At 34.3% G+C, this 60,948-nt stretch overlaps 3 protein-coding genes, 1 long non-coding RNA gene and 1 pseudogene across 5 annotated transcripts in view; 4 read left to right on the top strand and 1 right to left on the bottom strand.

Annotated features, from left to right (window-relative positions):
* The first annotated feature begins 11,816 nt into the window (after positions 1–11,816).
* Positions 11,817–14,810, top strand: LOC140827541 (putative polyol transporter 1). Its single transcript, XM_073190235.1, has 3 exons — positions 11,817–12,072; positions 12,264–12,626; positions 13,687–14,810. Exons 1-3 carry the CDS (start codon positions 11,922–11,924, stop codon positions 14,751–14,753), a joined length of 1,581 nt encoding a protein of 526 aa, XP_073046336.1. The 5' UTR covers positions 11,817–11,921; the 3' UTR covers positions 14,754–14,810.
* Positions 14,811–19,157: 4,347 nt separating this feature from the next.
* LOC140827548 (polyol transporter 5-like) lies at positions 19,158–21,828 on the top strand. Its single transcript, XM_073190247.1, has 3 exons — positions 19,158–19,398; positions 19,597–19,959; positions 20,643–21,828. Exons 1-3 carry the CDS (start codon positions 19,257–19,259, stop codon positions 21,704–21,706), a joined length of 1,569 nt encoding a protein of 522 aa, XP_073046348.1. The 5' UTR covers positions 19,158–19,256; the 3' UTR covers positions 21,707–21,828.
* A 4,670-nt stretch (positions 21,829–26,498) lies between these two features.
* LOC140827531 (uncharacterized) lies at positions 26,499–30,579 on the top strand (annotated as a pseudogene).
* A 401-nt stretch (positions 30,580–30,980) lies between these two features.
* LOC140827520 (ATP-dependent Clp protease proteolytic subunit 6, chloroplastic) lies at positions 30,981–35,484 on the bottom strand. 2 transcript variants are annotated; one of them, XM_073190204.1, is made up of 9 exons: positions 35,324–35,484; positions 35,130–35,194; positions 34,814–34,883; positions 34,076–34,277; positions 33,898–33,963; positions 33,562–33,702; positions 32,526–32,579; positions 31,987–32,079; positions 30,981–31,362 (listed from the first exon to the last, which is right to left on the bottom strand). In XM_073190204.1, the coding sequence occupies exons 1-9, from the start codon at positions 35,410–35,412 to the stop codon at positions 31,315–31,317; spliced, it is 828 nt and encodes a 275-aa protein (XP_073046305.1). In that variant the 5' UTR covers positions 35,413–35,484; the 3' UTR covers positions 30,981–31,314. The 2 variants fall into 2 exon arrangements, with proteins under 2 accessions (XP_073046305.1, XP_073046312.1); XM_073190211.1 differs by having other exon boundaries at positions 34,814–34,880.
* Positions 35,485–51,251: 15,767 nt separating this feature from the next.
* LOC140811285 (uncharacterized) overlaps positions 51,252–60,948 on the top strand; it is an 11,594-nt gene continuing 1,897 nt past the window's right edge. Inside the window, exons 1-2 of the long non-coding RNA XR_012113444.1 lie at positions 51,252–51,315; positions 51,370–52,052. This is a non-coding gene — a long non-coding RNA (uncharacterized lncRNA). The remainder of the gene's footprint in view (positions 51,316–51,369; positions 52,053–60,948) is intronic.

Here is a 60,948-nt window from a genome sequence, read left to right as displayed (position 1 = left end):
GTAATCTACAAAATCTGTGAAGAATCACTTGTATTAACATGAGAGAGAGTTTACGTGACTGCACTTTTTTTCCATTACTATGGTTTTTATCCCAATGAATTTTTCCTAGTAAGGTTTTGAACGAGACAATATAAAAAAATATAATGAAGGCAATCATTGTATCATGATCATCATCACAGAGGGGTGTGTTGAAAATAAGAGTTGCAAATATCAAAAATTAGTGTATGATAATGTATTTATGTTTAGATTATTTTCAAAGAAATTATATAAATAGGTCTCTCAATTACCACTAAATGTGACACCTCTGACCCGCTCAACTGCAACTAAAGGATCAGTGCTCCCTGAAAACTCTGGCGGATCCATCCTCTTGAATGCAGAAAATATGACATCAGTGCCAACTTCCTGAGCAACCTACCCTCTACCCTGACCTCTGCCCTGACCTGCTCCTTGCAATCGGAGCAACTGCTGAATCTGCTCACTATGGACCTTAGCCTGCTCTCTCAGTAACTTGCCGAACTCGTCGACAACTCTCGAGGAAGAACTATCCTCACCCTCTACTGCTTTCCTCTTAGGTGGCATCCTCTACTCTACAATGTGCTCACAAAAGACATATCAATATATAACAACGGATAGATGCAAGAAAACATACCCGGACAGTTGACAGTAGACGAAGTCATATGCATTGGTCCGAAGAACACCGCTCTGATACCACTAAATGTGACACCCTGACCCGTAACAATAAAATAATACAGCGGAAATACATTTTCTCTTTAAAATATGGAAGGAGTTTCAAAATACATTTCTTGAAGAAAAAACACAATTGAGCGGTGAAAATTTTATAAAGTGTGTAGTTTAATATATTTTGTGAGTTTGAAATTTTTACTTTTTACCGTAAATTTTTATTTTTAACGAAATAATTTTTTATCAGATTCTTCTTTTAACTATATATTTTTTTAGAGAAACAGAAGCATTTAATTCTTTCATTCTTATATTTTTAAATGATGTGCACTTTAACTTTTAAGGGACAATATTTCACAATATAATTCATTTAAATCAGAAATTTTATCAGTGGATTAATTGTGTAAACTCCGAGATTATAGAAATGATATTATTTTAAACCGATATTATTGAATTAGAGAATTATGGAGTGTTGAATTATATTCCAAAATGTTTGAACTTATTTAGGATTGAAATTGAATCGAAAAGATTGAATAGGGGCCGATTTGCAAATAGTGAAAATTTGAGGGACTAAAATGCAATAATGAGAGTTGAGGACACTTGTCTTCTCATGCACCTGGATATATATAAGCTTCATGCTCTTTAGATTTTCAGAAAGAAGGAGCCAAAACCTCCAGGGAGAAATCCTCAAAATCCCTCAAGTCTTATTTAATGATAGAAATTTGATTTTGCATGTACCGGTGATCCGATTTTTAATCCGAACACAGTTCTGTGATCCTCTCGTCAACGGCTTTAACTGGACGTAAGTTTTACTGAGTTCTGTAATCATTTGAAAATATGATGTTGTAGGAATTTGATATAATTCATATATGGTGTTCTGGATATATTAGACATCGTAAAATCGAAGTCAGATTTAGAAACAGACTGATTATGGAATTGTTATGATTTTTTGATTATATTGATTTGAAATCGGACAGATTTAGAACATGAATGAATTATGGATTGTATCGGATATGGGTTATGATTTGTAATTAATATCTGGTGATATGGTATTGACAGGAATACTGAGATTGTGCCGATGTGCCGCTGATTGGAATTAATTCAGATTAATCAGATTCAGAGTTGAATTGAGAATAAAATATTGATATCAGTCAGAGTTGAATCAGATGATTTGTTGATTTGTTTGTACTGATATTGTATTGCCGGTATTGCGGGACTGTACAGATTTGACATGAGACTTTGTATTGAGATTGATTATGAGTTCTTGTATTATATCTGTGATGTTAGAATTGACGGGGTTACTAAAATTGTACTGTTATACCATCGAAACATCAGTAGATTGATTATGATCAGATTCAGTAGTGACTTCGAGTATATCGTGATATTGTCAATATGAATGGGATTGTGTTTTGATTCGATATTGATCAGATTATGTTTGATTTGAGTATTGATCAGAACAGGCTTTGAATTGAGCGGTATATTGACACAGTCTATTCGATATTGTTATTTCAGATTTGATATGGACAGACTTGAATCGGGACTTCGTCTTCGTCAGACCGAGAATATAAAGGTATAAGTCAATGTGGTATTGGGACATCGACTCAAGTAGGATATACTTGAGTTTCCCTAAATCACATACTTATTATTATGTTTTCTCATTGTGTTTATTGATTTGATTAAATGCCTGTTCTCTGGATTTATAGGAGCATGCATTAGACGAGTAATCTTGTGATAGAAGTACCTGATAGTGGTGGGGTAACCACGGGTACATTGCACGATGTCACAAGATAGTGTATTGGCGATAGACCACAGTCTATGACGGATATGTCAGGACACTGGATGTTTGATTATATCGACTTGGATAGAACTGGAGTCTTTTCTATTACTGTTGGTCGATATAGGAATACCACATCTGGAAACCGGGATCCCTAGGCTAGGATTAAGTCTAGTCTAAAATGTGGAGTCGTGAGTTTAATTGACAGTTATATTGATTTCTATTGATTATGTTCCTGAATATGGTACATATTGAGTTATTATCCTGATAATGGTACATGTTTAGAATAGAATTTATTCTTGATATGGATTATATTCTGATTTGGATATATGTTATGAATGTCTGTTACATGCTTGTAATTAGTTTATATGATTGCATGTATACATGATTTATACTGGGAATGTAATTCTCACTGGAGTTATCCGGCTGTTGTCTTGTTTGTATGTGTGCATGGCAACAGGTGGGCTAGGATCAGGGTCAAGAAGGGAACGAGGCTGGACTAGATAGCGTGGAGATCCGGGCTTCGAAGCAACTTAGGATTCAGCACTGATATGTAGTTGAACCTAGTTGAATTCTTGTAGATAACACAAGATTTGTATGTTTATGTTTAATATGTAATTTGAAGTAAATTACATTACGTTTCCGCTTTGTATTAAAAAAAATTTAGACCCTGTTTTTAATTATTGATTAATTAGTCCTAATGATGATTTAGAACATGATTAGCGTCCGGGTCCCCACAACAGGTGGTATCAGAGCCGTAGGTCCTTGAACTGTAGGTTCCTTAGCACTGAGATAGAGGAGAGTGAGCGGGGTAGATTGAGTTTTCTTACATGCGTTTGATTGATAGCATGTGATTTCTTATACTGTTGCTTTATATGTATATGCTAGCATGCTAAGTACGATTTATTGTTTTAATTACATGTTACCTGAATATCTGAAATGATTTGGTAATATGTCTGATTTGAAATAAATCAGAACAAATGTTGATCAGAGGTAAGCTGATCAGAAAGGGACTGAGATTGATTTATCTCCTGTGATTACTGACTTTTGTGATCATCAGATATACCTCCTAGAAGAATTCCAGAAAAGGGTAGTACTTCGTCTGATCAGATAAATGTATCAGAAACTCAGATGGAAATAAAGTTAAGAGAGTTTCAGTTATTTCAGCCGCCGATTCTGAGTGGTATCGAAACGTCTGAAGATTGTGAGAACTGGTTTGATGACATAGAAATACTGTTCGATTTACTTGATTGTACAGATGAACAGAGAGTTAAAATGGTGCCTAACCAGTTACGAGAAGCCGCCAGGAGTTGGTGGATTACAAGTAAAAGAATGTTAGAACAGAGAGGTACAGTGATTTCGTGGGAAATATTCAGAACTGAATTTTATCGAAGATTTTTCTCAGTTTCGTACCGAGAGGACAAGAAAGCAGAATTTGAAAATTTGAGGCAAGGTCAACTGAATACTGAAGGGTATGTTGCTAAATTCTCTACTCTACTGCGTTTTGCTCCTCATGTAGCTGGGAACGATGAAGCGGTAACGACTCAGTTCATCAGAGGATTGAACTCGGAGGTAGTTGCATTGATGAATATGCAGCAACCTTACCGTTTTGCTGATGCCTTGAGTAGAGCGAAGAGAGCGGAGGCAAGTCTGATTAGACAACTAGGAAGGTTGTGTGCGATGCAACCCCAGACACACCCTCACAGATTTGATAGTGGCAGTACGAGTGGGAAGCATGAGTTGCTGAAAGCTCGAAAGAAACAGTTTAAGAAAGTGGGAAGTGGACCGAGTGGTTCATCTAGCTCCAGTGGTTCTAGCCCGAGTTATACTGGAGTTTATTGCAGGACTTGCGGAGGAAGACATCCCACAGAGCAATGCCAGAGAGTGACTGGTAGTTGCAACATCTGCCGACAGTCTGGACACTTTGCTAGAGTTTGTTCACAGAGAGGTTCCCGAAGATATCAGGGAGCGGGATCATCTGGGTGTGGTGATCGAGGAACAGACCCAGGACACACTCGATGATATAGCGACATGTACTACTCTTTTATGATTATATCGCATATGTATTGATATATACTAATGCATTCACTACGATTATCTTTGACTGAGTTGCATTGATATATGTTGTACCTGGTGAGTCTGTATTTACTGTAGTATTGATTCCTTACCTTTTTGGGGAAAGAATTTGATATCAGTGATATTCTGTAATATATTGTATACTGCAGTAAGTTGAGAATAAGATTGAATTAGACTAGCTTGTACTTGTATTGTCTGATGATGACTGCGTGATTGATATTGATACATCGAACAAGTACAGAGCTATTATAGAGTCTTGCCAGGAGATGGTAAGATTCGGACCTGAAATGGCCAAGGAATGAATGATATACAGTAAGGATTCTCGATTTTGAATTCCTTGATATCTGTATTGTTTATGGTTCGATGATTTTCGAAAGGAATGGAGTAATTCCTTATGTATTCAGTTGATGACTGAAGCTGAGCCTATCAGGGATTGATTTACTAGTAGCAGGAAGTTTGCTATAGTCTTTCAGATGAGATTTCAGGTTTGTCCTGTATCAGGGAGAGTTATTTCAGTCTTGATTTGATACCAGGTATTGGTTTCATTTTAGAATTTCTTATAGACTGATATTGATGGAATTGAGAGAATTGAGATATCAATTGAAAGATTTACTGCCTGAAGAGTTAGAGTTACATCTGATTATATGTTTCTCGGTAAAGTACTTCAGTTCCGTTTATGGGTTATGCTCGGTTTATCTATGACATTTTGATATATTCGTAGCATATGATTGATTGAATTGAACAGTTGAAATGGTATTGAGTATTCTGGGAACTGAGATTGTTGTATACAGAATTGTTTGGATATGAATCGGGATTGTAACAGATTGTATTCAGAGTCTGTGATATCTGAAGATAGTATACTGATTGATTGTAGCACAATAAAACCGTGATCAGTGGCTGAGAACGACATTGAATATGGCAGAATGTTCGAAATGTCAGAAATTGCGTTCTATGCAATTATTAGATCAGTATTGCGTATTGATATTTTGAATCTGATCCGATATTGTTATCATTCCAAGTCCGTGTTTAATACCGATTGTTATGAACCGTTGAGCCTATATACAGTTCAGTCGAGTCAGAGATGATTTTGAAGATTAAAGCAGTTCAAAAGTTTAATCAGACTGTTCAGAACTTGATTTTGATAGTCAGAACCGAATACCAGGTAGGTATCTTTCTTTAATTTATATTATTAGCTGATTTGTATGTGTCAGATATTCGAATTTGAAATGACAGGTATTGTCAGATGCACACAGTAGTAGATTCAGTATTATTCTGGTAACAAGAAATGTGTGATAATTCGAATAGACAGTTTTGATATAAACAGATGAAATCAGTTATGTCAGAATTTGTATTGAAATGTCTAAATCGCTGACAGATGAAGACAGAAAGATAGAAACTTTTAGATTACTGATCTTGATTATTGATTTCTAAATAGAAATGGGAGTACATTTCTATGGATTGTGTGATGACACTACTGCAATCTGGCCAAGATAGTGATCGTGATTAAACGATTGTTCACATCTGTACATGTTATATTATACAGGAAGAGGCACATATATGACCAGATGATGGGGATTTATGTCAGAAACAGAGGTTAGATTGTATGGAATGCCAAAGTTAATTATGTCAGACTGTGATTCTCGTTTGATTTTGTACTTTTGGCAGAATGTATATCATGAACTTCGATCTATGATTTATAGATTGGAGGATAGTCGGAGTAAACTATCTTAATACTGGAGGATATCCAGGAACTGTAGTGCTGGATTTTAGCACTAGTTGACAGGATTGATTGTCATTTATGAATTTTCGTACAGCGAGAGCTATCAGATGAGTATTAAGATGACATCATTTGAGATGTTGTACAGTGAGAACTGTTAATCTCCGTTGTATGGTGATTTATATATATCGATGATACTTGAAACTGAATCTGATAGGATCAAAAATCTGATGAGGAAAATGAAACTGATTCGAAAAAAAAAATGAAGATAGCTCGGAAGTTGATATGAAATATGCCAACGTCAGGTGATGACTGTCGGTATTTGAAGCCGAGATTGAGTTATTAAGAGCTATGAATTAGTATATACGGATGTTATACAGCCAGTATTGCGAGACTGATTTTATTAGAGTTATTTAAGGGGGTATTACGATGTTATACTTCTTGAATTCTTATTCCAGATTGGAATGAGAGATCCGTAAAAAAAAATATTTCAGAACGAAGATTATTCTGTTGTTGATAACACAATAAGGTTGTCAGTAGGCCAATGAGACTATCTGAAAGACAGAATCTGTTATGAGATTGAAATTTCAGAATTGATTCATTGAGATAAGTTCTCTGATTTACCTCTTGTATACGTTTCGTGTTGATATCTGACTTGACTACCTGTGATTTCGAGGACGAAATCGTATCTTAGAGGGGGAGAATTGTAAAGTCCGAGATTATAGAAATGATATTATTTTAAACCGAGATTATTGAATTAGAGAATTATGGAGTGTTGAATTATATTCCAAAATGTTTGAACTTATTTAGGATTGAAATTGAATCGAAAATATTGAATAGGGGCCGATTTGCAAATAGTGAAAAGTTGAGGGACTAAAATGCAATAATGAGAGTTGAGGACACTTGTCTTCTCATGCACCTGGATATATATAAGCTTCATGCTCTTTAGATTTTCATAAAGAAGGAGCCGAAACCTCCAGGGAGAAATCCTCAAAATCCCTCAAGTCTTATTTAATGATAAAAATTTGATTTTGCATGTACCGGTGATCCGATTTTTAATCCGAACACAGTTCTGTGATCCTCTCGTCAACGGCTTTAACTGGACGTAAGTTTTACTGAGTTCTGTAATCATTTGAAAATATGATGTTGTTGAAATTTGATATAATTCATATATGGTGTTCTGGATATATTAGAAATCGTAGAATCGAAGTCAGATTTAGAAACAAACTGATTATGGAATTGTTATGATTTTTTGATTATATTGATTTGAAATCGGACAGATTTAGAATATGAATGAATTATGGATTGTATCGGATATGGGTTATGATTTGTAATTAATATCTGGTGATATGGTATTGACGGGAATACTGAGATTGTGCCGATGTGCCGCTGATTGGAATTAATTCAGATTAATCAGATTCAGAGTTGAATTGAGAATAAAATATTGATATCAATCAGAGTTGAATCAGATGAGTTGTTGATTTGTTTGTACTGATACTGTATTGCCGGTATTGCGGGACTGTACAGATTTGACATGAGACTTTGTATTGAGATTGATTATGAGTTCTTGTATTATATCTGTGATGTTAGAATTGACGGGGTTACTAAAATTGTACTGTTATACCATCGAAACATCAGTAGATTGATTATGATCAGTTTCAGTAGTGACTTCGAGTATATCATGATATTGTCAATATGAATGGGATTGTGTTTTGATTCGATATTGATCAGATTATGTTTGATTTGAGTATTGATCAGAACAGGCTTTGAATTGAGCGGTATATTGACACAGTCTATTCGATATTGTTATTTCAGATTTGATATGGACATACTTGAATTCGGGACTTCGTCTTCGTCAGACCGAGAAGATAAAGGTATAAGTCAATGTGGTATTGGGACATTGACTCAAGTAGGATATACTTGAGTTTCCATAAATCACATACTTATTATTATGTTTTCTCATTGTGTTTATTGATTTGATTAAATGTCTGTTCTCTGGATTTATAGGAGCATGCATTAGACGAGTAATCTTGTGACAGAAGTACTTGATAGTGGCGGGGTAACCACGGGTACATTGCACGATGTCACAAGATAGTGTATTGGCGATAGACCACAGTCTATGACGGATATGTCAGGACACTGGATGTTTGGTTATATCGACTTGGATAGAACTGGAGTCTTTTCTATTACTGTTGGTCGATATAGGAATACCACATCTGGAAACCGGGATCCCTAGGCTAGGATTAAGTCTAGTCTAAAATGTGGAGTCATGAGTTTAATTGACAGTTATATTGCGTTCTATTGATTATGTTCCTGAATATGGTACATATTGAGTTATGTTCCTGATAATGGTACATGTTTAGAATAGAATTTATTCTTGATATGGATTATATTCTGATTTGGATATATGTTATGAATGTCTGTTACATGCTTGTAATTAGTTTATATGATTGCATGTATACATGATTTATACTGGGAATGTAATTCTCACCGGAGTTATTCGGCTGTTGTCTTGTTTGTATGTGTGCATGGCAACAGGTGGGCAAGGATCATGGTCAAGAAGGGAACGAGGCTGGACTAGATAATGTGGAGATCCGGGCTTCGAAGCAACTTAGGATTCAGCACTGATATGTAGTTGAACCTAGTTGAATTCTTGTAGATAACACAAGATTTGTATGTTTATGTTTAATATGTAATTTGAAGTAAATTACATTACGTTTCCGCTTTGTATTAAAAAAAAAATTTAGACCCTGTTTTTAATTATTGATTAATTAGTCCTAATGATAATTTAGAACATGATTAGCGTCCGGGTCCCCACAAATTGATTTCTAGGTATCTTCATTGATAAAAGCACAAAGTTTTTCCGATATACGATATTTTTTTTTTATACCATAGAGTTAATGTTTCATCTTTTACGAATTCGAATAATTTTACAAAGAAAAAAAATAAATAATTAGTTTTTTTTAAAGTATTTACAAACTATAGTTGACTTCATGCATAAAATTTATTAGATTAATGTAGTACTTGTAACATCACATGTAAGTGTAAATAAAATGTCTCATATAAATTCATCAATCTCAGATCTTAAATTGGGCTCTTTATTAAAAAAAAAATCAGATTGGACTCTAGGGATATAATTTCCAAAGATTTAAAATGTTAACCTTTCCTCCAAGACAATTTAACAAATGATCTCCATTTCCCTAAAAACACATCCTCCTAAACATTTTTTTTTCTTGAAATGGAAATATTTTTTAAAAAATAATTGTGTTATAATTTGAAATCCCCATACCATTTCTTAATCAGTATGAGGATTTCACATGGCTGGGTTGTAATTCAATGACATCAGCAAATTAATTAGTTACCCATGTATTTTTTGGACGCCCTTGGTAGTTTGGACTCTGTACCCAAGGTATATATGAAATATTATATAAACATGTATGAGATGAATTTGAAATTTGTACTTTTATTTCTCTACACAACAGAAACACATTTGAATTAAATTCATTGATTTGAAATTAATCGATCTCGTAGGTAATTTAAAACTATTGTTAAAACACATGTTAAAGGGTGCGCTCAAAGGCAATGGATTTTTTTCGTTGTTGTAGCTATAATTTGCGACAGTTTTCGAAATCTCTCGCCTACAAAATTAGCGGCGGATTTATGTAAAACCGTCGTTGATTGTAAATACCGTCACTAAAATTAGCGACAAATAGTTCATTATTTTCGTCGCTAATTTTAGCGACGGTTAGATCATGATTTTGGTCGCTAATATTTTCGGGAAAATAAAAAAAATTATTTTTAATAATTTAATAAATCTAAAAAACTTACAATTTGAATAGGCTAACAATATTCATGATATTAACAAACACTTAAAAAGTTACCAAAAATTAAAGGGAAAAAATTTACCCTAAATCGAAATTAAATCGTGTAAAAGAAAAATTTAAGTGTTGTAAAGTGTTAAAATTGTGTAAGAGAAAAAAATTTTAAGTGCTGTGAAGTGGGTGGAAAAAATGGATCGGAAGTGCTGGTATTTAAATAAAGTTTACGACGGTTATTGGTATAACTGTCGCTAATAGCAACGGTTATACTTAAAACCATCGCTAATTATTGCGGTTTTTTTCAATTTTGAAATATTGCGACGGTTTGGGTTTAACCTTCGCTATATTTAGCGACAGTTCTACCTAAAACCGTCGCCAATTTTAGCGACGGTTGTTATCAAAACCGTCGTCATTTTGAATTAGCGAAACGGTTTTAGCGAAACCGTCGCTAAATATAGCAACAGATCCTCAATCCATTATTGTTTGTCGAAAAAACACTTTAGTCGACAACGGTAACCATCGTCGATTGTCCAAAAAAATATTTTTATCGACAACAGTTCATAGAACCGTTGTCGTAAACGCTAAAAAACAACGGTTTTTTAGAACCGTTGTCATTGACCCTAAAAACCGTTGTCTTTGATAAAACCATTTTCTTTTGCTTAAAAACGTCATACGATAACGGTTTTCACTAACACCGTTGTTAAAAAGTTTTTTAACAACGGTTTTACTGAAAACCGTTGTCGTATATGTGTTGTTGATTATTAAATTTCTTGTAGTGGATGCAAACGCAACCTATATAAAATTATAAAATCTCTCTTATTAAATTAAGTGTAATTGTCCTAGGAAGTCGAGGAAAAGAGAGGCCGGAGATGCATCGCTCCTGAGGAACCTCCTCGCTCCGTGACGGCTGTAGCTGTAACAGTAGCAGTAACAGTCATTAATAAGAAAAACGATACATAAAAAGAATATTTTCTGGGAAAGAAAGTCTAAAATAATTGGATTAATTAGAGAGTGAGTCTCATGTGAGACCGTCTCACGGGTCATAATCCGTGAGACGGGTCAACCCTATCAATATTCATAATAAAAAGTAGTACTCTTAGCATAAAAAAGTAATACTTTTTCATGGGTGACCCAAATAAAAGAACCGTCTCACAAATACGACCCGTGAGACCGTCTCACACAAGTTTTTGCCTTAATTAGATATAAGAAAATAAAGAAATATATATATATTTTAAAAAAAATATAATTCTAAATTAAAATTGCTACCAGACGTAGAGAACTGTGAAATGTGGGGTTCTTAGATTTTGTTCATGTCATCTACATGGATAGTATCTTTATCAAATTCATCACATGTCAAATATGTTGAGTGGACAAATCATGGTCACTAATTCAATAAAGATATAAGGATGAATAGTTTTGATTTACACTCAACACACGTCTCATATGTTGAATAGATGAGATCGCTGCTCATATAAATAACGTCTCTCAAGTGAGTTTTTAGTACCAATCAATCAATGCATTAAAAATGATTTAATTTTATATTGACGTAAGCATGCATGTTATGTCCACTTTTTTCGAAGAACATTGTAATTTATTCTTCTTGATATTATTTGTATGTAAACTATACAAAAAGAAAAATGCAAACATGTTACATGTGTCGAGTTTGTAATTCAATTTTTTTTGTTCTTGTTTATATATAATTTTATAAAATTATTGTTTCCATTAACGTAGTTCAATAATTCTTCTATTTATAGTCAATCCACTCAACTCCAACGTACGTACCAAGTCACTCGGCCTCGCACTCCAAAACTAGTGGCAAATCAAACTGCTACTGCCGCCGCCAATCATTATCATCATCATGGACAACGGTAAACCGAGAAAACATGGTGTCTCCTCCGGCCATGTCGAACCCATTTCGGCTTTCGATCCACCGGCGAAACCGAAGAGAAACAAATATGCTTTGGCATGCTCTTTCTTAGCCTCCATGACATCCATCTTACTTGGATATGGTATTTTTTATTCTTGCTAGCTAGTTCACTTTTTTGGTGCCCAATTTTTAGATAAAATTTCAATTTTGTCAATCGACAAGGTCATGAATAAAAAAATATCAAGAAAAGATAAAAATAACATGTATATAAATTAATTTTTTGGGTAAGAAAAATATAATAATGTTTGATATTATTGTGTGTATATAATTCAGATATAGGAGTGATGACTGGAGCAATAATCTACATCCGAAAGAACATTAGAATGACCGTAGTACAAGAAGAAGTGATCATGGGAATTCTGAACCTCTACTCGCTCCTGGGCGCGGCCGCCGCCGGACGTACCTCCGACTGGATCGGCCGTCGCTACACCATAGTCTTGGCCGGAGTGATATTCTTCGCCGGGGCCTTGCTCATGGGATTAGCCACCGACTATGCCTTCCTCATGACGGGCCGCTTTGTGGCAGGCATAGGCGTCGGCTACGCACTGATGATCGCTCCGGTGTACACTGCGGAGGTGGCACCGGCTTCCTCCCGGGGCTTCCTGACTTCTTTTCCTGAAGTGTTCATCAACTTTGGTACGTAACACTACCTTGACCTTAATTTTGTGGATAACTTCACTGTGCATTTATTTAGTTTTTACTGCTTTATTGATATATATATTTTTGTCGTGCACATGATTAATCTCGTAAAGAAAAGTGACATAATTGGTCCCCGTGGAAAATATTTATGTGTCGTTTTTTAGCTTAGCTGTCCGAAATAATTGGGAGAGACATTCAAGTCTACGGGCTAGAGTGTGATGCATGTAATAAGAATATTCAAATCAACCAAAGATTATTGGGAGTTTTAAATTAAAATTTAAGACAGAGTACAAATTTTTAAAAATAAAATTTTTGATCAGTGTGATGCTGAGAAAATTAAATTTTTTGTTCCTATAATTTACAAATTTTTTTTAACTTTTTATCATATTAGCAATAAATTTATATTCTAATCATGTAATTTACAATTTTTTTCATTTTTGATTATGTTACGTAGAATTTTTGTTTCTAATCATATAACTTTTTTTTTTTTTGAGTTCATCATGTCTATCAGGAAAAAAAATATGTAAGTTAAATTATAATAAATGAAAACAATATATAAATTACACGACTAAAAATGATAATTTATCGTAAAAGACCAAAAATAGCAACAACAACAAAACGTGCAAGTTTTAGGATTAAAATTATAAATTCATCGTTAACATAATTAAAAATAAACAAAATGTAAATTACAAGACCATTTATATAATTATAATTTTATCATCAGATGCTTGACACATCTTACAATAGTAGATCTCTTCTTTATCTGTGAGACGGGTCAACCCTACCGATGTTTACAATAAAAAATCATATTCTTATACTAAAAAATAATAATTTTTATGGATGACTCAAATAAGATATTTGTCTCACAAAATACGAACTGTGAGACCGTCTCACAGAACTTTTGGACAAAACTAAATTGTAAAACAAACATCAATCGTATGTATGTAGTAGATTAAAACTGAGTTTTAATTATTCAAAAATATAATTTTTCCCTAGAAAAAAAATTGAACACAAAAACTTCGATGCACGTGTTAATGCCATGTTGCATGTTTCACAGGTATACTTCTTGGTTACGTCTCTAATTACGCATTCTCAAAGCTCCCGACGGATATAGGGTGGAGATTCATGCTCGGACTCGGCGCAATCCCCTCTGTACTTGTGGCTGTCGCGGTCCTTGCCATGCCAGAATCGCCGCGTTGGCTTGTAATGCAAGGCCAACTTGGCCAAGCCAAACGTGTACTCGACAAAACCTCCGATTCACCGGAGGAATCCAGATCAAGATTAGCAGATATCAAAGAAGTAGCAGGCATTCCCGAGAACTGCGACGACGACATCGTTTCGGTTCCCGTACGCCACCGCGGCGAAGGCGTCTGGCGTGAGCTCTTCCTCCGCCCTACCCCCGCCGTGCGCCACATCCTATTATGCGGCCTTGGGATACATTTTTTCCAACAAGCAAGTGGGATCGACTCCGTGGTATTGTATAGCCCAGAGATATTTGAGAAGGCGGGGATAAAGAACGATACCGATAAGCTACACGCGACAATGGCCGTCGGATTCACGAAAACTATCTTCATCTTGGTGGCGACGTTTTTGCTGGATAGGATCGGACGGCGGCCGTTGCTTCTATCTAGCATGGCGGGGATGATTTTGAGTCTAGTGGGCCTGGGTACTGGGCTGACAATTATTTCAAACACAGATCATAAATTGATTTGGGCCATATCTTTGTGTATAACCTGTGTTTTGACTTTTGTGGGCTTTTTTTCAATCGGGATGGGCCCAATTGCATGGGTTTACAGTTCGGAAATTTTCCCCCTAAGGCTGAGGGCTCAAGGGTGCAGTATGGGAGTCGCAGCGAATCGTGTCACCAGTGGGATTATTTCAATGACATTTCTATCCTTGAACAAGGGTATAAGTATCGGAGGGACATTCTTTTTGTATGCTGGGATTGCTTGTGTGTCATGGGTGTTCTTTTACGCTTTATTTCCCGAGACTCGTGGCAAAACGTTGGAGGAAATGGAGTCATCGTTCGGGACTTTCTTCCGGTGGAGGTCGACAATGAAGAAACTAAAAGAAAATAAGGGTGACAACAACAGACAAGTTCAAATGCGGAATGGTAATATGTAAATTTGCTTGGAGAATGGAGTTTCATTTCCTTCCATAGGTTAATGAATCTTAACATAAGGCTTTTTATACTCCAATTTATATTATGTGGATTGCTAAAGTAATGTTGAGTGGTGTATGTATGTATACATAGTTGTAGTATACAAATTATGTTCATCTAGTACACATTCGAAGGGTTACAGTCTTACAAACCAGCAACCGCGAGTTCATGATTATCAAATATATACGATGTCCAACGGCATTAAAAAAAATATTATTTTAAAAATTATTATAAATCATATGTATGCAATGTGTTGAGTCATGTAGATATATATGCTAAAGGAAAATCTATCAGAATATATTTTTTCGGGTAGTTTTACAAATATATATATAGATTAAACCAAGCTTTGATTTCTTCAGTAATATTGACGACAAAAATCATTACGTATAAAGAAAATCTAAATATATTTATTTATCTAACGATTCTCATATAATTTACTGGTAAATTATCTATTCGTATTTCTCTTTATCTTTCAGTTGAATATTATTAATAATCGTTAGAAATACAATGAATCATGAATTTTGTATCATCTGTAAAATACATACGGTATGTTTGGAGTAAAAGATGGGATTTTGAGTGGGATTTTAAATCCAGGCCTTTGGAATTTTGTTTGGGTATTTGGTAAAATTTTTAAATGTAATCTGGAATTTGATTTAACTATTAAAACTAATTTATTTATATTAAATTTTTTTTGTATTGTTTATTTTTTAAAATCATTTGTTTATTTAACAATATTAACATAAATACACATATATTTTAATCAAGTGAATTTTTAACATATGAAAATTATTTTTAATTAAATAAATTTTTTAATAAATGCAAAAATTATAAAGTTTATCGCCAGGAAGTTAAAAATAAATTTATAAAATTCTGATATATTAGGTTTCTAATATAAAAACAACAATTTTTTTTTAATAAAAATGTCTGTTTTATACATTTTTTTAGTATAACATATTATAAACTGATTTTGAAATAATTTTCTTGCAAATATATATAATATCAATGTGTGTGTGAATTGATAATATATATTTTTGGATAAATGATACTTTATAAAAATTTGAGAAGAGCATTTAAAATTTATGAGCAAGTTATAAAAATTTATTAGTAAAAATACTTTTAAATTTCCTCTATGAATCAAATCCTATTAAATTCCATGAAACCTTACCTATTTTGCAAATATTTCACATAGTTAAATGAAATAACATCAAATTCCACCAAATATTAATATCATTTTTTAAATTTCATCTTTCCAAACACTAAAATGATTTTCTCAATTCCAAATTTCAATAAATTTCATGCTTCCATACACACCGATAATATACACATGTTACTAAAAAAATGGTATACATATACGTACATATACGCACACGCAAACATACACACACACACACACACCATGCACATACACACAAAATAGCGGATCGTGACACACGACATGCGTCATGCGTGTATTCCGTTGAAAACTTCGAGAATGGAGCAGTTTTTTCAAATTTTAAAATGAAAATTATTGTTATTATTTTAAAAAATTGAAATGATAGGAGAAAAATAAAACATAAAGAAAAATGTGGCATTTATTGTTGGATGATTACAGGGTGTATCGAGAATTATAAAAAAGTTTCACCACCGTAACAAGTTAGTCAATTAAAAAGATTTAATTTTATAAATAGTATAGATATATACTATTTATTGAACTTTTAAATGAAAAATATATAACATTATAATTAGTTAAATCTTTCACACTAACACTTCATATTCAATTTCATCCAAATTAAATTATCACACATCTTTTCAGTTTTACAAAACAAAAGAGACGAAAACAACCGCTTCAGATCTCAACAATTCTTATTCACTGTTAATTTTTACGCATGTTATGTGTGTGCTTAGACTGTTGTATATATAGTACTAACCATCATTTTTTATCACGTGGAAATCCGTAGACGCTATTCCTCGGTACGTATCAGGTAAATTCCGAGCTATCTTACAAACCACGTTAACCAGATAAATCGTACTCGATAAGTTCTATATGACAGACTCGTCAAAGAAGATGTTGATAGGAATAATCGAACTCCTAACTATTACTCAAACATTTATCTATTTTACCAATTCGAAGTGTATAATTGGACTCAGTAACCATGTTTTCTAGTATTAGTATATGCGGTCGGTCAGGTGATGATGAAGTTAAAATTGAGTCAACAATGAGATTTGAAATCAAAAAAGTCTGACTTTCAAACTGGCTTTATTGCCGTGGATGGACCACTGCCGTGTCTCGTAACATTAAATTATATATAAATCACATATATTCACATGAATCACATAATCAAAATAATTTGAACAATAGATTGTATCCATGCATGTATTGCGTATTTGTATAATTTTTTTGTAGTCGACGCTTATAATTTGAATACGCAAGTTGTACACCTCTTTACGATCCAAAAATCCAAAATCGAGCGTACGTGTTCGAGCATACGGATCCAAATCTGGTAATGTGCAACACCGGATCCAAAAATAATGAGTTATTAAGATTGTAATTAAGTTTATTTTCGAAATAAATAGAAATCGAGAGTACGTGTTTGAATGTTTTCCACAAATGAATTTTTGGATTTGTCCATGAGATTGACTCAACAGTCCGTCCAATGAGTATATCTTTTTCTATTAATAATTGTGAATAGTCGTCAGTCGGTCATTAGTATTTCCATGTTATTCAAATCACGTGAAATTACAACTGGCTTCCACGTATTTTATGAGACGACGACGTTTTATCATTTTATAAAACTTTTTTTTTTTCCAAAAAGGATGGATCCATCTGTCAGAAATCTTTTGTGTTTATACAAAATTAATTACCTTCCGATCGAATAGGGGTGCAACCAACGTCGAGTCGACCTTCACGAAATCAAGACTTTAGGAACTTTATGTTATTCCTTTTTTTTTTGTTTCAATAATATATTATATTACTATTATAAAAAAATCTATAAAAATTGTTGTTTTGATCATTACGTTGTCCATTTTCAGTTTAAATAATAATTTACTGTTGAATTGATGTGCCAATATTGCATAAGCACTCCAATTTTTTTTTTTTTTAAAAATAAATAAACTGAAACTTTATAACATAATATCATATATAAATAAACAAAGATGAAAAAAAGAAAACAAATTTCTCTATTTATTTGTTTAACTTTATTCTTTTGGTTTTATATATAGAAACCATACTCGAGCTCATGATCCAAGAAAATAACATGATTTGAGCTAGTCAACATATATTTTTTTTCCACAACTTATATGAGACCATCTCATTGTTGAATTTTTGTAATATGAATTTCACACTCGATTCGATCTATAAAAAAAATGATATATTTTATTCAAAAAATATTTTTATCACTCTGGAAATGAATCATATCGACCTATCTCACGGATATCGAGTTCGAGATCAAGGGAGACATATACTTCTTTACCAAGAGTGATGAGTTATGTGAATATGAATTTATGGACTATCGTGATAATTGAGATTGGATGACCCAAAAGAGTGTTTTATTAAAAAAAATAAAGAGAAAATGTTACTCCAAAAATAACATGAGTTGAATTCAACTTCTAATTAAGGGAATTATACATTTTTAACTACTTTACTTAAAAAATTGTACATAGTAACTACAAAAAAAAATTAAAGAGAATTTATTTTAAAGAACCATATTATATGATCATTTGTAACGAGATTATATTATTAATAATCAAGTATCTCAATCACAATTCCTGATTTCGCCCGTCGACTCCCCGAGTCAATGAATGAGACAAAATCGATTTATTTTTTGAAAGGGGAGATGTGTGGGAAACAAATTAATTTATTAGAAAAATAATAAAAAAAAATATAGAAATATAAATGAAAATTGGTGTAAGAGAAGAAGTGGGTGTCCATGGCATGAATAATACAGCTACACAAAATAACAAACGAAGGAAACAGAGAAGTGTGGGATTGGGTGCTTGTTGACCACAGTAACTCAATATTGACTTGAAAGTGTGTGGTCACTTTTTGTTTTATATCAAAATAAAACTTTATTGACCATTCTATCCCAATATTTTTCCAATTATAAACGCAAAGTTCACATCTAACTTATGATTATGATTCTTTATTCAAATACAGTAAATATATAATCTCTTTATTGTCAAAGAATGACTCCTAGACACCTTAGTATTTCATATAAGTTTATATAAGTTTAATTATTTATTATTTATTTTTCGAAAATATAGTTAGAACCGTAACTATTTCATCGTTAATGTTCAAATATTATATAACAGTAAAAATTATAGTAATTTTATCCATTTACTAAATAGCAAATTGATTTCATCCTAAGGCAACTTCATTCTTCTATTTATACACAATCCACTCAACTCCATACATACAACTTAACTAGCTATTGTAATTAAGTCACTTGTTCTCCAACTCCAAATCAAATCAAACCGCCGCCGCCGTGACGATGGCCGACGGCAAACATGGTGTCTCTTCCGGCCATGTCCAACCCATTCCGGCTTTCGATCCACCGGCGAAACCGAAGAGAAACAGATATGCTTTGGCATGCTCTTTATTAGCCTCCATGACCTCCATCTTACTTGGATATGGTAAATATGATTCTTGCTTAGCTCACTCATTTTTATACCGGATTTTTGGGAACTTACTATAAAAGAATCATAACTAAAAATTTTGTTTGAACTTTTGGTTGGATTCATCTTTTTGTGTCATATATATATATATATATATATATATATATATATATATATATATATATATATATATATATATATATATATATAATTCAGATATAGGAGTGATGAGTGGAGCTATAATCTACATCCGGAAAACCATTCCCATGACCGACGTGCAGAAAGAAGTGATAATGGGGATTCTCAACCTGTACTCGCTCCTCGGCTCCGCCGCCGCCGGCCGCACGTCCGACTGGATCGGCCGTCGCTACACTATAATCTTCGCCGGGGCAATATTCTTCGCCGGGGCCCTGCTCATGGGATTCGCCACCAACTACTCCTTCCTCATGGCGGGCAGGTTTGTGGCCGGCATAGGCGTCGGCTATGCACTGATGATTGCGCCTGTGTATACCGCGGAGGTGGCGCCGGCCTCCTCCCGGGGCTTCCTCACTTCTTTCCCGGAAGTGTTTATCAATTTTGGTATGTTTGCACTGTTTCTACCTCCATCTTGATTCCGTGCTTCCATTTCACGTTTTACATTTAGATTGATAAAATTAGAGATCTAATTTTTTTTAAAAAAATACAATATTAAATGAAACAATCTCTGAAATAAATTAGATGTCACTCTTATTTGTCTCTCAAAATATTTATTTAGACAATATATATAACCCTTATTTTCTTATTTTTTTATGTTCCATATATGCAAATATTAAAATTTTAAATTATATAATGATTAAATTAAAAATAATATATATGATTTTCAGCTTAGATTTTAAGGCGATTAATTATTTTCTTACCAATAATTTTGTGTTTAAGGAAATTGTTTTATAAAAAATAATAATTGAATTTTATCGATTGGTAACAATATGTGCCCACAACTTGTTAAATGAACGGTTCTCCTCTTTTTCCTACCCAAACATTGATCGTGACTTACATTTGTTATGTTCTTGTTGCTGAAATTTAGATCATTAGACGTTACATCAATTAAATGAAGTTTTTATGATTGATATTTTCATGAGTCGAGTTCGAGCATGAAAATTAATACTTAGATCAAATTTGAGCATACTAAATTTATGTTGATGTGAGTAATATGATATTTGAGCTTGATTCAAATAGATTGCACCTAGTAGTTTTTGTTAGGTTTTATGTTTCATGTTTCGCAGGAATACTGCTTGGTTACGTCTCTAACTACGGATTCTCAAAGCTCCCAACGGACCTAGGGTGGCGATTCATGCTCGGAGTCGGCGCAATCCCCTCTGTATTCATCGCTGCAGCCGTCTTTGCCATGCCGGAGTCGCCACGTTGGCTCGTAATGCAAGGCCGACTCGGGGACGCAAAGCGAGTGCTCGACAAAACCTCCGATTCGCTTGAGGAATCCAAACTAAGACTAGAGGATATAAAACAAGCGGCCGGAATACCTGATAGCTGCAACGAAGACATAGTTTCGGTCCCCAAACGGAACCACGGCGAAGGCGTCTGGCGCGAGCTCCTCCTCCACCCCACCCCTGCAGTCCGCCACATCCTGATATGTGGACTGGGGATACACTTCTTTCAACAGGCGAGTGGAATTGACTCCGTGGTGCTTTACAGTCCAGATATTTTCGAGAAGGCAGGGATAAAGAAGGATACCGATAAGCTACTCGCGACGATGGCAGTCGGATTCACGAAAACGATGTTTATCTTGGTGGCGACGTTTACGTTGGATAAGACCGGACGTCGGCCGTTGCTTCTATCTAGTGTGGCGGGAATGATTCTGAGTTTAGTGGGCCTTGCTACTGGACTGACTATTATTGCGAATACGGATCATAAAATGATTTGGGCCATAGCTTTGTGCGTAGGCTCTGTTTTAGCTTATGTGGCCCTTTTTTCAATCGGGATGGGCCCAATTACATGGGTTTACACTTCGGAGATCTTCCCCTTAAGGTTGAGGGCCCAAGGGTGCAGTATGGCGGTGGCAGCGAATCGGGTCACCAGTGGGATTATTTCGATGACATTTTTATCTTTGAGCAACGCTGTGACCATTGGAGGGGCATTCTTTTTGTATGCGGGGATCGCCTGCGTGGCATGGGTGTTCTTTTACTCTTTACTCCCCGAGACTCGAGGTAAAACGTTGGAGGAAATGGAGTCGTCGTTCGGGACTTTCTTTCGGTGGAGGACGACGATGAGAGAATTAAAAGAAGAGAAGCGCGAGAGTAATGGACAAGTTCAGATGGTGAATACTTATTAGAAATATTTAGGAGTAAAAATGTAAATTTGTTTTACAGAAGATTCAGGCTTAAGATGCTACAAAGCTTTTCTTATTGTAATGCAAGTTTTAAAATGGAATACCAATCAAGAAATTTCAAGTAATTTGGGAATGTTTTATGAATCCACTATGGTTGGTTGGCAACTTTACTCAAATGAGTTATGTGGATTGAAATAAGTGACAAAACATACTCGATATGGTCCAAACAAGGAACAAGAGTCAACATGCTCTATAAATTAAGTTCACATTCCCAGAGCTAAATTTGGAAAAATATTTGTAATTAAAACAATCATATAATAAACTGGTGTCCGAGTTCGTAAAGTAGATAAATATTTAATCAATTGTCAAGAGTTTGATTTCTTATTTCAAAACTTCTTCGGACGAGTCTCACATAGAATACGTTCAATGTGGTTAACTTCACTAGTGTGGTTTGAGGAGAGTTAACAGAAGAATTTACCAAGTGCACATAAAAAAGTAGTTGTTAGTGATTTCATCTTAAAAAGAAATCTCATACAATAAACAAGAGATTTGATAATTCTATTGATTGCATTTAAATATGAAAATTGTTTCTTCGGATTCTTGATTTAACTCACGATTCTTTCTTGTTTTGTTTATTTCGATGTTGAGTAGGTCTTTTGTGAGACCGTCTAACGAATCTTTATCTGTGAGACGGGTCAACCTTACGGATATTCAAACAAAAAATAATAATTTGCGTATAAAAAGTAATATTTTTTCATGGATGATCCAAATAAAATATCTATCTCACAAAATACGACTCGTGAGACCATCTCACACAAGTTTTTGCCTTCAACGTTTTAGCAGTCAGCCATTCTCGATCCTTGTTTAAATTTTTATAGAAAAATAGTAGCAATATATAGTTTTTTTAAAAAAAATAAAAAATCATGGAACATGTAAATACTAAATTTTACGAATATTCTTCTTTCATTCACACGCATAAAGTAGGAAATTATAAAATTATTCTATCTTGGAAATTTTGTTTGCAATTAATACGATAAAATATGAAATTTTATGAGCGAGTGTATTGGTAATGTTCTTGAATTTTTTTTATTAATATATATTTTTATCTCATAATAGAACAATGGAGTATAACTTACTAATATTTATAATGTTTATATAGAAAAGGTTAAATAAATATATTTTATACGGTGTTTGTTCTTTTACTTTATTTGATTGATTAGTTTTTAATTTTTAAAATTTTCAAATAAGTATATGTTATTTTGTTTGATGTTTTATATTTTTTTATGGTTGAAGACATTTTTAATTAGATTTTTAAATCGTATCTCGATTGAATTGAAAGAGGTAATTATTGTTAATAGAAAATAGTCAAATAATTTTTTTACGTATATGAATCAAAAGTAACTTTGGAAAAAAATGTAGAAAAGGCTTAGAATGAATTTTTTTCCCTTTTTTGATTTTAAATAAATTTTTCAGTTTTTATCCAAAGTGTACAATTATTTATCAGGAACTAATATATAAATAAACTGATATTTGATAGTGGATTATATAAATTTGTCATTTTTTTAAAAATAAATAAAAATCAGGCCTAATAAATTATGCAAATTAATGGGCTATTTGGGCTTTAAGTATTTTAATTTTTATCCTTTTTCATTTTAGGATTATGATTATAATTCTTTTTATAGTTAAAGGAAACCCTAATTAGAAAACCCTCGATTAATTCACCATCTTTCTCACAATTCAACAGTGCAGCAGTCCGCAACCAATTTTCACCATTCCCATCTCCTCTCCTCAAGGTCATTTTCTTTTTTCTTTATTTATTTATTGAGCTCTATTTTTTTTTATGTTTTCTTCATATTTTATCAATTTTTGCGGTTTAGATTTTTATATCTATTTATCATCTATTAGATCATTCTACTGTGATAATTAGGGCATCGATAATCCAAATAAAAGCTATAAATAAATATATGTTTTAAACAGAAAATATATTAAAACACAAACAGAAGGTGAGAATTTGAATCCGCGCGATTCATTGTGTTTCGAAGATTATAATCAAATTTTTCTAGAATAATTTTATGGGATTGAGATATTTTTTTAAAAAAAAAATTGTTTCTTGAGTGATTATTTGGAGATCATTTATGGGATAAATTTTTCTTGTTTGATTTTACAAATTCTTTCTTTCTTAGGAATCATACAAAGAAACTAACTTGTAGACTTGTTGTCATCATTCTTTTTTCAAACAATGAGAATTTGATTTCCCACTTTACTACGTGCTACCATGCAAAATTTCTAATGTAACACAAGAATCTTATATTATTTGCTAAAATATATTGAAAACTAATAAAAACTCGACGCTTATACTATATTTTGAATTGTGCGTAAATTAATGGATACGATGTACTTTATATATTTTCCGAAAAATTTCATGCTACGCAATTATATATAGTATAATCACAATGATCACATAAAGATTTATTTGCCAAATAATAAAAGATATGGGTCATCTATATGATGTAGCAGAAAAGAAAATATGTCACCAAGTGGAGCAAAGGATTTTCTTCCATAAAAATACGAGGGACGCGTATAATCCATGGTGTTTGAGACGTAGGCGGGAGATAACTCATGCATATAGTGTAGTATCTACCTTTTGTACATCACTAATATCTTTTCTGGATGAGCCAAAACTCATATATCTGGAAGTAGATTTAAGAGAGGATACATCCACATTGAGAAGATAAACCAATATAGCGTAGCGAATTCGTTACTAACATAATATTTGTGGTGATTAATGGTGGAACGTTGAATATCGCGAGTCATTTAGGGCGATTATGTATGTAACAAGTTTCTGATGAAATCTTTTCAGATACAATGTGCCATATTTTATGAAATACTTATCAGATTTAGTAAATGATTACCTCTTATCAAGTTGTTGCCCAAATTTGTTATCCACAGTGGTTCCAGTACTTCTTTCCTCTATTCTATTCAGTTCTGAGCAGATATAGTTTATTCCGTATGTTTGATTCTCATATTCCAACACTTTCATGTAATCGTTTTATAAACTGTCGCTAAAATTTGCGACGGTTTTAATATAACCTTCGCAAATGTTTAAATAATTGCGATGGTTTTTTTAAACCGTCGCAAAATTTTGGGACTGTTTTTGAAAAACCGTTACTAACACCTGATGATTTTTTTGTAGTGATAAGAAATACAGCCTCTTTGATCAGAATTTAGGAATCGGGTAAGACAAATTTGCATAAAATTTATTAACACATTATTTCATTTACAGTGAACTTTCTTGCATGGATGACATAATAGACTCCATCGACAACTCATATCAAGAGTTTGTCGAGGAAATAAGCAATTTCTTGGAAGCTAAACAAAGTTGTGAAGGGCAGCCGAAAGGCGTGTCTACCCTGGCTAGCGACTCTTGTCTCGAAATCTTGGCGCATAAATGGGAAGCCTTCAAGCACGCCTGCGACCAGGGGGAGGAGTTTGTAAATCATGAAAAGCAGAGAATTGCATGCAAAAGCTCTGTAGACAATGCTATTGCTGAGAGCATCGATGGCTGTGAATTCGTCGAGGATGATTCTACGATTACTTTTGAAGAGCCTAAAGTTGTCGAATATGATGATAATAATGATAACGATAACTTAGCTGAAGAATCTTTTGAGCGATTTTTTTTTAGTTAAAGTATTTGGATAAAGTAATTTCTAAAAATGTTGATCATCATATTGTTTCACAGTCATAAGGACTTGTTTATTCGTATTTTACGAGTTATGTTTGCGATATAATAAAATATATTGTAGATATTAATTATTTATAAAATATTAAAATAAGATGTCGAAAAATACGTGAGGATGACTCAATTTTTATGAGACGTCAAATTTTCGAAAACCCGACTCATCCGTGCCACCTTAATATAATCAGCATCGTATGGAATTCGATCACTACCTAAAGAATTCGCCAATATTACGATCCATAGGAATTCACAGGGACGTGAAAAAATTGAATAGACTATTTAATAACTAATAATGACGTGTTCAGTGCTGATTGGATATCAGCATCAAACGTGCACTGGGCCATTTGTGGCCCAAAACCTGAACTTAATGGGTTTATGTGGAGCTGAGATGAGAGGTGAATCAGATAAATGGGGCCCATGATTTCCATGGCCCAAAGAGATTCACGTGTCGAAATAAAAAGGCATTAACTAATGACGTGTTCTGTTTTGATTGGTTATCAGCTCTCTCTCTCACGAACACACGCACTGCCAACGCCTAGGCACACACTAGAAGACGTTTAAAACTAGGGGTGTCAATCGGGTGAGTTGGGTTGGGTCGGGTTTCGGGTCAACTCATGAAATTTTTTTATTTTTTTTTCAATCCGAACCCAACCCGAACTCGAAGCAACCCGAAAACTCCCGACTCAAACACGAACTCGTATAACCCGACTCAACCCGTCTAATCCACCTAACCAGAATTTTATTAATTTTTTTAAATTTTTTTAAAAAAATTAATGAAAAAAATTCAAAAAAATAAAAAATAATAATAATATTTTAATTTAAACACATAATAATAAAATTTTCGATTTAAATTTGAAATTTTAATCGTAAAAAATTAAAATAATATTTACTAAATCAAATAAAAAAATTGTTAAAAAAATAAAAATATGCAAAATAAATATTAAATGATAAAAATATACGATAAATTTTGTTCAACCTTACAATATAAAAAAATATATTTTCAAAAAAAAAGTTTACGGGTCATTCGACAACCCGATCCAACCCGAAACTCGCAAATGTCGTCTTTCAGTTAGAATCGACCTATTTCAAGCGGCTCTTTTTTGTTCCTCTGAACAGATATGCTGAAGGTTGACTTCGTTCTTTTGGTCGTGTTTCTTCGGTGGATTGAATCAGCGTTAGTGATTATTTGTGTTTTTTTTTTATTACTGCATATTTGATTTTATCTTTAGCTGTTGAATAATTTAGTGTCTACTGTTTCTGCTTGTGACTTTGCATTTTTTGTGAGGAATTTGTTGTCGACTAACTTGCAGGTTGGGGTATTTGCAGAATATTGGACTTAGGGGATGAAATGCAGAAGGTATGCGTCCGTATTGGCTCGGTGAGTTTGTGCGTATTTTAGTTCTTTTCGATGGTATGGATGGTACAATTGTTGCTCGATGGGGGTTTGTTTTTCAAGTTTACTTTACGTTTTAGGTGGGGTTGCATTGAAATTTAACAAAAAGTTCCATCAAAATTGGCGAGGTGCTTTCCACATTGCATTTGCTGTTCATATGATGATTGATCTTTATTGTCCACGAATAATAAAAAATTCAGCCATGCGCAATCCTACTCATTCTAATAGTAGATTCTCTTGAGAAGAATATCGGTTAAGTTTTCCCTCAAAAGCTAGCTCAAGGGGATGATTGTCCAAGTCCATATATGCAACTCCCAGGTATTTTATCTAACCGATGTGGGACAATTAACACACACCCCCACGCTCAAGAATGAACATTCGGAGCGTAGAGTTTACAAATGACCCAACCATGGGCAGAACGGATGGTCTAACTATAGGCAGTCTAATACATAACGGTGAAGCTTGAGCTCTGATACCATATAAAGATTGAAACTTTGACCTATCTCATCCCTAAAAACTAGCTTAAGGGGAGAGGATTGTCCAAGTTCATATATACAATTCCTAGGTATTTTATCTAACCGATGTGGGACAACTAACAGAATTATGCGTCAATGTGATATAAAAGGCTTGTCACACGCAAGAGAAATAAATTCCTGAATGCAATCAACTTTAATGTTTCAGTATGTTAAAAAATCTCCTTTTTATTTCCAAAAAATATTTGTGGTATTTATCAGATATAAAATTCTAACAGTGTGGCCATATCGGGCTTCGTTTTCTCTGGCTCATTATGCATCTGAACGTGAGTATATGGTACTTCTTGTTGAGTCTGGTCAACGCACTTGAGAGTTTCCTTATCTCCAGTGGCTTCCTGAAGAGTTATAGAGATCTTGACATCAATAAAGTTCAGTACCTGTCAGTTGTTATAGATAGTGAAGAAGCCGCTCGCACTACAAATTTTCTTCACCTATTGAGGTAGCTTCAAGCTATTGGAACAAAGAAAGTGTGTCTATATGATACAGAAGGTAAGATCCCTGCTATTAATTAATCCATGATGGTGTATTGCTAACCTTTTGTTGACCTTAGAGCATCGTGATTACAAATCCTTTCATGCTGTAGGAGTGCTGAAGAAATCTAAAGAAGCCCTCACTCTGAGTTTGAAAAGTGAAGAGATCTCCTAGGTGCTGCCTTACACGAAGATAGTTTGTAGTTTTTCTGTCTCTTAAATCCCGCTGACATTGCCCTCTAAATCAATCATCCTTACCCAGGAAACTACGAGTGACCCACTTCTTGAGCAGAAATACATGAGTTTGGAAGTCATTTCTTTTACAGATGGGAAACATGCAGTTGCCAAAACAGCAAATTTTCTTCTAGAGAAGCATAATTCCGGTACAGATAAGCCAAATTTGACGGAACCTGATATGACCGTTGCTCTCGGAGTGATAGGTTTGTTTGCTTGCCTGTGTGTTTCCCCAATTCCATGTTTTCTGATTTATCATCTTTTTCAAAAAAAACATGCCAGTTTTTTGGTGAAATCAGGTTATGGAGAACCAGAACCTGATCTCATGTTGATTTATGGGCCTGCAAGATGTCACCTGGGATTTCCAGCTTGGAGAATTCGTTATGCTGAGATGGTGTGAGTATTAAAATCACTCTTCAAACTGGTTTTCTCACCCTTCTACTATTGCTTGGGCAAAATTAGAAGTGCATCTTCCATATTATATACATGTCATTACTATCTCTTGCAGCAGCCAAATTAAACCTCTACTAAACCTGGACGGTTGATTTGTTCTGTTGAGTCTCTTCTTTTAGTCTTGACTAAATATTCAGTTCTTGAACACTGGACTTTGTACTGTATTGTTTGATTGCAGATACATGGGACAATTGAAGTCTATGAAATTTGGTTCCCTCGTAATAGCCATTTATAGGTTCAAAAGGGTCCGTCAAAACTACGGTATGCGCACACATGCATTTCAAGTCTGTGGATTTTAATGAACATTGTTATACTCGTGCTTATTCCACTCCAAGTAGAAACTAGCAACGATCATAGATAATGAATTATTGGACCAACTTTTGGTTCCAAAAGAAAAATGAGGGCGACTAATTTCTTGAAGCCATGCAATAGGCTTCTTTCAACCTTGAGCTTTCTGGATTCTGGAGTACATTTATAAACTTTTCGTGTTATGGTTTTCTATCATTCGAGAGGTGAACAAGTTTATTTTCTGAATTTATTATTCTTAAATATTTGGGGGGACAAGCATGCGTTATGCAAAAACAATTATTAAGCATATCATTTTATGGCTGATAATATACTATATCGATCTCTTGTTTCACAGTATATAAAATTATATCTCAAATATATAAGCGTCTGCACCAAAAACATGCATCGGTAAAGTCCATTCATACAAGGAAATATCTTTTTTAGTTGATTTGTTAAATAGGAGGTCATAATCTTATATGAAATGATAATATCGAGTGAATTAATTCACCTCGCCTGTTCATTTTCATGTTTTGCTCTCAGGTAAATGAATGGCATCTCAACACAGGCAAAAACTATACATTTGATGGAGGAAGCTTTGGCTGCGGAATTCTTCAAATAATCCTGTGTTATGGTTTATTTTGTGTACTGGATGTTAGAGTAGTTGATTTATTTTACTAATATTCTACGATTTTATCAAATTGTGACATTTACTTTATCTGTATATTCATGCAAGCGTCGTAGATAAATTCTTTGAGTATACAATAGGTACTTTGAGGTCTGCCTCGCAACGTAAGATTATAAAATTCATTAGGAAGTCTATTGTATATTGCATGTTCTTAGTCGATTCAGCCGCTTAAAATAAAGATAAAAATCGTTTGAGCTTGAGACTAACTGTTCTGTAAACATCATTTTTCATTAGTAAGGACATGTAGATGTTTATTCATGCAGATGAGTGATAATTTGATGATGCACCGAACAATCATATCTCGAACTTTCGAAGTGCTTATCACTTATCGAGTGGAATAGTTTGCAGTTATAATTGTACATCATTAGTCTTTTGACCCGGGACAACGTAGAGACTCTACGTACTAGTATGCACTTTGATCTGTTTACCGACTCCATTGAGGGTCATCAGGTGACCAGGTTGGATGTAGTTTTGAAATACGTAGGAGTCAATGCATTGTAGTCGAGGATTCATCGCTCGCCTACGAGTGAAGATATCTTACGTAATCTGATAAGTTAATAGTGCAAGAAGTCTTTAGCTATAGTAAGACTATGAGCTTTACGGAAAGATATATTTCTAGTTGAACATACGATGTCATTATTATTACTCAAAGATATATCGCATCGTTATCGAATTCATTTGTAACTCTCAATATACTAATGATTGCGGATTCGATCTGGATATATGAGTTGAAAGAACTGTACTATACACTAACCATAACTTAATGTTCTTGTAGGCACTATTAGTGAGACTTAGGGGATCATGGGACGATATACTAGTAGTCATTACCATGATCTTATGGGTGCTTGAGTTTTGACATTCTTGATCAAGATGTTGATGAAAAGAAAGAGGCTAATTAGAGTAAGCTCGAATAAGAATAAATGTTTTTCTGAATCACATGAAGTTGTAAACCTACATATTGTTGTATCCTTGAACCATTAAGAGTCACAAAAGTCTTAGATTATGTGTTCTTGTTGAGATAGTCAATTTCAAAGAGTTGAATTTAGCGACGATAGTTTGATGGAGATAAAAAATTTCTTATGAAGGAGTTTATAATTGATTCCATGTAATGAAAGAAGTGCAAGTTAGCTTAACAGCTAATTAAATGAGGAGGCTGGAATTACCTGTTTTAGTGAAAAATTTCACAAAACGTTGTTGTCGTGGAAAATTTTGTCCTTCGAAATTTTCATTTTTCATTATATGAACAAGATTTGTACCCTCGATACATCTGCGCTGTTTGATCGTCGATCCGTGTTAACGAGTTCACAATTATTTATTTAATAAATTTGTGTGTGTGTGTGTGTGTGTGTATAGTACTATCAAGAGTTGATAATAATTTAATTATGCATGATATTTTTAGGAGTAGAAAATACATATATGAATAATATAAATACAATATCCCGATTCAAGTAGAATTCCTAATTTGATCACTTAGACATGAGAAGGTTCAGCAATCCAGTTGCTTTGAAGATATTCTATGAACACATTTGAGACACAAGACACCCCAATAAGCATTTATATTTCAAATATACATCTATCCAGAATCAAAGAACAAAGACACTTTAACCATTTAACCAACAGCGGAAAGCCATTCTATTTTGGCTCTCTGAGATATAATAACATCCAGATGTATCTCAAAAGAATATCCCACATTCTTTAAACAAAACCAACCCTTCCACATTAATTAAACGTACAAATCACGTGATTTTCTCAATTTTGGTGCCTTGTCATGTAAACTTTAAACAAGACTGGTTTAGCAGCTTTCAGGATGCCAGCATATTTAGTACTCAGTTTCCAGCACCCCATCAATTAGCCCGAACTCCAAAGCCTGCAAGGAAGAACAGAGTAGGGCGAGGATATTGATGTTATTTCACATAATCTTTGTTTTATATGGGAAATGAGAATCAGATATTTTTTGAGAAATGGATGTCCTATCCCGGTTCCAATTACATAGATGCACGATGCATCCAATTAGTCAATGATCTAACAGTGATCTACTGCTCATCTATATATATGAAGCAACAAATGGTGTAGAGTTATTAAAGTGATGAAAATAAGATAAATGGCAATCCCACAGAGGTCCTAATATCTACAACAATTCTTCTTCCATTTCGAACCATATCATTAATAACATTTGCTTTATGATGTGTATGAAACATACACGTCGTACATGCAAGCATAAGAGCTATCATTGGTCAGATCTGCAACTTATTGATATTTCTCAACACATTCAAAAATTGGAATTTGCCTGACTTGTGACGTCCTACGGTCCCGCCATTCAAAGAACACCAACCATTAAAATATCACCAAAGGAACTCGTCCATTTCATAAGTTTTACCACTACTGTGCGTTCCCCTCAGCTAAAAGTTATCTTTTACTTTTACCATATTTAAAATTTTCATATATGTAAGAAACATAAAAAAGAAAACACCGCATCATCACATAATATCACCTCAGACACAGACAAAAACCGGTCTCTCTCTGTGTACATTTGCACCTCCTCAAGAGTTCGTCCAGTGAATGCAGCATACATTTTGTCAATTTTCTGCATCAAATAATGGAAACTTAGAATATCACTGCATCCACTAAGCCCCAACAGGAACTACATATGATGGGGAAGGATTAAACTTAAGGTTCAAGTTTTGACTAATTTCAACTAATCAAACCTTATAATCAAGCAACGGTAAGCAAAGATAGGTACATCCACTAAGACAAGAAAAAGAAGATTTAGCCACCAAGTTTATTAAATGATCACTCAAGAGTCGAGTTCCAAAATATCGTACCCTAAAACATCTCAAGTTGTTCATCAAATAAAAAATATATGGATCAGAGTAAGGTTTTCCACTTACTATCATAAGATATATTAGTAGCCCCATCAAATAGACCAAAAAAGTGATCACATTTGATTGTTTATGGTTTTAAAATTCGAGTCACACTTGATAATTATTCAGACAACAGTGGAGTATATAGACGAGCAATGAGGGAACTAACATGACGGGATTGAACTGCTTCATTTACTTGGCGCCGTACATCTTCCACGTGACCCTACAGACAGAACAAGTGAAGTCAATCCCAAATATAATAATGTAGGAATTCATTTATGTGGATGATGATGACAGGAAGGGATGCCAGCTCAATATGAACCAATATTGAGTGACCTTTAATTACTGGTGCCCTGAAGTTGAACAATAGTTCGACACATACCAAATGACAGTCTCGTCATGTTTCATATTTTTTTTTTGAAAAGAAACAAAATTATTATAAAACGATTGTTTACATCGGCGGATAAGTAATCCGCCTAATATTACAACTACCAAATTACGAATTCAACGGTAATTTTCACGACCAAGCTAATTTCCAATTCCTAACTAAATCCGAGATACTGAGATGCTTGAATTCTGGCAAAACTATCAACCAACTTGCAACACGAAATTTTATTAATTCCCATATTTCATCCACCGTCTCCGATTGATCTTGAAAGATTCTTTTGTTGCGTTCCAACCATAGTGTCCAAAATATGCAATGTACTGTCAAATACCAGAAAATTGATGATCTTCTTCCGGCTTGCAGGCTCGGCTTTAGTACAAACATGTCTCTGGCTTCCTTTGGAAACGACCACTGAAATCCCAATTCTTGTATCACCTTGATCCAAATGCTATAAGATAATGAACAATGTAGTAGCAAATGATCTTGGTTTTCTTCATCATTCTTGCAAAGACAACACCAATTCGGACGTAGGGCACATGTGGACCATCTTTTTTGCATGGATTCGTCATGTTTCATATAACTAAATCTAAGGACTAAATCTAAGGTTGATAAGTTTCTCAAAGCAACATTCTTGAAACTATTAATGCAAATGAAAGTTGCAGCTCAACAAAGCATCAAAAAAGAGCAGCACAGTAGGACAATACATATGGTTCGGATGGACAGAAAAATGAATTTTGATCGTGGAATGGAGTGTGGTGATCCCACTCTAGGATCTAATGTCTAGATTAAAAATTGTATGCGTAAAAGAGTTAGTTCATACCCCACACCCACTTTGTGGTTGATGTACCATAATTCTGGCATTTGGCATGGCATACCGCATTCCCTTTTCTCCACCAGCAAGAAGAAGCACACCTGTACTTGCAGCTACTCCAAAACATACTGTACCAACTTTTGGCTTAATCTAAAGCAACAATTAGAGCAGAAAATACTTTCAGAAAACTCAAGCAACAAGTAGAAAGATTCAGGCTCAAAACTTAGGGGAAACCTACTCGGCATCCCCTTCTGGAAATTCAAGCATTTAGGCTTATGGAGGAAAAAAATCTCACGTAGAATTAAACAAAAATTGCAAAAAAAAATACTAATGCGTGAATCTTACCCAGGACATGCAGTCATATATTGCTAAGATAGAGTAGGTGCTGCCACCCGGGCAGTTCAGATAAATCTAACAAGAAGAAATTTCAATAAATGTAAACAACAGTCATGAACAGGGTATGACAATCTTAACTTCGATTATGATTATGAGTTCTAAAATTTGAAAGAAAATATGCACGCACCAAAATATCTGATTGTTCATCTATTGCAGCCAAAGTTACTAGTTGTGATATAACTCGCTGAGCCACCTGTGAGTTAACTGGCTGCCCAATAAAGATTATACGATTTCTGAACAATACTGTAGAAAGATCCAAAGGTCCACCTGGGGTCATCACCGCAGGCATGATGGGTGGGTTCCCCTTTTTGGCTTCTATAACGCCATTACTGGTTAAAAAATACATACTTTCAACTACCATCCATTAAAAAACAGTGTAAGTAATGTCATAGATATCAAATTCATAAGAAATTATCAAATTCTGGTTTAACTAAAAGTCAACAGACCAATACCCATAACATTATGCTAGAGTTATTGTTCATAAACTCTTCTTACCTGCTAACGAGGTATCAAATTTGTTACCTAAACAATGAAATATGTACCCATAGGATCATGAAAATACACCAACAAAAAAATAGTATGATTTATTAAGCCATGTCTCTAATCTTTATCCAGGTATTTGAGTGTCTATTCATGTGCAAGTGGGTGTTTTTAAGTTAACTTCCAAAGACTGAATCCTACCCTCTCCAAACATGAACAATAGGAAACATCAAGCAAGAGCAGAATTTGACAGCAGCTAGTGAAAGTGCCAAATCATCAAGCATGCATCAAGTATCATCCAAGAAACTCCCGAAATCTAAGTTCAAGCTGCTTAAGCTGACAAGAGTTATAATTATCCAAAAATTTCAAGGACAGAACAATGAACCTGTAATCAGCAAAAATATCATTCTGGTCAACCTTTGATGGCAATCCGCCTGTTCTACTAGTAAATCCTGCTATCACGCAATATTAACACCATTATCAATATCATTCCTGACGGAGGAATCCCTTCCCCTATCTCCCACTTACACAGAACGCATCCAATTCAAACACACAATTAGATGAAAAACTACAAAATTTCAGCAGTTCATCACAAATACTCAGAAAACCATGTCAGCTACAGAAACTTGAAACTAATTCCCTTCGCATTTAAAAGTATTTGAACAGCACAAGTATCACTGCAATTTCAACTGTAAGCATACCATGAACCGAAGAATCACCATAGGAGCTTGACAGAGCTGAAACTACAGGTCTCAACCCCAAATTTCTGGTGCAGACAGAAATAAAAAAGGGAATCAGAACAACAAAACTAGGCAACGATGCTCATCCAAAAAAAAAAAATCGAGCTAACAAATAAAAAACAGTAAAAATAACTCCACACGCAGGATTAGAATACCTCTGATAACATAATGGCAATGATGAACTTCTATGACGAATAGAAGCTACAGTTAAATTTAATGGCCCCGCAATTGCCGATATCTCCATTTTGCGAGGTTTCTGAGGGAATAGGAGGGTACAAATCGCGAAATGAAGAGTGAGGAATGGATTTCGGGTTTTTTAATAGATAATTTTGCATAAATCTTAATTAATTTTTATAAAATCATGAATCATCTCTATATTTTAGGAATATACCTAAAATATTAGTTTGAAGTCTCAAATTTTGACAAAATGATGGAATATTTCATGCTATCCCTGTAGGATAGGGGTGCATCTAAGGACCACAATTTTTTTTGACCCATTCTTTTTTTTTTTAAATTCCCCCCCTCCCATGAAATGAAATCCTGGCCCTTGATATGGTGTGGGGGCACTCATCGAATCAACCTAAAATGATAAAAAATATCTCGATGTTATAACTAGACCAAAAATGATAATTAAATGTTTGAGGATGAAATTTTCTCAAAAATTATGGATATAAACATATGTTCGATATTAAATATTTACAAGATCAGACATCAGAAACAAAGAGAGACAAATCAGAGTTCTAAGATAAACTTATGATTCAAAGTAATAGGTTCCAAAAAATAATGCCGGATTCCTCAAACTCTCTAAAGATCTTGAAGAGATTTAAAAGATAGTATAGAACTATGATAATAATTATGCAACGTATCACATAAAATTGAGGAAATCCTTGAAAAAAAGAAGAAATTCTTGGAACATTAAAAGATATTCAAACAAAAATCCAAACTTTAGAACTACAACCAAGTTCTAGTAAAAAGATCTCGAAAGGAAGTTACCATCATCTTTTGGTATCAAATCCTTATTATACTAAAAAAAGAAGGTTAAGGTAATGCAAAATCTTTAACCTACGAAAAAAATTATCAATCTGATTAAAATTGTCTCAGAAAAAAAATTAAATTGATGACAACTATAGAATAGATTGGTCTAGGAGATCTTCAAGACCTTATAAAGTCTTTTGTGAATCTCAAGGTAGTAAATATGAATATGAATACAGCAGGGGACGAACATCCCTCAATAACTTTGTCATCTTCCCATGAACCACCAAGAAAAAGTGTGGATCTCATAAAACAAATATGAAAGGACCCCAAACATATTTCAAAGTAAGTGGAGAACCACACCCAACAAGAACAAGTTCGACTAGAAATCAAATTTCTTTGCACCAAACATTCTATGGGAAGTCTGTTTTAGAATCAATAAATCCTTATGGGGTTATGCTTAATTTTGATTTATTGAATTTCAAAAACAGCGAAGATCTCACAGATGATTGGACATCGTCTATGAGAATTGCAGTATACACACTTGATCTCAACAAATAAAGATTCATTAAAATTTTAGAAATCAATCTGATGAGATCAGTTAAAATCGCCTGGGACATGACTTCATCAAAAATTAAAGAGTCGGTCCTAGCCAGATAATCTATTAGCGAGATAGTTGGGAAAATGGCTACCCTATTTAAAACACAATCTATAGTGTATGTTAACAGTCAAGACACAGAGAAAAAATATATACTCAAACTTTGTATAGTCTTGAATTACACGATATCTATTTGATGAATGAATATATTATGTTATTAACTAAATATAGATGTAATTCAGATGTCGGAAATGACATCTTTTCTCAAAAGAAAATTTATAGAGTTGTGTCATGCGACAACATTATAAAAGATACGACAACATTATAAAAGAATTATAAATAACTAAGGGATATTAATAAGTGTTCCTTTATGTTGTAGAAAAAAAAATGATCTTCCAACAATAATTGAAAGTAAGCCATAAAGACAGAAAATGAAGGATTTTACATCTCATCATTTTTTCAAAAGGGAAAATATTTCTTGGAAACCAAGAACAGTACGATCTAAACAAAAAGTCAGATCTGACAAATAAGGCAAAGAAGTAGACCACGAGACATACACCGAAAAAGAAAAATTTCAGAAGAGCTCAAACCCGAGTTAGTGAAAGTTTTCAAGATTATATTTGCTGAACATGTGGAGCAAAATGTCATATTTTAACCAACTGTACAGAAAATGACAAAAAAAAGGATAAAACGCTTCGAACCAACTCCAGATATTTAAGAAATTGTTTATTACCAAGATCTAGTTCAAATGTAGTTCAAATATATCAGTTTGAAGATATTCCTTTAGACAAAATTATGTATGAAGAAGAAATATCGAGTCGGGGAGAATCTGATGGAACATGATTAGAATCTGACTGAAGATGAAGTGTTTTGACACGAAACACATTTAGAATTGTCTGGTTTCTTTAGTCAGACAACAATATCTCATAACATGGTCCAATAAATCATAAGAGAAAATCATAGCCTACAGAGATATGAAGGATTCTCTGCAGGACATGTAGAAAAATTCTTAGGAAATCTTGAGTTAAGAAAGAGAGTATTTATAATCTATAAAGTTTCTAGAAGAGAAAAGACAATCCTTATGCAACTTACCACAAATTGGATAGACATGCAATTAATTCTTTATAAAGAATTAAGGCTGAATTACAAAACTCAAGATAAAAGTCGCACAAACCATGACCTGGATTCATATCAGAGCAATTCAGATATGATAAAAGCTAATTTTAAAGAAAAAATAGATTCACATATTGGCATTGTTATATACGATAAACGAATTAGTAATATTCAAAATTCAATACTAGGAACAATATCAAATAATCTATGTGTAGGAAAAATTGTAGGAGTAATTTACCCAAGAATTGCCAACAACTTGGTAGATCGAGATTTCAGCAGAGCTTTAATATTACATCAAAATTTCAAAGAAAAGAGACAAGTGAAAGATGGTAATAGACCTTATTCTATTACCTATCAAATTTCAGATGTTTTATCTAATATACTTCACTCAGAATTTTTTATTTGAAACGAGTTTATTAAAATACCATAAGCATTTAGAAAAGTTGCTCAAGTAATTTATCCAGAAAGAATCGAGTTTCTTTTAATACATGAAAAAAATATTCAGATCCAAGAAAAATTGACTATAAAAGAATCAAAGTTTTAGACTGGAATAAAGATGAATATCTTTTCAAGAAGATAGAATAATAAGTCATAGGTGGGAAAAAAAACTTGTCCAGGAAGCTCAACGAGTACTAAAAAGCTTTTCGACAATAATAAAGCTTACATGCCCAGAAGAATGGAGAAAAGTCGGAATAGTATTTGAGATAAAGATATCGATTTTCTTGTAATAATATATATACTATTTGGAACAACATATGATAGGAAGTTAACAAAGAGTGAATAATATTTGTTACTTTAAAGTTCATATCAAAGGAATCACATAAAAAGAACCATTTCAATTGGTTATTGTGCTAGAGTTTCTCGAGAAATACAAACTTTGGAAACATCTAGAGAATGAAATGAAATGGAATTCATGGCAGATAGAATGAGGAGAATCCAATGATCATGGGCTCATTCTCGATATACATCCTAGCAGGGATGGATATGAACAACATAAAACAGAATATTTTGTTGTTTATATTGTTTCCGGAGCAAGAATCTATACGACAAAAAGAAAAGTATTTTCAAAAGAATTGGAAGAAGAATTTGTTGGAATATTTCATGTTCGCAATCTTGATTTTGATGTTAACAAAACTTGTTATTGTGTTTCTAACATATTTACTCAAGTGTGAAGTTGCGAACACAAGAAGCAAGCTGAAACTGAATTTTGCACAAACTGAATTTCTGGCAAGCTTCGGTGTTTTGAAGATATCTCTCAACTGGATGATCCAAATGACAATCCGCCAATTAGACTAATTAGAAAACTCAATTTGGAACAAATCGTATTTCACGTCAGTTGGGCAAAATTGGATGTTATCATGGTCTAACTGATCGCTCAATTACCGAACTGATCACATGAAAACAGCAATCAGTTGTGTTTGAGCAGCTGCCGTATTTTGGTCATAGCTCTCAGCTCAGTTATCGAAACGAAGCGATTCAGTATGCGTTGGAAAGATAAGATAAAGATCTACAAATCATTCTGAGAAGTCAAAGTCTGAATCGAAGCTTACGATGCTCTGATAAATGACGATGAAGCTACTGGTTCTGCACAAACTGAAATCAGCTAGACTGATTTCAGCACACCTGCTGAAACTGAACCAACTGCTGACCAGCTGACCAACCAACTGAACTGAACCAGCTGCTGACCAACTGAAACTGAACCAGTCCGACTGAATGACCAGTTGAGTTGACCAGAGTTGACCAGTCGGGAAAATGCCCAGCAAGCTGAATTTGACCGTTGCAATCTCGGAAACAGTACAGAAACTTTTCAAACGGTCATATTCTTTTGTCTAACGTATATATCAGTGTTGGAGCCTATAAATACAACATATTGAAGTTCAAACAAGAGCTTTGGAGGAGAATTCAAAGCATGGGCAATTAGCATGAAGAAATCAGCTAGTTGAGAGCGCAAGCCCTTGTGTGAGGATACATTTGAGATGTACACCGTAACTGATATATTCCTCACACACGATCACTCACACACATACGAGAGAGTTGAAGTTCAACGATTAGTTGAGTGAGTCTTGCACAAAGACGTAAAACTTGTGTATGTAGTCTTTGCATATGAGACATTAAACAATATGCTGATTGTGAGGTGCTGCCTACAATCTTGAGTGCTAGGAGTTCAGTTTAGGCAATGGGTAAGTCCTAGCTGAATGGGTTTGTACAAGGTGTTGTATAAATCAAAGTCTTCTAGTGCATCCTTCCCAAGGGGAAGAAGGGGTGCCGTATGAGTGTTGAAATCTCCGAACATCCATAAACAAATTCGTGCCTATTTGTTTATTGCATTTACTTATCATTTCCATATTTTTAAAGAAGTATTGTTGAAGCATTTTATGTGTTCTTCAAATACCAAAATATCGTATACCAAGTGTTTGATAAAATGCTTCAACTGAAATATTTTTACTCATTCAACTTGCATATATTTTAAATGCTTTACAAAATATTTAATCGGTTTCTACGAAGGATTATTTCGAGTATCTTCCGCTTGGTTTTTAACAAACTCGATTTAATTCATCGGTGTTCAATATTTCAAGAATCGAGCTATTGTAGCTCAACGATTACCCCCATAATCGATCTTAACAAGTGTTACCTCATATTGATGGACAAGATTTCTCCAAGCGAATCTTAATTTTACGTAAAATGATTAAGATAACAAAAATATTAATAGGAAGTGCTAGACAAAAACCTTGGTATAGGATGAAAACACCATCGATTTATTTTCTTGATACAGAGACAGACATTATGCCAGGAAATAATGTTTTGCAAATGTTTAAATCCTACACACAAGAAAACGATACTAAAGATTAGTGTTCACAAAAACATATGGTCACAAAGTCATAGTCCAGAGACTAATAAAGACATTTTATAGAAAATTTTCAATCCAGTTTCACATCAAGCGTGGTGATGAAGGAAAAATTTTGAACCCAAAAATGAAAGATTCTAAACGGTTTGAAGAAATAATGTTTCAATTAAGAGCATATCAAAACCTCCAACCAGAAAAAATAAAATTCCTCGAAATATCTTTACACCAGAAGGATATAGAGTTTGAATTAAAATTATCCCTAGAAGATGCAAGAAAATGATCAGAGAAAACTATAATAAGGATCTTTTGGCATGTTGGGACAGACACCAACTCCAAGTTAGCATTAAAATTAAGGAAGGCAAGGAATATTATTTCGTCATATGTAAACATATACCAATGAACATAGTAGATCAAAAAGATATACAGATTATTATCAATGAATATTTAAACCATTTGTTTAATCAAAGGAAAAATATCAGCACATAGCGACTCAGGCTTTCTGGTAACATGGAGAATAAAAAAGAACAAAACTAAATTACTAATTAATTATCAAGAAATTAATAAAATTCTAGAGTTTGATGGGTATTTATACTAAGTAGAGAACACTAATCAATTGTCTACGCAATGTCAAAATATTCTGTAAATTTGATTGTAAGTCCGGATTATATCAAATTCAGATGACAGAAGAAAACATAAAATTCACAGTTTTCTACATAGCACAAGGTCGTTATATTTGTATAGTATTACTAATAAGATTGACTAATTCACCATATATATTTCAAAGAAAGATAGATAATATTTTAAATATTATTTTAAATTTATATATTTTTATATTAATAATGTTTTAATATCATCCAAAAATATGAATGAAAATATTAAACATTTAAATATTTTGTTTTATCAAAGGTGTGTAAAAAAGAAAGATTAGTCTTATCGTTAAAAAAAATCATCAGAAAAAGGAAAATTGAATTTCTTGGAATAGAAATCGATTAGTCAAGAATAATTATGCAAGAACACATTGTAGAAAAGATGCAAAATTTTCCAAAAAAAATCAAAGATCAGAAACAAATTCAAAGTTTTTTACGAGTTGTTAAGTTTGATTGAATATTCATAAAAAATCTAGCAAAACAAACGAAATTTTTTAGTCCATTACTAAAGAAGAATGCAAGATTCTTATTAACAGAAGAACACACAAAATGATTAAGCCAATTAAAAGATATTTGCAAAAATGTCTCGAAAATGGTTATCCCTCAAGATGGAAATGATCTGATATTACATACAAATTCCAGTGATCAATGGTGGCCGGCTGTTCTTACAAAGATTACACTAGAAGGAAACAATTATGTAGGTATTGCAATGGATTATTCTTAGATGCATAAGCCATAAGATGACATATCAACGAAAAGAACTTTTATGCAATAAAAAAGGCTTTTGAAAAATAGAAATTATTTTTATTTGCAAAGAAATTTACTTTGAATGTTGATAATAAACACGTAAAAACTTTTTTGAAAAATAGAATTGAATCTAAACCCGAGAAGACTAGATTATTGAGATGACATACTTTGTGTCAAAATCATATTTTTGATATTGTCGTTATTAAATCTCATTAAAATATTCTTGCATATTTCTATACAAGATATGGATAACACCATCATGAAAATGCAGAGACATTTAAGAGAATACATTGAAATGCTTCAAACCAAGTTTAATAAGCTTGCTCTGAATGCAGAATTTACGTGTAGGCGACAAGAAGTTGGTAAAAGCATTATCTCTGATCGAATAACATGTTGTTTACAGGCTTAGTTGTAGTCTGTATTGCAAAAAGCAATCCTCCAGGCTATTGAGAAGCAACAGGTCTCCCAAACGGGGAGTTTTTTAGTATATGACTCTATAATTGGAGCAGAGGATTCTAGTACCTCTATCACAAATATTAAGTCGAAATCATTTTTTGATTAGTTAATCAAAGCAAAAATTGAAGATCCGGATCCGTATTTTGATCTTTCAAGTCAACATTCACCTCGGGGATTGAAGAGGGCGATATCAAACTTAGAACTCAAATTGACAAGGGAAAATATAAGGTTGGTACTAACGAGCTTATAGTTTTTCCATTTCATGTATATCAACATAACTAGAAGAAATTGAAAACAAGAATAGGTATCAACCCAGCCACAATTCGAGTTGATGTGGCATGAAAGTATCCTAGAATATGTATGAAACCAAATTCTTATCCTAAGGATGTAAAAACATGGTATGAATTTGGGGCTCGTCCCTTATTTTATACTACATAACTCACCTTCCCATAAATCTCAACATTATCAAAATAGATCCAGGAATCTGTTCATGAAACATGAGCTAATAATAATTATTTATCAAGAGATGATATTCTGGAACTTTACTTTTTAAGTATATCACCTGAACTAGGCGGGAAAAGGCTCGCATGAAGCCTTTGACTTCATCAAGTTGAGAAAACCAGGCATGAACATTCAAAAGTTCATCAAGGATTCTCCGGAGAATGAAACACATTTTGTTTCATCACTCCTGAATACGACATCTCCACTATACGAGCATGGAGATTGTGGGTCTGTCTCACAGAGAAGAAAAAGTCAAGTTTTTATTTAAGGTTAATCAAAATTCTGCAAATGAATCGTTTCTATCAAATAACATGACAAGAAAAACTATAAGCTTTTTTGCAGAAAAAAAATATTTGAAAAGAAAAGAAACCTTTTATGGAACAACAAGATGCAGGAGAAATAAAAAAACATAGTCAGAAATTCTGTAATATGGCTCATGAAAAAAGATAATCATAAGAAATCTTCCCAGAATTCCCAAACTAGAAATAGACAGAATTCAGGAAAAGTTTTCATCCAGATATGACCGAAAACATCATGCGGAGACAAGTTCAAGTGGTGAAAGTCCACACAAGTCATGTTTTCCCAAGGGATCATACAAAAGACAAAGATTTCCGACAAAGGTAAAGAAGACATGTAATCCAACTACTTCATTAGTGGATGATAGACCACTCAACCACCACAATATGACAAATCATTAACTAGTGGTACACTGACTAAAAGATGTTGTCGGCCACAATTGGAAATAAAATTCACACATTTGAAGTCCGAATTTCAAATCCACCAAGAATTTTATATATATCAGGACAAAAGGAAGATGAAGACATCATTCAACTTCTTCATTTTTCTTTCAAAAATAAAATTTTTATTATTTTCAGTTTATGTGTATTGTAATTCCAACTACTATAAGTAGCTAAACAAGTTTTTTTTCCTCTTTTACAGGAGTTTATTATTTAATAATATACTATATTTTTGAATAAAATAACTAAGACTTATTGTCCCTCTCATGTATTATTTTTCAAATTAAACTTCTTTACTATACATCATGAGGTTGGAAATGATACAGATTTGTGCTAAGTGTTGTTGGAGGTATCTATGTCAAGAACTATCTATTGTGATTGTGTGATTAAGTTGTGAGGAGTAGTCTGTAAATCTGGTGGATAGAGTCCGACGACATTCTCACAGAAGTAAAAAGTTTAATTTATTAAATGGAAGCATGATGAGATATATTTATATATAAACCCCTAATTCATGGCATATAGACTGGTGACCTTGTTTAGACCTATGCTTTGGGCAGAATTGATGTGTAAAAACATCAAATACCGAAAACGAGGTGCAAGGATGATTTTGCAAAATCTTAAATATATTAGGAATCTTAAACTAACTTTTGAAGAAAAGTTGTGTAAATTTTAAATAAAACTAGGGTTTGATAATTTATTTGAAATTTCCCCATATATATTCCAGATAAAAGCATTTTCATATTATTGTAATTTGTGTAACTAACTTTTCAACTTGTATTATTTTTAATTTTAATTCATTAATTCTCGAATTTTAGTCATAGTGTCTGCTTTTCATTTCTTGTTATTGTGATCTAATTTTTGAACTGAAGTTCAACAAATAATTAATTTTCGATATTACGTGCATTTTCTAGTTAGCATCACATCTGTATTTTTTAGTATCATGTTAATACTCTAACAAAATAAGATTAAATAAATAAAAAAATCAAAAGTATTGTGCCAAAACAAAACTTTGGATACTTAACGGACCAAAATTAAAAAAACAACCTGATTAGTTGAACAAAATTATTTTCTTGAGATTACATGTCAAGTAGAGAAATACAAATAAAAAATATCATAAAAAGTTAAAAACCGAAAAAAAATAATGTATGAATTGAATCAAAATGTAATTGTCCCAATAACTTTTTTCCTCATTTGTTTCTACAATTATTTTGGTCAAAACTATTTATCGTTTATCCAAAAACTCTCTCGAACTATATAACATGTACCAAGGATTTCTTTCCTTTGTTTACTAAGGTCTCAAAGACCCATTCAATTTTGTAATTTTTTTTTTTTGCGATTTTTATCATATATGTCGTTAAACTTCAATATTAGTCCGTTACCTTTATTTTTAGAAATTTTAGTCTTTCTCCTGATGTGACACTTAACATATGCAATGTCACATCTACACTTTGAAAAAAAAAATAAAATTACCAAAAATCAAAAAATACAAGGCTAAAACTGAAATGTAATAATATAACATATTAAAATCACAAACAAACAAACATATAAGATGTTAGAACATTTTTGTTACTCTAGTTTTTGGTTATTGACAATAATATTATTGGGATGTTACAGGAAACCAACCGCTATATTATTTTGTATTTCATGTTTCCGACCGCTTATGTAATATCCAGTCATGTAAGTGACCTATTCAAGTCCAGTCGCTAAATTGCTTCATTTTTCACCAACTGTAGATTTTTTATTTTCTGACAGCCCTGCACTAAATAATAACCGTCATTATTCAACAATCGATCAGAATATGTGCAAACCAGCTGCTTTTAACACTGCCGATTATAGCATACGGAGCAGTATCCTGCCAATTCTAGATATAACAAGAACTTTCTTAAAAATATCTAAAGTCAAAGAAGATATATAATTTGCAAATATAAACAATCATTAAATGGACATTTAATTATATGTGTTTCTCCCGAAAGACACAAGTTCATTCTGTAGAAAATGGTATAAACGATCATTAAAAATATATATCCAACCGTGGGAAGCTTTCAAGTATTTATATTTGCATATTCAGCTTCAAGAAATACCGAATACACAACTCTCGTGCATATTTCAATATGCATTATCAAGATCTGTGATCACCCCTACTGGAAATATTTCAAGTTTGCTCCACCTAACACACGCTTATCAGAATCATATCAGATCATCAAGGATCAACTTGTTTCACACCAACAACTCAAGTTGTCAAGTCTTACATTTGGGTTTTGTGTTCGTTGTCTGGTGAACTGAAAGTTTTTAAATATCTAGAAGTGTAAAGTGATCACTAAGAGTTTGAGTTGGGTAGTGATAAGTTCCAACTTAAGTGGGTTATTAAAAGACGTTGTAAAAAGTTTTATCCGCGAACAAACATAAAAAATACTTGTGTTTAATTACACATTTATACTCCTCAATTCTCATTTCAATTTGTTTATTGTTAAACTGTTAAATATGATCTATCATTAGTCTAGTCAGCCCGTTTTCGCACTTATACTTTTTAGTGTTTCAGCAAGTCTATTCATTCAAAAATATATCTTAATAGCCTAAACCTGTTGAGAACGGTTTATGTTTGAACATTTCAAGAACGAGTTATTTAGCTCTCTTAATAGTAAAATATTTTAAAATCATGTTTATTCACCTCTCTCAATATATTTTCGATCCCAACACAAGACCCAACAATACAATTTTCCATATTAATTAATTGAATTATCTCTGCATTTACTTTTGTAATCTAAATTGATAATAATATTCATGAACCTCAATTTCTTAAAAAAATGCCTAAATTATTAATTACTCAAAAAATTAAATTAATATAAGTAAATCAAATTTATAAAATAAGGGAAAATTGTATTGTTGGGTCTTGGAATGATCTCTACATTTACTTTTTTAATCTAAATTGATAATTGTAATGTCCGAAAATTAATCACCGTTCATTAACGATTATTGACTTATAATTTAACGTGATTATGAAAGGGCCACTGAGACACGATTTAAGATAATGTGCGGCCATTTATTCTGAATTTTAGAATGTGTTGCCGAAGCAACACCGCACCCGCGCTCAGGAAGACACCGCACCCGCGGTGCATGGACAGAAAGTTGGGGCAAATTACAGTAGCCTCACCGCACCCGCGGTGCAAACAAGACCGCACCCGCGGTCGTTGAATTTCAGAAAATGAAAGTGTTGTCGAAGCATGAGCGCACCCGCGGTCTTGAAGCTACCGCACCCGCGGTGCGACGTGTTTTGCGAAAGAAGGGGCCACGTTTTGGAAATCATGCATGGTATATATATAGATAAACAAACGTACGAAATCCTTCAGAATCAGCCAAAAATCGAGAAAAGGTCTGAGGGAATTTGCTGAAAATCCTTACGCCTTTGGTGAGAAATCCGTCCGTCTGATTTTGAATCCGATTGCGGTATTGAGTTCCTATCGACGTAGGCTACAACTGGACGTAAGTTTTACTACGTTTTGACATGTTTTAGAATTATGATATTGTCAGAATTGAATGGAACTCATATATGATGTTCTTGATATGTTAGACATCGTAGAATCGAAGTCAGACTGAGAAACGGACTGATTATGGAATTGTTATGAATTTTTAGGGTATATTGATTTATACCAGACAGATTTGAATTGTGATTGGATTACGAATTGTATTGGATATGGGTTATGGATTGTAACTGTGATATGAGGATATTGTATTGACGGGGATATTGAAATTGTACCGTTATGCCGTTGATTTTGAATTAAATCCAGATTGATCAGATTGTTATTAATTTGAAAGTTATATTGACATAAGATTATTGATATTGTCATTACCAGACAGACTGTGAATTCAGGACTTCGACTGAGCCAGAAACCGACGAAAGAAAGGTATAAGTCAATGTGGTATTGGGAGATCGACTTGAGTCGGTTTAGATTTGAGTTTCCCTAAATCACATACTCTACTTTTTTGCATTGATATTGCATTGATTTGATTGATATACTTTTTCTTTCTCTTGATTTATAGATAGCAGGTATCAGACGAGTAATCTTGTGACAGAAGTGCCTGATAGTGGTGGGATCGCCACAGGCACATTGCACGATGTCACAGGATAGTGTATACATCTTGGGACGAAAGTGCCTGACAGTGGCGGGATCGCCACGGGCACATTGCACGATGTCTCAAGATGGGATATTAGCGATAGAGCTACAGTCCATGACGGTTAGGTCAGGACACCGGATGTTGGTTATATCGAGTAAATATGATTGGAATTCTTCTATTACGGAATTCGATATAGGAACACCATATTTGGTTATATCGAGTAATAGGATCAGAGTTCCTTCTATTGCGGAATTCGATATAAGAACACCAAATTTGGAAACCGGGATCCCTAGACTAGGATTGAGTCTAGTCTGAATGATAGAGTTATGAGCATTGTCGACAGTCTATGATTGTTTATGTTTCAGATTTTGATACATATATCTGTTACCTGATTACATGCTTTATATTTGTTTATATGATTGCATGTTTCGTTGATTTATACTGGGATTTTATTCTCACCGGAGTTATCCGGCTGTTGTCTTGTTTGTATGTGTACATGACAACAGGTGGGGCAGGATCAGGGTCCAGGAGATGAAGAGAGAGATCGTGATTAGAGTGGAGACTACGGACTTTGATTATGATGCATAATAGGGTTTGAACACTTGACATTAGTTGTTAAACCTTGGTTTAGTTTGAATGCATGCAGTACAAGACTTGTATTGTATTTTATACTGATATGTATATTAGTTTGATTTCACTACGTTCCGTATTTTAAAAAAAAAAATTAGACCCGGTTTTATAATTGATTAATTAGTCCCAATGATGATTAAGAACTTGATTAGCGTCCGGGTCCCCACAATAATAATATTTGTCACGCCCCGAGACCGGGGTTAGTCGACACCGGCGTTGTTCAACAATCACATAATCGTCAAACAACAAGCCTCGTAGTTCAGTATAAACTAAAACCAGTCTATTTCATAAATAACTCAAAATAATCTTGTCTTACAGTGATAAATTCCAAAACGAAATAAAATGTGCGGAAGCAGTGTACAACTTGAATCGAAACTTAGGAAGAACATAAGCGAGAAATCTTCATATCTCAAGACTTCCTCACCAACTCCAAAGCATGTCTTATTTCATCCTCGTCTACTTGATCTTCATTCTTATCTGGGGAGAAATATAAGGGGTGAGTGTTTGGGAAACACTCAGCAAGTGAGGGTCGATCGATTACCACAAATACATATAAATATAATTTAAAACCCATATTGCAAACTGATTTTTCAAAACATAGTATCTTATATCAGATCAGAATCGGAATCGAAGTGCGAAACAGAGATTATCAGACAATTCAGAACAAAACGAATCAGAACAAATGAAAACACTGTTATTCATCTCGTTATCCATGGTCAAATTGTCCCCAATATGTTAGTCCTCTAAGGGGTGAGGCCAAAACACAGTTTTATACCCACTGATGGGGGCCGAAACACAGTTTTATACCCACTGATGGGGGCCGGAACACAGTTTTATACCCACTGATAGGGGCCGAAACACAGTTTTATACCCACTGATGGGGGCCATATATAATTTACAATCGTCGTTCCATATCCCACTCGAATCATAACAGTGCACCACAAAATCAGATGTATCAAACAACATTTATCGGAATTTTTGAATGAACTCAACAGAATCAAAGAACATTGGAAATAGAAGAACATATCGTACATCGATCGAGATTTTATAAAATATATAATAGCATTTTCCGAAAATGATTTGACACACATAGACGCATGTCATGAAATACTTATACAAAGTTTAAGTTACAAAGAAATACATAACAAAAGCCCACTTACCTGATTTCGTTTGGATTAAGGCGCTAGAAGGACATGCTAAAAGAACTTCGTTCGAACAAGGTTGCGGTAGAGCTTCGACTAGGCTGCTGCAAAATGCTAAATTTCGAATTCTTGAAATTATGGGGAGGGAGTTTGCTTCTTATATAGGCTTGAATAATCAACTATAAAGGTAAACCCGGATCACTCCAAGAATGTCGCTGATTGCTTAATCAACGTGATGATTGCACTTTTCTCTCCCGAATGAACGTGGCCTCTTCTTGATTCAAGATACACACCCGAGATTCATGCTGTAATGGTGAGTGATTTTGGCTCCCTTAAGTGCAAATGGAGAGTGATTTTGGGCTGCATGAATCTCCTCCAAGATTGGTGTCCTTCCATATTGCACGGTCTTCACATTTGATACCACTTAAATGTCATTAGTCATGGTCATTAACCTCCTTTTAATAACACCTATTCATGGCCATTAGCATCATATTTAAAATGTCTATTAATGATCATTAACCTCTTCTTAATTATCATTATTTTTCTTTTAATATAGCTAGTTTAATGGTTCATTTGTTGTGGTTTAGTTTAGTCATTAAGAATAGTGATAAAAGGTCAATAATGAGGGAAAAAATGATTATACGAATTTGCAAGATTATGATTGCATGGAACGCGAATAATGTTGTGCCAAAAATGAGCTGAAATTTCCTATGACATATATCGATTTTCTCGTTGCAAGATTCGGGTTTTCACAATATTCATGAACCTCAATTTCTAAAAAAAATATCTAAATTATTAATTACTCAAAAAATTAAATTAATATATTTAATCAAATTCATAAAATAATAAAAAAAACTTAAGATCAAATGTCGCAGTATTTTATCTAAAACTGATTGTAATTTTATTTTATATAAATTCCTAAAAGTTTTTTTTTTAATAGTTACATTCATCATTGTTCAACATAATGCAACCAATCAATAGTATTATTTGATATCATTAATTGATTTGTTATTAAAAAATATTCATTCTTCTCCAAGTTTTTTTATATGTATTAAAATGCATCGATGTTACAAACGGATTAAACTGAAAATTGGCATTTCTTTTTGCACTATACCAGTTTCATAACATCTTTTAGTTTAAACATCTTATGATTTGTAATACTACTTCTACCAGAAGAAGTTATCCGGTATTTTTCAGAAGCATGATATTTAAAGACAAAGAATTAAACTCTTACCTCGACTTTTCTCAACTCTGCGAAATTATTATTTGTAATTTCGTATTTTTAACAAACATTTACGACAAGTAATTTAGTTCTTTTTACAATAATTTCATTCATTTGCATCAACAAACATTCCAAATAAGACTTGACAAAAAGTGAATTAATCATACAGATATTTTGAAGTTTAACTTAAAAATAACTGCATTGTATGTATTAAATTATAGTTAAAAAAAACTTTTAAATTCATCAAATATGTGATATCATTCATAAGTTTTAAGAGGACAAGTACTGTTAACCATTTTTCTTGGATATTTGGTGATTTTCAAATATATAATTTGTTAATTTATGTAAGGGTGTACTTAGAGCCCGTTTGGTATCAAAAGTTTTTTGATTAAAAAAGTATTTTTTTAAGTTGGCTTTTAAAAGTGTTTTTTTAAGTAAAAGTTGTGTTAATATTGTGTTTGGATTAATAGATAAAAAGCACTTTTTAAATTAATAAATGTGTTTGGATACATATCATTAAAGTGCTTTTTTAACTCATTAATTTATATATATATTTTATAACGGATTTCTAAACAAATGTGATGTATAAATATAAATAATTAAATCCATACCAAAACAATAAAATATTGAAATCTTAAAAACCATAAAAACAATTGTTAATAACAATGGTTAATGTTTACATTCTACTTTAATTTATTTAAATAAAAACTAATAGTTCAATGTCGACCTTGTATTGGCAGTGAATTTCTTATGTCATCTCTCAATTCTTTCATTTCCGTAATATTTTCTTGTGTTGGCTCTTGCCATCTCGTACCTCTGTCATGGACATAAGCATTTTCACCATCTTGCTCGATTTCTTGTAAATCATCAATATTTTCGAGTTGTTCAAGAATATCTCCAGCCGCATCATATCGCCTTATGAAATTGTGTAAAGCAAAACATGACACTATAATTTTAAATTGAGTATCTAGACAAAATGTGAGCATATTTTGTAATACCTTCCATCGTGCTTTGCACACTCCAAATGTTCTTTCAATAACCGTCCTTAAACTGGAATGATGCTAATTAAATACTTCGTTTTTTGATCTGAACTTTGGAGCCAATCGAAATTGAGATAAATGATATCTAGTATCTTTATACGGTCCCATAAAACCTTTGAAAGTAGGATAACCTGCATCAACTAAATAATATTTACCTGCAAAAAATAAGAGTTAAAGTGTAAATATTTATCTAACAATTATTTAAAAAAACATATAAGATATATTAATATCAAACCTTCGGGTGGGAGTGGAAAATGCAATCTCTCTCTGCGCATAGCCTCTTTAAAAATTTTAGAATCATGAGCAGAACCTTCCCAACCAGCCCATACAAAAGTAAAGCACATGTCGAAGTCGCATACAACCATAACATTTGTTGAAGTATACCCTTTTCTTCCAATGAAATCTATTTGCTTGCTAGGCGGAACACGAATGCATATATGTGTGCCATCAATAGCCCCTATACAATCTTTAAAATAAGGCCAATATCTTTTGTCATTCTTAATATATTCAGGGACATCTGTAAAATTAAGATCGATAGGTTTGATGATATCTCTCGACAACTTCCATATGGACTCTAAAACGCTGTGAAACTGTCTTGAAACAGTTTCCCCTGAGTGTTGAAAACGCACTTGAACATTTCTAACTGAAGCAGGTTGACCCATCGTGTACAAAAATAATCCAACATTTTCATAGATATCAACTACTTTTGTTGGCTGTAAGCTATATTTTTGGAGTAGATCGTCACATAGTTTATAAAAAACATGTTTCCTCATTCTAAACATTTCAAAGCATCGTGTCTCATTACCATTCAATATCTCTGCCACCCATTGAGACCCTGATAACCACGATGTTCTACATTTTTCTTTAACAATATATTTCAAAACATAATTCGTAACACCACACAAGGATAATAAAACCATTCTTTTCTTAGAGACATGTGTATTTCTAATAGAATCAACGGAAATGTCGGAATCACTTGATGCATCAGAGTTATCTGATATAGTGGAGCCTGAACTCGAAGACATCCTGTGAAAATATATGAATAAAGATAAATAATAAAAAAACAATAAACATTGAAAGTTTTAGATTATTGTATTAAAAATTTAAACATACTACTTAGTAAAATTGACTCATTAATCAATAAAAGAAAAAAAACAAGTGCATTATTCAAGTATTTTTCCTAAAAACATAACTCATGTTAATAACGCTTCAAATCATCTTTAGTGAATGTCTTTGCCCGACCAAGCTGCAGTTCCGAGTCCTTCAATCCGATAAATGTTTGTCTATTATGCTTTTTACCCAAAACTCTAGTAACTATGAAGAATTGCTCACTGTCAACCATCATACAAGGTAAATTACGAAGAACCTCCAGACAATTTTCAATTCTACATGGATCATCTTTTGGTGTTTCGTGTATAGACTTTTGAGTCTCAAATTTTTGAAGGACACGATCAAGTTGATCGGCTAACCTAGTGGCAATGAGACCTCTTTTTTCCCCACTCTCCCTTCTTTTTCTCTTCTTTTGATGCATAGAGTTGTCAGCTCCCATTGTTGAGTTTTCCATAAATTCGTGGCTTTCAACATTAATATAAACATCACTTTGAAACTCTCCATCTAACTGAACATCCCAATAATTTGTATCATCGTTGAAATTATTATGAATTGGTTGATCCTCTGATGGTGCTATTGTGAGAACCCGAATTTCCAGCAGCATTATTCAGTAGCAATGGAAAATTTCAGTAGAAGCTAACAATTCCAGCAGCAGTCAATAATTTAGAGGATGATATTTTTCCAGCAGACACAATTCCAGCAGACAGAATTCCAGCATATAGAATCCAGCAGCAGAAGAATTCAGCAGCGCAAGATTCCAGCAGACAGTACTGATCCAGCTTAGACTTGTAACTGAAGCATTAACATGGAATAAAGACTGTTAATGACAGATTATGACCATTAATTGAGAGTCTAACAGTCAGAAACATTGCCTATAAATATCACCCTCAAACACCTGAATTGGTTTACCAAAATCTTGAGTTGTCACTTGAAATATTTGAGCTAAGAGAGTGCTGATTTTCGAGCAGCAGAAACCAGTAGCAAGAACAAGCAGACTTCAGATTTCAACCGAAATACTTTTAGCAAATTACAGTAAGTGGGCTTATATGTAAATATCTTGAAATCCGTTTGATAATTCTGTTTTAAAGTTCAGTTTCTGTATGATTTCTGATATATGATTTTGAAGCACTGAAACTCCCTAGTGAACTAATGGTAGGAATATATATTCTGAACATTTCTGAATTCTGATTCTGATTCTGATTCTGGCCTCACCCCTTAGAGGAGAGAACATATAGGGGACTGATATCAGTTTAGCCATGAAATTCACTAACGTGCTCAGTGCTTACTAATTTTGAATTCTGTTCTGTAATTCCTGAATTCTGATTACTGTTCTGAAAACAAGAGTTCTCTGTATATTATTGTATTTGTGTTTCTGTTGAAAACGATTTCGAAAACTGGGAGTTATTCCCGCCCCTGCTTACTGAGTGACAATCGTATCACTCACCCACCAAACCCATCTCAGATAAGAACGAGGAAGAGTTGATAGAAGAAGAGGAGCAACGTCAGTTTTGGGGCTGTTGATGAAGATCGTTGTTCTTAGTTCTGATTTATGTTTTATTTTCCGCTGCATATGTTCAGACAATGTAATTTTATGGTTTTACATTTCCGCTGTAAAACATTTGTCATTGAGTTGTAACAGACAATGATTATTATGAATAAAAGACGGGTTTCTGAAATTCTGTACTTCTGAGGCTTGTTGTTTTCGAATGAATATTTGAGAGCAACGCCGGTGTCAACCAACCCCCGTCCCGGGGCGTGACATTGAAGTGGTATCAGAGCAGAACCGGGTTTCATAATCTGGGGAGGAGGAACTAGAAATAATAAGTTCTTATAGACTTCTGAGAATAAGTTCTGAAGGTTACTAAAATAGACAACTGAAAATAACCTACTGTAATAGACTACTGAAACGAGTAAAAAAAAAAAATAAAAATAAATAAATAAATAAATAAAAAAATTCAGTAGGCCAAAACCAGTAGATGAAACCAGAACCAGTAGATTGAAACCAGTAGCCGAACCCAGAACCAGTAGAAGGAAACCAGTAGGTCTGAATGCAGGAGACTGAGTCAGTAGACTCGGAATGTAGCAGACAATGCTGGAAAAGCAGCAGACTGATTGCAGAAGCATCAGAATTGCAGTAGACAGTGTATTCCAGCAAGCAAATGCAGTAGACCTCGCAAAATGGCATAGAAGTTGAGGTGTTTTTCGCGCAAACTTCAAACGGCCATAACTTTTGATCCAGGAGGAATTTTTACCATTAAAAGTAGGCGTTGGAAAGCTCTCGACGAGGAGAACCAGTAGATTGAAACCAGTAGCCGAACCCAGAACCAGTAGAAGGAAACCAGTAGGTCTGAATGCAGGAGACTGAGTCAGTAGACTCGGAATGTAGCAGACAATGCTGGAAAAGCAGCAGACTGATTGCAGAAGCATCAGAATTGCAGTAGACAGTGTATTCCAGCAAGCAAATGCAGTAGACCTCGCAAAATGGCATAGAAGTTGAGGTGTTTTTCGCGCAAACTTCAAACGGCCATAACTTTTGATCCAGGAGGAATTTTTACCATTAAAAGTAGGCGTTGGAAAGCTCTCGACGAGGAGAACCTAAGCTAGAACGATTGGCTTAGTATTTTTACACCAAACTTGGTACCATTCATGTTCTTGATGTCAAGGATTTTCAGTAAATTTTTCACGCCATTCTGAGACCGAAAATTTTGGAGCTATTTTCTGCTATTGAATGTTATAGGCTTACTGATTCTATTCATTCCAGTACTTGACTATAACTTAATCCATATTCTTGATATCAATTCTGAACCTTTACCCTCATGTGTTGGATGTAGGATATGGCTGACCAAAGTAGCTACGTTAAGAGCCTAGAAAGGAAGCTAGAGAAACTCAAGCAACATAACTATTGTCTAGAGTTGGACAAAGATGAATTGGAGCGTCGAGCAGAACACTTAGAGGGTGATGTTCAACGTTATGCTCACTATCTGCATGAAGCAGAAGAGAGACATAGGAAGACTCAAGAAGAGTTCGAGACCTCCCAAGAGACTGTGGTGGAATTCATCGAGTTACGTGACACACTACTTGACAAGATCCAAATACTCAAGGATCAGAATCACCAACTCGTACACCAACATAATCAGTATAGAGAACATACTGATGCTCAAATTCAAGAGTTGCAAGATACTGTTGAAGTTCTTAGCGACCAGAATGCGGTTCTGCATGGGCATATTGAACATCTCGAAGCAATAATAGCCAATTATTAAGATGAACCCGAGGAGGATCCCGAAGAGGAAGTTGAAGAGGATCATATGGATTTAGATTTGGGAGAAGTGATAGATTAGAACATTAGTAGTAGCCCTGTGACACTTGTCCCATTTAAATTTCTATTTCATTTTCAAAGTTCATTTGTAATTGCACTTTCTTGAGGAATCAATAAGAGATTATTTCTATCCATTGGTTCATATTTAATTTTTGGAGCAATTACTCAATCCTTGTGATTCTTTTGTTTAGTCTCTATTCTGTTATCAACCTTAGAACTCTCTTAATTGTAGGAAATGGACGGACGCCCAGTTAGAAACAACCGCAATCCTCGTTACAACAACCGTAACAACAACCGCAACGATGAGAATGAACAACAACAACAACAGCCACCAGCAGTTGGCCTCAGCCAAGTGGATTAAATGGCGATAGCCACGATTGTGGCAACCACGTTACAAGGGTTGGTGAACCCCAATGCTAACCAGCCACCACCACCACCTCCTGCTCAAAATGGGACTAAGCAACATTATGAGGCTCTCCGAAGAGCAAGAGTCCCTAACTTCGATGGAAGCACCGATCCAGATGTCGGACAGAATTGAATGAAAGAGGTTGAAAACCATCTTCGACTACTTGAGGTTCCCCAAAGGGTCAGAGTAGAGGTGATTACACCCTTCCTTGTGGATAAAGCTGCCAAATGGTGGGAAGGAGCCTCACCAGCTATGATAGAGACGGGACCTATCACTTGGCAAAGGTTCCGAGAGGCATTCCCGAGGCAGTACTTTCCGACAGCAGTTCGAGTGCAAAAGCTGTCAGAATTTGAAAGCTTGGTTCAAGAACCAAACATGACAGTGGTGGAGTATTCATCCAAGTTCCACTCATTGGGAACTTACTCCCCAACCATAATGGGAGACGAGGCCTTGAATATGCATCGCTTCAAGAAGGGATTGAACAGCCGTATTCAATCTGCCCTTGCCGTTATCGAGCCCAATAGTTTTGATGAATTGATGGGAGCCGCCATCAGGGCTGAGAATGACATCAAGAGGCGTGAAGGCGAGAACAAACTCAAACGTCCTCAGCCAAGCCAGTACCAATCGGGCCAGCAATTCAAGAGGCCTAAGTTTTCGAGCAACCAATTTACCAGTACTCCATCCAAAGGAACCACTTCTTCTCAATCAAACAAAGAAGGAGTCAAGTGCCAAACTTGCGGATTCACACACACTGGTGAATGTCGTAGGAATTCTGGAGCTTGTTTCCGTTGTGGAAAGATGGACCATCGCATTGCTCAATGTCCTCTTCCAGATCCAAGGAACGGACCAGCAGGAGGAACACCTCCAAACAAGACTAGGGAGAACAAGCCAAATGCTCGAGTCTATGCTATCACTCAAGAAGAGGCGGACAACTCAAATGATGTCGTAGCCGGTACCATTCTGATCAATAATATACCTGCCTATGTGTTATTTGATTGTGGTGCTACGCATTCATTCATGTCTAAAAGATTTGCCAAAAGGTTAGGAGCTAAACCTGATAACTTAGAAGAACCATATAAAGTAGCCACTCCTCCAAATCGAATTTTAGAAACTCGCACTCTATATCGGGATATTAATGTTCTCATAGAAGATCAGAAATTCAAGGCAAACCTGATTCAACTAAACATGGTGGAATTCGACGTAATTCTTGGAATGGATTGGTTAGCCAAGAATCATGTCTTAGTAGACTGTCATGGAAAGACGGTAACCATCCAAGCTCCACACCAAGAGAAAATTTTATTCCATGGCAAGACCAAAGAACGAAAGACTCTTCTTTCTGCTTCTCAAACTTGGAAAGCCATGAAAAGTGGAGAAGAAGTTTACCTAGCTATGTTAAGCGAGGTAAAGAAAGAAACCGCACTTACGCTAGAAGAGATTCCAGTTGTACAAGAATTCCCGGATGTCTTTCCTGAAGAACTCCCGGGCGAACTTCCCGATCGCGAAGTGGAATTTGAGATTAACTTAATGCCCAATGCTACACCAATCTCAAAAGCACCATACCGAATGGCCCCAGCAGAGTTGAAAGAACTCAAAGAGCAACTTCAAGAGTTGTTGGATAAGAAGCAGATTCGACCAAGCGCGTCTCCGTGGGGAGCTCCTGTCCTATTTGTAAAGAAGAAGGACGGAAGCATGAGGATGTGTATCGACTACCGAGAGCTGAACAAGATCACAATCAAAAACAAGTATCCGCTTCCAAGGATAGATGACTTGTTTGACCAACTCAAAGGAGCTTCAGTCTTTTCCAAGCTCGACTTAAGGTTAGGCTATCACCAACTCAAGGTCAAGACAGACGACATTCCGAAGACAGCCTTCAGAACAAGGTATGGACACTATGAGTTCACAGTGATGCCGTTTGGATTAACAAACGCTCCGGCAGTATTCATGGATCTCATGAACAGAGTGTTTAAACCATTTCTAGACAAGTTTGTTGTGGTATTCATCGACGATATTCTAGTATATTCGTCAAGTGAAGAAGACCACGAAGAACATCTTCATCTCACCCTACAGAAGTTGAGAGAAAAGGAACTATACGCCAAGTTCAAGAAATGCGAATTCTGGCTAGAGAGTGTCGCATTCTTGGGACACATAATATCAGCAGCAGGAGTATCTGTGGACCCTAAGAAAGTGGAGGCAATCTCGGATTGGCCTACACCAAAGAATGTGACAGAAGTACGAAGTTTCTTGGGACTAGCAGGCTATTACCGAAAATTTGTTGAAGGATTTTCCTCAATAGCCATACCCCTCACCAAGCTCACACAGAAGAACTCTAAATTTCAATGGAGTGAAAAATGTGAGCAAAGCTTCGAGACCTTGAAGAAGAAGCTTACATCCACACCAGTGCTAGTATTACCTATGGAAGGTAAGGACTACACCGTCTATAGTGATGCATCCAAAGAAGGTTTAGGATGTGTACTCATGCAAGAGGGAAGGGTGATTGCATACGCGTCAAGACAGTTGAAGCCGTATGAACAGAATTACCCAACACATGACCTTGAATTAGCTGCAGTGGTGTTCACACTAAAGATTTGGAGACACTATCTTTATGGAGCCAAGTGTGAGATTTTCACCGATCATCAAAGTCTCAAATATTTGTTCACTCAAAAGGAACTAAATATGAGACAAAGACGATGGATCGAACTCATGAAGGATTACGACTTGACAATAAGCTACCATCCAGGCAAAGCCAACAAAGTAGCAGATGCTTTAAGTCGAAAGAATATGAGTAAGGTGATCCTGACATCACTTTCAGCACAACCATGTCTTCGAGAGACAATCAAGATGAGTCAAGATAGAGATCCCGCTTTGGTGAAACTAAAAGAGCAAGTTAAAGAACGGAAATCACCAGATTTCGAGACGGATAACAAAGGAACATTGTGGATGAAAGGACGATTGTGCGTACCAGACATCGATAATCTTCGACAAGAAGTAATGTCTGAGGCACATAAGTCGAAATTTTCAGTCCATCCGGGCAGTACCAAGATGTACAGAGATTTGAAGAAAATTTTTTGGTGGATTGGAATGAAGAAAGACGTGGCAATATTTGTTTCCAAGTGTCACGTGTGTCAGCAAGTCAAGGCAGAGCACCAAAGACCTGGTGGACTTCTTCAACCATTAGAAATCCTGGAATGGAAATGGGAACATATTTCCATGGATTTTGTAGTTGGTTTACCAAAGTCGAGACAAAGTCATGACGGAATATGGGTAATCGTGGATAGACTCACAAAATCTGCACATTTCTTACCTGTCCGCATGAATTATAATTTGGATAAGCTAGCCACATTGTACATGAATGAGATCGTACGATTGCATGGAGTTCCAGCTAGCATACTGTCAGACAGAGATCCTAGATTTACATCTCGATTTTGGAAGAGCTTTCAACAAGCTATGGGGACTAAGGTTACTCTTAGCACGGCCTACCATCCGCAAACTGATGGCCAAACTGAGAGGACAATACAAACTCTAGAAGATATGCTGAGAGCATGTGCCTTGGACTTCAGTGGTAATTGGAGCGAACATCTGCCCTTAATCGAGTTCGCATACAATAATAGTTACCACAGCAGCATTGAAATGGCACCATACGAAGCTCTGTATGGACGAAAATGTCGATCACCACTGTATTGGGATGAAGTAGGAGAAAAAGCCATCGTTGGACCTGAACTGATCCAAGAAACAGTGGATAAAGTTGCTATGATCAAAGAGCGACTAAAAGCTGCACAAGATCGACAGAAAAGTTGGGCTGACTTGAAAAGAAGACCTGTTGAATTCGAAGTTGGAGAGAAGGCATATGTGAAAGTGTCACCCATGAAGGGTGTAATCCGATTCAATAAGACTGGGAAATTGAATCCTAGATACGTCGGACCATTTGAAATTCTTGAGAAAGTGGGAACGCTTGCTTATAGATTAGCACTTCCACCCGACATGTCAAGAATTCATAATGTATTCCACGTCTCGCAGCTGAGGAGATATATTCCTGATCCAAGTCACATACTGGAAGCTGGACCACTTCTGGCGGAGAGTAATCTAAATGAAGAGCTGAAATATGAAGAGATTCCGATTCGAATTGTGGATCACAAAGACCAAGTACTGAGGCGACGAACTATTCCATATGTCAAGGTACAATTGTCC

This window comes from Primulina eburnea, chromosome 1, assembly GCF_022965805.1.
Source record: "Primulina eburnea isolate SZY01 chromosome 1, ASM2296580v1, whole genome shotgun sequence".
NCBI classification, from domain to species: Eukaryota; Viridiplantae; Streptophyta; class Magnoliopsida; order Lamiales; family Gesneriaceae; genus Primulina; species Primulina eburnea.
This window is presented reverse-complemented; position numbering and strand designations above follow the sequence as displayed.

What these genes read in the sequence shown, in the direction of transcription:
- LOC140827541 (XM_073190235.1), top strand. Translation starts at nt 11,922, where the DNA reads ATGGACAACGGTAAACCGAGAAAACATGGTGTCTCCTCCGGCCATGTC. An exon ending in ATCCATCTTACTTGGATATG is followed by an intron (nt 12,073 to 12,263) that starts GTATTTTTTATT and finishes TATATAATTCAG; the next exon opens with ATATAGGAGTGATGACTGGA. An exon ending in TGAAGTGTTCATCAACTTTG is followed by an intron (nt 12,627 to 13,686) that starts GTACGTAACACT and finishes CATGTTTCACAG; the next exon opens with GTATACTTCTTGGTTACGTC.
- LOC140827548 (XM_073190247.1), top strand. Translation starts at nt 19,257, where the DNA reads ATGGCCGACGGCAAACATGGTGTCTCTTCCGGCCATGTCCAACCCATT. An exon ending in CTCCATCTTACTTGGATATG is followed by an intron (nt 19,399 to 19,596) that starts GTAAATATGATT and finishes TATATAATTCAG; the next exon opens with ATATAGGAGTGATGAGTGGA. An exon ending in GGAAGTGTTTATCAATTTTG is followed by an intron (nt 19,960 to 20,642) that starts GTATGTTTGCAC and finishes CATGTTTCGCAG; the next exon opens with GAATACTGCTTGGTTACGTC.
- LOC140827520 (XM_073190204.1), bottom strand. Translation starts at nt 35,412, where the DNA reads ATGGAGATATCGGCAATTGCGGGGCCATTAAATTTAACTGTAGCTTCT. An exon ending in GATATTTTTGCTGATTACAG is followed by an intron (nt 34,278 to 34,813) that starts GTTCATTGTTCT and finishes TTTTTTAACCAG; the next exon opens with TAATGGCGTTATAGAAGCCA. An exon ending in AAGCAGTTCAATCCCGTCAT is followed by an intron (nt 32,080 to 32,525) that starts GTTAGTTCCCTC and finishes TATTTGATGCAG; the next exon opens with AAAATTGACAAAATGTATGC.